At 42.2% G+C, this 72,089-nt stretch overlaps 1 protein-coding gene across 1 annotated transcript; it reads right to left on the bottom strand.

Moving 5' to 3' along the window:
* Window positions 1–38,345: 38,345 nt before the first annotated feature.
* Window positions 38,346–41,086, bottom strand: SOX17 (SRY-box transcription factor 17). The gene is made up of 2 exons (XM_046642317.1): window positions 40,573–41,086; window positions 38,346–39,946 (listed from the first exon to the last, which is right to left on the bottom strand). The coding sequence occupies exons 1-2, from the start codon at window positions 40,877–40,879 to the stop codon at window positions 39,033–39,035; spliced, it is 1,221 nt and encodes a 406-aa protein (XP_046498273.1). The 5' UTR covers window positions 40,880–41,086; the 3' UTR covers window positions 38,346–39,032.
* Window positions 41,087–72,089: the final 31,003 nt, after the last annotated feature.

The raw sequence follows: 72,089 nt of genomic DNA, 5'->3' as shown, positions 1-72,089 counted from the left end.
GTTCATAATCTCTTGCTCCCTCTGGTGTCTGTCTGCCATACAACGCATCTGCTGAAGCAGTGGCAAACTTCGAGCTTTTTTTGTTCTCAGTAGCCCATGCATCCATAGTATGCCAGGTTCCATTCACCTTCTAAGACTGTGAAGAATGAAGCTAGCCTCAGGAAGGTACCTCAAAAGTCTGAATGTTGGGTGTTAGTTTCAGTCTTCTTTTTCCTTCACCAGGGATAAGCCAGGGGCTGGGAGCCTTGCCAATGGTGTTGTACTGAGCCAGGGCAGAGGCTCTGACAGGTGATTGCCTACTAGTCCAAATCTTTGCCTTTGTTCCTGGTGGCCCTCAGGCATCTAAAGTATACTGGGCCCATCAGTTCTCCAAAACAGAAAAGAAGCCAGTCCCTCAGTCAGCTCCCAGAAAAGTTGGAACATTGGACACATGGTCCCACTCTTTTCCTCCCCAAGGAGAAGCTGAGATTTAGGGTTTTGTCCTGCTCACTCTGCACTAAGCTGGTGGGAGAGGCTATGTGAGTGCTTGTATGCTAGTCCAAACCACCATCTTTGTTCTTTCAATCTAGGGTTCTTTCCTATCAGCACTCAGATTAAGGCAAGACAGAAACCAGTCCCTTGGGAAGCCCCCAGAAAAATCAGAATATTGGACACACAGTCCAGTCTGTTTTTTCCCTCCCCAGGGAGAGCTAGGTGTTTCCTTCCAATCACATGGTGCCGGGGAGGTGGGCTGCAGATTATAGTGAGAAAGTGTGTCCAGTTTTCCTACTGGCTTGGGTACAGCTGGTTTCATGCTCTCCTGGGATTCGGGACTGGTGTCTGGATTTCTCACAAAAGAAATTGGTCCACGTATTGTTGAATCAGTTTATGGGGGGAGGAGAGTCTAGGGCTTCCTATTCCGCCACCTTGCTGATGGCACCCATAGTAAAATATTCTTTATTTGGCTGCTTCTTCTTGTGGTTTAAGATATTTTACTGAGAACTTTCAAATACTGAAATACTACGATGTATTAACTAGACAAATTAGCATAAGAAAAATATTTTTACAGACAAGGAAAAAGAGAGTAAAAAAGGATAACAAGAATTAAGGAGTAAGTACAGCAACTCGGTTGTCAATAAGCAAAACAGAGGTCTTAATGGAGAACTTTCCTGATGGTCTCATCCCTGCTGAGAGACAAAAAGTCGAGCCAACGCTTTATAGCTGATCATAAAGGGAAGAGAAATAGCCCACTCACTAAACGAGGAAGGAGTTAGGCTTAAAGGAATAAATTGGTTTTAGATTGAAGAAGACATGAGGGATGTGAAGGCAAGAGGAAGGAACAGTAGCATGAAAGGGATCAGAGAAACAACACAGAAGGGATAATTAATAGAGATGAAGCCTCACAGCATTAGCCCCATGTCATCTTCTGCTCAGAAACACAAGTGCCTTATGGAAATCACATCAGAGATCTGGTCTTAAGTCCCCAGTTGCCGTTTATGAGCCGGCGGCCTTAGGAAAGTCTGGAACTCACCTTCTCATCTATAAAATGGGCATGACACTACAGAGCTGTTTGTGGATTAAATACATTATGATATGAAAGCTTCTAAAATAATCTTTCAGATATACTCAAGAATTATCTCAAGACATCTCAAAATGCTCAAGAAGCATTTACTTTTGTCCTTTTCTTCTCTATGAAATAACTAATCACATTCATGTATATTAAAGAGCGGCATAGGGGAGTATTCTAAAGTAATTTTTAATCATTGAGGGAAAAATATATAGTCTCTTATAAAGTCAGTTATTACATCACTACCAGGACAACCCCTCTGGGCAGGCTCCCTGAGGCTGCAACACAACCCAACACAAAAACAATATCAGTCTTACAGATTAATGTTTGTCACATCTGAGTCTATATGCCCTCATCACAAGACCAAGTGATGTGATGCCCAAGCGTGGCTCAAACCAACAGATATTACTGAAGGACTATCTGAGTTATGACCACTCTCTGCATTACAACATCTGTGACAATCCTTCCCACTCCAGTTCTTTCTTCAATCCCTTTAGAAGCTCACATTTCAAAATAAGCAACAGAAGCATTATTAAGAGAGAGGGAGCTAGTCAGTGGAGCCCTCAGACCCAATGGAGAAAGTCCAACCTCAAGGGTCTCATCTGATGACCTATTCTTTCCTATTATTTAGGTTTGAGACATCTTGGAATCCACCGTAGCTACCAATTAGCACCTTCACATTCCTGCAAAGAACTGGTACTTGACACCAAAACTTTTGCTTAGTTCTTTATCATTTTGAGGCCAAAAGTCCCTTTGAAATTCTAAAGAAGTATTTGAATCTTCTCCCCAGAAAACCTCATACACAAAATCTTGGCATTCAACTTTACGAATTTCACTTGCTGTCAGACAGCGATCCCTACACTCCAGGTTAAAAATTCCTGGGTTGAAAGCACCTCAATGTTCAGCAATGCTGCGATTACATAAATCCTAAAACCCACGCTCTATGAATCTATCCCTGAGATCACAACAGGAGACTGTAAAAACGCTTTTAGATAAAAGGAATAAAAGCACTACCTTAGAGAATGAAAGGGAAGGAATATGAGCTAAAGCCGTGTCCGCCCTTATAGTTTGCTCAATTCCGCGGAAGCACCTGCGTTTCTAGCCTGTCTTACCGAAGGCTTATTTCCTGGGTGTTTGAATACCACTGCTAAGGGAGTCCTAAAATCCGTGCGAAATGATGCGCGCCGGGCTCTCCTTGTTCTATCCTACCACACAGAAACAGAGCACAGGGGTTGTTATCAACTGGGCTTGCTCCAGAGTTCTCTCCAAACTAGAGAGAATTTTTAACGAAGCAACAACTTTAAATACTGACCTCTCTTAACTTTAGCCTGTTTAGAAGAGAGCAAGGCTGATAAACCTATTCGTAGTTTATCTAGAGGAATAAATCTTAATATTAAGATATTACTTAAGTTAGGTTCATTAAACAGGAGGAAACCAGCTTAGCATCTTTCCGGAATGTTTTTTTTCTCCACATCGGTGTCTAGTAATCAGCCAACCTATTTCTAGAGAGTTCCAAATATGGTAGCTTTGACTTATAAAGAAAACGTCTCCTTCTCCACATGCAAATCATTAAAAATAATTTTCAGCTCAGTGTTCTCTTTCGTCTAAGCCTTTCATGTCAGAGCCACTGCAACAATAAAGTCTTTTAAAGACCAGTCCACCGGGGCTGGCCCCGTGACCGAGTGGTTAAGTTCGCATGCTCCGCTGCAGGCGGCCCAGTATTTCATCAGTTCGAATCCTGGGTGGGGACATGGCACTGCTCATCAAACTACACTGAGGCGGTGTCCCACATGCCACAACTAGAAGGACCCACAACTAAGAATATACAACTATGTACCAGGGGGCTTTGGGGAGAAAAAGGAAAAAAAATAAAGTCTTTTAAAAAAAAAAACAGTCCTCCACACTGGTGCCATTTTGTATCTTATTGATTCCGCCCTGACCCTCTAGCACAGTACTTCCCCAAACATACCACACCAGTACTAGGCTAGTTACAATAAAATCATCTGGGGGCTTATCACCTAAGAGATTCTGAAAGATTCTGGCTCAAAAGGCCATACTCAAGAGGCCCAAGAATCTGTATTTTTTTTTTAAGCACTCCCAAGTGATTTACCAGGGTTTGGAGCCACTGCTCTAGTGCATTTGTACATTTATGCATCATTCCAGAGCAATCTTCTGAAACCCGTATATTTCTCACAAACTACCTTCACTCTCAACAGAAGCATCCTTCCTGCTTCACACACAGAACTGACACCATTAAGCTGAGCTCCTCAAGTACCTTCACTGTGGTCTCAACATATCACATCCTGGACATATCTCTCACTACCTTCTTTTCCTCCTAATCTACTCAGACATGTCAGGAGAATATGTGTGTTTCCTCCCTCTTTCCCACCAATACCAGCACCTGAACTCTACTGGTTATACCCTCTGTAAGAAAGAGATCATCCCTGAATGATCATTACAGCATTTCATTACATTTGGTTTCAGAATACAAAAGCTGTTAGGTGTAAAAGGACTAGGATAAAATGTGGACAAATTAAACAAAGATGTGTCCTTCCCCAACCTCTCGCCCCATTTCCCAGCGTTCAATCTCTTCACCATCCAGCAGGGGCCTCTGAGCCAAGGGAACCTCCCATTCTTGGCTTCTCAGTTTCTAAGTGGACTTTTTCAAGGCTATAACACAGACAACAGTCTTGAAAGCCAGAAATTACAAGAGATTTAAGACAGAAACTATTTTGTAACTTTTGTTGTTGTTGTTTGCTATGTGTTTGTACTAGAATTCAGAACTTTTGGCTGTAACTAGCAAGAGGGAGCCCTAGGTAACTAAAGCATAGAATATGCTTTGTAGAGTTCGAAAGGATGCAGGGAGAAATACAGCTTTTTTCCCAGCAAAAGGTAATTTTAAAAAATTTGACCAGCTAATGGGAGGAAAAGATTTAAAATAGGTACGACTGAAGTTTACTCCTTGCCCCCAGCCTCCAACCTCATCAAAACCCTTGTGAGGAGGAGTTAGAAACACCACAATAGGACTGGAGATACATAAGTAAAGCAGACTTGAGATTCAATTCACAGTCAAAACATTAGGCTAAAAATGGTAGCAAGTGAATTTAGGGTTTAAAAAAAAAGCCTCTAGGAGTTTTATAGTTTCAGGTCTTATGCTCAAGTCTTTAATCCATTTTGAGTTAATTTCTGTGTACGGTGTAAGATAATGGTCTACTTTCGTTCTTTTGCATGTGGCTGTCCAGTTTTCCCAGCACCATTTATTGGAGAGACTTTCCTTTCTCCATCATCCATTCTTGGATCCTTTGTCAAAGATTAGCTGTCCATAGACGTGTGGTTTTATTTTCTGGGCTCTCTATTCTGTTCTGCTAATCTGTGTGTCTATTTTTCTTCCACACCATGCTTTTTTGATTACTGTAGCTTTGTAGCATATTTTGAATTCAGGGATTATGATTCCCCTAGCTTTGTTCTTTTTTTTTCAGGATTGCTTTGGCTATTTGGGGTCTTTTGTTGTTCCATGTGTTAAGATTCTTTGTTCTATGTCCATGAAAAACGTCACTGGAATGTTAGTTGAGATTGCATTGAATCTGTAGATTGCTTTAGGTAATATGGACATATTAACTATGTTTATTCTTCCAATCCATGAGCATGGAATACCTTTCCATTTGTTATGTCTTCTTCAATTTCTTTCAATAATGTATTATACTTTTCAGTGTATAAGTCTTTCACCTCCTTGGTGAAATTTATTCCTAGGTATTTTATTCTTTTTTTGCAATTGTAAATGGGATTGTATTCTTGATATCTCTTTCTAATAGTTCAAACCTCCTAGAAGAAAACATAAGCTGTACATTCTTTGACTTTGATTGGTTTTACCAGTATCTTTTTGAATACCATGTCTACTCAGGCAAGGGAAATAAAAGAAAAAATAAACAAATGGGACTACATCAGACTAAAAAGCTTCTGCACAGCAAAGGAAACCATCAACAAAATGAAAAAACACACCAACTGAGAGAAAAGATTTGCAAACCATATATCTGACAAGGGGTTAATTTTCAAAATATATAAAAGAATCATACAACTCAACAACAAAAAATGAACAACCTGATCAAAAAATGGACAGAGGATATGAACATTTTTCCAAAGAAGATATACAGATAGTCAAAAAATACAGCTAGCCAAAGGCACATGAAAAGATGTTCAACATCACTAATTATTAGGGAAATGCGAATAAAAACTACAATGTGATATCTCACACTCGTCAGAATGGCAATTATTAAAAAGACAAGAAATAACAAGTGTTGGCGAGGATGTGGAGAGAAGGGAACCCTCATATACTGCTGGTGGGATTGCAAACTGGTGCAACCTCTATGGAAAACAGTATGGAGATTTCTCAAAAAATTAACAATAGAAATGCCGTATGATCCAGCTATTCCACTTCTGAGTACTTATCCAAAGAATGTGGAAACGCTAATTCAAAAAGATATATGCACCCTTATGTTCATCGCAGCATTATTCACAATAGCCAAGACTTGGAAGCAACCCAAATGCCCATCAATGGATGAATGGATAAAGAAGATGTGGTATATATTCACAATGGAATTCTACTCAGCCCAAAAAAAGACAAAATCATGCCATTTGTAACAACATGGTTGGACGTTGAGGGTATTAGGCTAAGCGAAATAAGTCAGAAAGAGAAGGACAAATACATATGATGTCAATCATATGTGGAAGATAAACAAACACACAAACACGTAGATAAGGAGAACAGAGTGTTGGTTACCAGAGAGGGTAATGGGAGGGCAAAAGGGTTAAAGGGGCATGTATGTATGGTGCCGGATGGAATCTAGACTTTTGGTGGTGAATATAATGCAGTCTATACAGAAGCTGAAATATAATAATGTACACCTGAAATTTACATAATGTTATAAACCAATTTTACCTCAATAAAATAATTTTTTTTTAAAAGTCTCAGACAGTCTCCAGAGATTACAGCAGGATGACCAAAATTTCTTGTGCTGCAGAGAAGAGGATAAAAGTAACTGAATGAGGGTGAGGGGACATGGTAAGCACCATGAAGTTGGGACAAAAAGAACACAGACATCCTCTGGAGAGCAGAAAGGGGGACAAATGCTTTAGCAGAAACTGTAATGGGGAGAGAATCCCATAAAGGTGCCAGCAGAGAAACCACCCTTCCCACAATGGACCATGACGTCCAGAGCCCTCAGGGAGAAGAGGAGGAGGAAAGCTCGAGCTGACCATATTTACCCAAGAGACTGGGGTTTTACACAAGAAGCAACTAAGTCATGAAGATGTCAGCAGAGGAAACAGGGACTATAAGAGTTAAGTTCAGTCATGGAGAAACAAACATTACATTTCTACATAACTGAGTGGTGTGAGCTGTGAAATGGTAAATCTGTTCCAGAGAAATGAAGAAGAGTTATAAGACTTAAAATGTTAAGCAGTGAAATGACCATGGATTTGTGGAAGAGTTAGAGGGCTATTGGACATAAAACCAAAATTCCAATTTAGAAAATTCATTTACCAAGAAGTTTGAAAGTTAATACTGATACTTTACCTGGTAACCATAGGAGTGAAAGGAATTATTGAGGATAACCAAGGATTCCATTATATTCTACAATACTGCATCAAATCATGTAAAGATCACTTTCTAAGATTCAGAAAAATTTTAGGAAGAAGAATCCACATTGAAATACAGTCGCTAAGTCTCGGTATTTCTCCACACAGAGTTTGTCAAGATTTAGACAACTTTAACTAACAATAAATACCAAAGGTTTTCATTAGCGTGAGCTTACATATCTTTTCAGTTGTAATTTCTGGATAATATACAGTAATGGCCATGGAATGGTAAATTGAATAAAGGGAGGTTTTGTAGTTGGACAGAGTTCAGTTCTGATTGTGGATCTACCATTTATTACTTGAGCATTGCTTTCCTCATCTATATAACTCAGATAATAATACCTATAGCAAGTAATACAGTACCTAACACATAAGATTTTTATGTTTTGGATACCATACTATTTTATCTCTGTTACCACATTTAATCTCCTATCAACCCTAAGGTAGATACTATTTTCCCCATTTATACAGATGAGGACACATAAAAATGATAAAAGCATTGAGTGCCTATAATGTGCCAAACACTGAGTTAGAGCCTGTGCATCTATCCTTTCTATCTCTTATCAGTCTACAGGGAAGGCAGCATAGTGTAGTTTGTAAATACATCAGATCCAGAATAGAACAGATGTCAAGTCCCAGCTCACACACTTACTATGTGACATTTAAATTATACTATTAAAACTTCGCTATTAAAATTTCTCTATTTAGAACTTCATTATTAAAACTTAACCTCTCTTCTTGGAAATTATGTCTTTCAAGTGAATGTCTGTTTTGTTTTTTTTCTTATTTTCTTGTTTTTCCACCTTCTTAGTCCATTCAGGCTGCTGTAACAAACTACTATAGACTTGGTGGCTTATAAACAACATAAATTTATTTCTCATATTTCTGGAGCCTGGAAATTCCAAGATAAAGCCTCTGGCAGATTCCGTTTCTGGTGAGGACTTGCTTTCTGCTTCAGTGACCAACGGCCATCATCTTGCTGTGCCCTCACATGACAGAAGGGGGAAGGGATGAGGGAGCTCTCTGGGGTCTCTTTGTAAGGACACTAATCTCATTTATGAGGGCTCCACCTCATGACCTAATCACCTCCTGAAAGCTCAACTTCCAAATACCATCACATTGGGAATTAGGTTTCAACATATGAATTTTGGGGGAACACAAACATTCAGTCTATAGCATCACCCAATATTCATTCACTCTTCTTCTGGTGATTGTATTGATTTCTCTCAGGAAGACCGTCTTCTCTTCCAATTATCAGTCCATGTTCTTCTCCATGAGACTCACACTTGAACAGAGAAACCATTTTCCAGCTCAGTGTTTGGTTCAGTGGCCAGCATGTGACCCAAACAGAGTCCATAAAATGCATTAAGAACTTTACTGGGGCCTCAAGGAGAAAGGTAGGTTGTCTTTCTCCTGGACTTGTAAGTACCTCAGACAGTGGAGGTACTGGAGCTGCCTCCGTGGTTTTGCCTCCATGTGGAATCTAAACATAGGTGCATCTCCATGGAAATGCAGCCCCTCCCTCCAAAAAAATTGAAGGAGAAAAATTTGTTCCTGAGAACACTGTTGGGTCCCTAGATCCAGCCATGCCTAAAACAAGTCTTACTCCTAAACATACTAGTTGTTTGAGTCAATAAGATCACTGTTACTTAGGCAAATTTAGGATGGGTTTTATGTTATGGGGAACAAGAAGCGTCACCAAAGTATAAATTAGAACATTTAAATACTGTAGAAGATCATAGCTGGGGTGGTGGAGGTCGGGGGTGATAAAGAAGAAGGGAAGAAGAGTGGTTGACTGATGAAGGAAATGAGTCAGAGTCGAGAAGATGAGCAGGACCATGGTCTGCCTAGGAAGACTTGATCAGTAAAGCGTGTCAATGATCTTGCTTTACAAATTATCTGAGTATAAAAGCATCCAGACCAAAACTTAGTCATAGGTCCCACAAGGAGCATTAACTTTGAAACAGCAAGTGACACAATTCTGGTTGATGGTTTTAAAGGAAACTGATGTGGGACAGGCAGCCTCTGTCTTGAAACCACAGAGTTAGCACAAAACAAGACCAGTTCCAAGGTTTCCTTAAGAATAGAACATTTTTTAACAACTGACCAGTGTTTAGGATGACTGGTGTAGGCAAACGCACAGGGCGGAGGAAAGACACTCCCAGGTCAAAGTCATAGAGACCTCCCAGAGAAGTGAAGGGATGAGAGTGAGTTTAGGAAGAGACCTCATAAAACACCAGGGAGAAATCGGTGTCACTCTCTCATGCAGAAGTCCTATTCCCAGACGGAGAAATATGCTGATTCTCACCACAAGATTAGAATTGCCCTCAGGGTTATCTAAGAAAGAACATCAGGGAAGGACCTGAAAAGCAAGCAAGTCTAGTTCCCATTACGCTTTAGTAGCCAAGGCTATGTTAAAACTCCTTGAGATTCCCAATAAAATATATTCCCTTAGGTTTTTTACTTTTTGTCAATGTTAACCACTGTTAACTAGCTCCATCTCCAAAGCGAGCATATATGAATAGGCTTCTCTCCGAGGCCATTAACTGGAAAAGCTGACTCCTATGCCACAAGCCGTCTGGGAACTGTAAAGGTGGGGGCCAAATGCCCCGGGCCCTGGCAGAGAGACGGCCACGCACAGCGCAGTAACCCTCCTGCCTGGGTCTTCTCATAACATCATGGTAACACGTACAAAGCTCATGAAGGGCCTCACGAGTGCATGTTGTGTATGCATTTTTTCAGAAAGAGGTAAATCTGCTGCAGGTTGGCGAAAGAAAAGCTTGTGCTGCCCATGAAGCTCCCAATCGCACCTGAGCTGCTCCTCAAGGCAGACACTGGTCTACCTGCTGATGTCTCTATGCCGGACAGGGAAGGGTGCCATCCCCAATACGCGCGTGCAGCCTGAGGAGTGAACGTGTGTCTTCTGAGGGAAAACAGTTTCCAAATGTCTAAGTAGTGCCATGATGTTATACACAAATACTTGTATGTACAGCAAGTCTAAAGAAGAAGAAGGAGATGGTGAAGGGGGAAGAGGAGGAAAAGAAATGGACTTTCCTCCACTTTATGTTTTTGAGAACTGATTATCACGCTTATTAAATTATTCAAGACATAACCAAATTACAGTTTCAAATGTATATTTGATTTGTGCCCCGTTCTTCCGTGAATCTGATCATTAAAAGTGCCAGGTCCCATTTTCATCTAATATAAAGGGGAACTAACGCTGTGAAATGCATATTCTTGCATTCTTTATCTATGCTTAACAGAGGAGAAAATTCTGTTTTAAACAGGATGTGTGCAGGATAAATTTTGTTTCTAAACTGCAATAACAAGAAGCTTTAAAGTAAATCAGACACTGTAAAGTAATTTTACAATGCCTTGGAAAGAGCCCAAGACTGTGGGTTCTTAAATAGGTTCTCCCTGGTAAATGGTGCTGCCACCCTCTACATGAACAATAAGTCTATTCCCTTGATAACTCCAAGAAATATCCACTGAAATGCATTTTAGCCTGATAAGAAAAAGAGTGGAAATATGTTCACATCTTTGAATTGTTTTTAACTCATTATGGGAAAGTTCTTTTTAACAAGTGTCACTCAGGGCTTTTTCTTTCCCAGTGCTTTATATCCTACATTCTCTTCCACTCCACACAGGTGAATTGACCTGTCATTCCAGCATTGGACTTACCTGCTTTAGCCTCCATGCCTCTGCATTCACTATAAGCTCCTTACCTATAAGAATACTATACCACCAGTTGCTCATGGGGTATTTTATGTGTCCATTGTTTCCTTTCTCAAAAACATTTAATGATTCTGCCTTGGCTATAGAATCAAAGTTCAAACACTTCAGCCTGATTTTCAAAAGCTTCTATAATCTGACCTCAACTTATTGTAATCAATATAAACAAACCCTTAACACTCGGAATCTAGGTAATTTTCATTTATCTTATTTCCACAATTAAATTAAAACTGACTTAACTCCCTCAGTGTGTAAGTTGCAGGAAGTACAATTTCACCCTCTTAGGAGCTCTCTCTGATCCTTTTCTAGATCATTCAAGAACTTCAGGCTCTTACACAGTCCCAAAAAGAAGATCCCTTAGACATCCACTATCAAGTTGACAAGAGCCTAGGGTCTGTTAGACCACTGCCACTGGGTTTGTCATATCTCTGCCACCTAAGACTGGCCTCAAATGCTGTCCTCCCTCTCAAGCAAAGGCTGACTTCCAGTATTTCCTAGCCCAAGCTGGCAGAAACTTGTGAAGGTAAATGCTGCCCCGGCATGCCTCCATTTCCTCAAAGCCACACTTGATTCAAAGAGTTTCCTACTGCGTTTACCACGTTACAGCCTAAGCATTCAGTCCTCATAGTTACCACAATGGTCATTCTCTTCTGAGCCCAGCTGGTCCAAAGGCATGTTTAGGGTCTACCTATTAGGGACCCATAATGACTGGAAGTCCATTTCAGGGTGAAGAGCTTCCACAATTGTTGAGTCACTCTCCTTTTCAGCTCCCAAACCACCAAAATTCATTCTACTCCCTTCTGAAACTAAGATGTTTGATTGCCTCTAAAACTAGGCCATAATGGGGCCGGCCCAGTGGCTGAGAGGTTAAGTTCGTTCGCTTCACTTCGGCGGCCCAGATTTCGCTGGTTCTAATCCTGGGCACGGCCATGGCATCGCTCATCAAGCCATTATGAGGTGGCATCCCACATGCCACAACTAGAAAGACTCACAACTAAAAATACACAACTATGTACTGGGGGTCTTTGGGAGAACAAGAAAAAATAAAATCTTTAAAAGTAGGCTGTTATGGTTGCAGATCCTAGAAACACAAAATGTCCATTTACCCTCTTGGGAGGTGACTTGCCAAAGAGACATGTCACAAAAGAAAGAAGAAAGACTCAGGAGACTCAGGAGACTCAAGAAAGACTCAATTCCTTTTTCAGCATTGTACAGAAAGTTCTAAACAGTCCAATAAGGCAAGAAAAAGAAACAAAAGCCATACAAATTTGAAAAGAAGAAATAAATCTGTCTTTATTCACAGAGGACATAACTGTCTATGAAGAAATTTCAAATAATTTACAAAAAAAACCTACTAGAACTAATAAGTGAGTTGGCAAAATCAAAAGATACAAGATTAATTTGTTAAAAGCAACTGTATTTTCCCACAGCCAACATCATACTCAATGGACAAAAACTGAAAGCCATCCCTCTGAGGACAGGAACAAGACAAGGGTGCCCACTTTCACCACTCCTATTCAACATAGTACTGGAGGTGCTGGCCAGAGCAATTCGGCAGGAAAAAGAAATAAAAGGAATCCAAATAGGTAACGAAGAAGTAAAACTCTTGCTGTTTGCAGACGACATGATCTTATATATAGAAAACCCCAAAGAATCCATAGAAAAACTATTAGAAATAATCAACAACTACAGCAAAGTAGCAGGGTATAAAATTAACGTGCATAAATCAGTAGCATTTCTATATACTAACAATGAACTAACAGAAAAAGAACTCAATCCCATTGACAATTGCAACGAAAAGAATAAAATACCTTGGGATAAACTTAACCAAGGAAGTGAAGGATCTATACAATGAAAACTACAAGACTTTCTTGAAAGAAATTGACGATGACATAAAGAGATGGAAAGACATTCCATGCACATGGATTGGAAGAATAAACATAGTTAAAATGTCCATACTACCTAAAGCAATATACAGATTCAATGCTATCCCAATCAGAATCCCAAGAACATTCTTCACAGAAATTGAACAAACAATCCTGAAATTTATATGGGGCAACAAAAGACAGCGAATTGCTAAAGCAATCCTGAGCAAGAAAAACAAAGCCGGCGGAATCACAATCCCCGATTTCAAAACATACTACAAAGCTACAGTGATCAAAACAGCATGGTACTGGTACAAAAACAGGTCCACAGATCAATGGAACAGAATTGAAAGCCCAGAGATAAAACCACACATCTATGGACAGCTAATCTTCGACAAAGGAGCAGAGGGCCTACAATGGAGAAAAGAAAGTCTCTTCAACAAATGGTGCTGGGAAAACTGGACAGCCACATGCAAAAGATTGAAAATTGACCATTCTTTTTCACCACACACCAAAATAAACTCAAAATGGATCAAAGACCTAAAGATTAGGCCTGAGACAATAAGTCTTTTGGAAGAGAATATAGGCAGTACACTCTTTGACATCAGTTTCAAAAGAATCTTTTCGGACACTATAACTCCTCAGTTGAGGGAAATAATAGAAAGAATAAACAAATGGGACTTCATCAGACTAAAGAGCTTCTTCAAGGCAAGGGAAAACAGGATTGAAACAAAAAAACAGCTCACTAATTGGGGAAAAAATATTTACAAGCCACTTATCCGACAAAGGGTTAATCTCCATAATATACAAAGAACTCACACTGCTTAACAACAAAAAAACAAACAACTCAATCAAAAAATGGGCAGAGGACATGAACAGACATTTCTCAAAAGAAGATATGAATATGGCCAATAGACACATGAAAAGATGTTCATCATCGCTAATCATCAGGGAAATGCAAATCAAAACTACACTAAGATATCACCTTACACCCGTTAGATTGGCAAAAACATCCAAAACCAAGAGCGACAAATGTTGGAGAGGTTGTGGAGAAAAAGGAACCCTCATACACTGTTGGTGGGAATGCAAACTGGTACAGCCACTATGGAAAACAGTATGGAGATTTCTCAAAAAGTTAAAAATAGAAATACCCTATGACCCAGCCATCCCATTACTGGGTATCTATCCTAAGAACCTGATATCAGATATCTCAAGAGTCCGTTGCACCCCTATGTTCATCGCAGCATTATTTACAATAGCCAAGACGTGGAACCAGCCTACATGCCCAGAAACTGATGATTGGATAAAGAAGATGTGGTATATATACACAATGGAATACTACTCAGCCATAAAAAAAGACAAAATTGGCCCATTCACAACAATGTGGATGGACCTCGAGGGTATTATGTTAAGCGAAATAAGCCAGTCAGAGAAAGACGAACTCTGTATGACTCCACTCATAGGTGGAAGTTAGTATATTGATAAGAAGATCAGATCGGTAGTTACCAGGGAAAAGGGGGGGTGGGGGGAGGGCACAAAGGGGGGAGTGGTGTACCCACAACATGACTAACAAAAATGTACAACTGAAATCTCACAAGGTTGTAATCTATCATAACATTAATAAAAAAAATTTAAAAAAAGCAACTGTATTTTTATAAACTAGCAACAAACAACTGGAAACTAAAATTTAAAATATAGTAATATTTATTATAGCATTAGAAAACATGAAATATTTAGGGATAAATCTAATAAAATACATGCAATATTTAAGTGCTGAAAAATACAAATACTAACGAGAGAAATCAAAGAAGACCTAAATAAATGGAGAGATATGTTCATAGATTGGAAAGCTCAATGTTGCTAGAATGTTAATTCTTCCCAAATTGATCTATAGAGTTAATTCAATCTCAATGAAATTGACCAACTGGATGCTAGAATTTATTTGGGAAAAGCAAAAGACGTACAGTAGCCAACACAATTTTTGATAAAATAGAACAAAGTTGAAGGGCTCATACTACCTAATTTCAATTTATACTAAATTAGTATAAATTCTACAGTATTTAAGACACAGTGGTATGGGTTAAGTATAGATCATTTGAACACGACCGACAGTCCAGAAATAGACCCACACATGTATACTCAATTGATTTTTTTGACAAAGATGCCAACATAATTAAATGGAGAAAGGATAGTCCTTTCAACAAATAGTGCCAGGACAAGTGACGATCCATATGTAAAAACACTGAACCTCAATCCATATATTAAAATTAACTCAAAATAGTTCATAAAGTTAAATATAAAATCTAAAGTTATAAAATTTCTAGAAGAAAATAGGGGAAAAATATTTTTGAGCTTTGGTTAGGCAAAGATTTCGTAGATAGGCAATAAAAATCCAAACTATAAAGACTTGATAAATTGGACATCATCAAAATTGAAAACGTATGTTCCTCAGAAAACACTATTAAGAATTAAAAAGGAGGGGCCAGCCCCACGTCCGAGTGGTTAAGTTCGTTCACTTCGCTTTGGCCCCCCAGGGTTTCACTGGTTTGGATCCTGGGCGTGGACATGGCACCGCTCATCAAGCCATGCTGAGGCGGCATCCCACATGACACAACTAGAAGGACTCACAACTAAAATATACAACTATGTACTGGGGGGATTTGGGGAGAAAAGGAAAAAAAAAGAGAAGATTGGCAACAGTTGTTAGCTCAGGTACCAATCTTTAGAAAAAAAAAAGGAAAGCCACAGACTAGGAGAAAATACATGCAATATAAATAACTGACAAAAGACGTGTATTCAGAACATACGAAAAATACTCCCAACTCAATAAGGAGAACAAAACAAACAGCACAGTTAAATAGGATATAAGAGATGTGAGCAGACACATGAAAAAGGATGATCCACGGATGGCAAATAAACACATGAAAAATACTCAACATCATTCGTCATCAGAGAAATACAAATTATATCACAATAAGGTACCACTACACACCCATTAGAAAAGCTAAAATTAAAAAATACCATAGGGGCCGGCCCCGTGGCTGAGTGGCTAAGTTCACGCACTCCTCTTTGGGTGCCCAGGGTTTCCTCGGTTCGGGATCCTGGGTGCAGACATGGCACCGCTCATCAGGCCATGCTGAGGTAGCGTCCCACATAGTACAACCAGAGGTACTCACAACTAAAACATACAACTATGTACTGGGGGGCTTTGAGGAGGAAAAAAAAAAAAAACATTGGCAACAGTTGTTAGTTCATGTGCCAATCTTTAAAAATAAATAAAAATTAAAAAATTAAAATAACAAAAAATACCATAGCAACTGTTGACAAGGATTTGAACCAACTGTAGCTATTAGTGTCAGGAATGTAGACTGTTACAAACATATTAGAGAATAGTTTGGCAGTTTCTTAAAATGTTAAACATATGTACTTACCATATAATCCAAATAATTCCACCCTTAGTACTTATCCAAGAGAGACAAAGGCATATATCCACATAAAGATTATGAATATTTATAGCAAATCTCTTCATGATAGTCAAATCTGCAAATAGCCCCAATGTCTATCAGCTGATAAATGGATAAACAAATTGTTATATATCTATACAATGGAATACTAACTACTCAGGAATAAAATGAAAAGAACAACTGACAAATGCAACAGCACAGATTAATCTCAAAACCATTATGTTGAGCAAAGAAGCCAGATGTAAAGGAGTAAATTTAATATGATTCTGCATATATAAAAATCTACAAAAATGATTTTAATCTATATGACATAAAACAAGATCAATGATGGGTTAATCTGGACCCAAGGTTGGGGAGGGAATTGAGCAGGAAGGGGCACAGGGAATCTTTTGGGGTGATGGAGACACCAGTTGGTGATGGTAATGTGGCTATATATCCTTATCAAAACTCATCAAACTGTAAACTTAAAGTGGATGTGTTTGTGGTATGTAAATTTATGCCTCAATAAAGTTGGAAACAATTTAATCTCAACAAGTCTTCCTTGGAATTTGACAAACCAATCATGAAATTCATACGGAATGTGAAGGGGACAAAAATAGCCAAAATAATTTTGAAAAAGAACAAGATGGGGGAAACTGCCCATCAGATATCGAGTTACTATAAAGGAAAACTAATTAGAATCATGTGCTAATGGTGTGAAAATAGATAAATGGATTCCTGGAAAAAATGGAAACTGAAAAGACATCCACTAACAAGGACATTTACATATTAAAAGTGCTACATTAAAAAGTAAAAATGAGAAAGGGGTAGACTATCCAAATAAATGATGCCAGAACAATTTAGTTATTGATACAGAAAAAATTAAACATCCATGCTGAGATATCAGATAGGCAGCTTGATCTATAAGTTTGGATCTCAGATAAGAAATCCACATTAAATGCATTTTTAGTCCTATGCCTATAATATAATATTTAAAACCGTGATATTTGAGTAGTAGGGAGTAGCAGAAATTGCTACGAGAAAGTCTTTGGTAAAACTGAAGAAGTAAACAGCGGAGCTCAACTTTCTCTGATGGAAATTCATCCTTCAAAGCTTCTCACTAGACTGGGAAGTGACGTGAAGCCCAAAATTCCCCTCCACAGAGTAGGAAAGCCCCGTAACCGGTTGCAGTGAACCCAAACAAACAACGTACAGTTTCAGCTGAGCTCTGTCTTCTTTCCTCTGTGCATGTAGAGACCCTCAGATTCCATAAATAAAGATGAACATGAAACACTCACCCGTCACACAGCCACTCACAGGGAAGACGGACAGGTTTTAGAAATGTTGGAAAGGAAATGAAGCAAAAAGCACTCACAATATATTAAAACAAATAATAGGACTGGACAGAGTTAGCTAAAACTGAAGAAGACAAAAAGAAATGTTGTGGAAATGATACAAACATATTGGACTAGGAAAACAAAAAAAGAGGGAAAAGGGCCTGAAGATGTGATGAACTCAGGGGAAAGATGGAAGCCAAGGAGCAGAATAAAGTTCCCTGCAGCAACGTCACAACTAATTCACTCAACAAATATCTACACGGCACGCGCTACAGGCCAGGCACTATTCGGGGTGCTAGGGGTTCAGCAGTGAACAAAAACCAAAGCATGAATTCTGGAGTCCAACTGCCTCAGTTTGAATCCCAGCTCTGCTCTTTACCAGCTCTGAGATTTGGTAAGTTATCTGAGTAAGTTCTGTAACTGCTCTGTCCCTCCATCTGTACATCTATAATATAGGAGCTCTCAATAGAGTTGATGTAAATGTCATGTAAATGCATATAGAAAGAAATGTATTACTGTCACTTACTATTCTTATTATTGTTTAAGTCAGATCATTAACCGAAAAAACAAAAAAAAGGTACTCAAGGAAAAGATGATCATACCACAAAGTGGATAGACTAAATTAAGACCAGGGACTTCTACTTGCAGAAAGTTGGAGTGGACAAACTTTTGCTTATTCCTCCTGCTGAGTACAACCAAAAACTCTGGACATTTTATATAAGATGAACACAAGAAGACTCTGGAGAATGGAAGGAAGAAGGCAGACCGGCTAGGGACCTTAGGACCCAAGGAATGACCTGGTAGTGAGTTTCCTGGGTTGTCTTTTTGCCTCACTTTAAGTTGAAAAGGCTAACAATACAGAAATGTCAACAGACAGAAACAAAACAACAACAACAAAAGCCTGCTCTCTCTAGCCAAAGGACCAAGAAAGGGGCAGCCTAGCAAGACAGAGAACTTTCAGACAATAACCACCATACTGCAGCCAAATGCCACAGAAAAAAACATGGCCCACCCCAACCCCACAAGCAAAGGTCAAGTGGGGAGTCTCCACTCCTAACCTCTCAAGGCTGTAACAGGAAGTGCCAGCACCATACTGATGTCAAAAAGACTAAGCAGGAAGCCAGGACTTTCATCTCGACAGCTGGTAACAAGCCCCCTACCCACAAAGTTAGTGGAGACAACACGGGGAGCCTGGACTTACACCCCCACTCAGCAGTAAAAAGGCACCTCTCTCACACTGGAGTGGTGTCAGAGAAAGTCTATGGACAGTCAGGACTTTCACAATTGCCCAGCAGTACTAAGGCCAACTTCCCCCCACTGCAGTGTCAGTGGGGTCCACATGGGGAGCCAGAACTCACATCTCCAATCAGCAGCAACGAGTCACCCAGCAGTGTTGACCGAAGGAAAATGGGGAACATGGACTTATACCTCCACCAGGCACTCATGAGGGCGTGTTCTCTTTTCTCCTGCCAGAGTAATATTAAAGAAAGCTAAGCTGAAACAGAAGGTTTAAATATAATCCAGAGTCTCATAATGTAATATGAAAATGTCTAGGTTTCAGTTGAAAATCATTCATCATATCAAGAACTAGGAAGATCTCAAACTGAATGTTGGTTCACAAACTGGCCCCCAAACACAGAAGGCAAGGAGAAACCAAAGAAAGGGGCAGATCACTCCAGATTGGTAGGTGGCAGTTTAATAAGCACAGTTTAATAAGTTACATACATAGTTTGTCTTGGGCAGATGCAAAATAAGTAGATCTCCACACCCATCCACCAGAATCATAAAAGTTTATCTTGAGGCCTTAACTGGGTTCAGTCACGTATTCAGTCCAGATGATCTCAACAACACATTGCTCTTTCAATGCTGCATCCTTGAAAATAGCTCCCACTGTGAAAACAGTGGGTACAGAGTACATTCCAAAGACAGGGGAGGGGACAAGGAGCCTCTGATTGCCCTGGTCCAGCTCAAGGGTCAACAGGCAGTCATGTTCTCTCAATTCCCTTATCCAATACTGAATAAATAGACAGCCAATAGATGCCAACACCAAGATGACAGAGATATTAGAATTCTCTGACCAAGTTTAAAGCAGTGATGATACAAACATTTCAATGAGTAATTACAAACATGCTTGAAACAAATGAAAAAATATAAAGCCTCAGAAAATAAGTAAATAGTTGCTGCAAAGAAATAGAAAATATAAAGAAGAACCAAAGGGAGATTTTGAACCGAATAATACAATAACAAAACAGGGTCAACAGCAGAATGGAAGGATAGAGGAAATAATCACTAACTGGAAAATAGAAAAACAGAAATTACCCAATCTGAACAACAGAGAGAAAATAGACTAAAAAAAATAAAATGATCAGAGTCTTAGGGACATGTGGGACTATAAGATAAGAGCTAACATTCATATAAAGAGAGTCCCAGAAAGATGGAAAACAGTGCTGAAAAATAACTTGAAGAAATAGTAACTGAAACTTCCCGAATTTGTCAAGAACATAAATCTACAGATTAAAAAAGCTGGGAAAATCCAAAACAGGATAAACTCAAAGAAATTCAAGCCAAGACACATTGTAATTAAAAAAATAACTAAGACAAAGAAAAACTCTTGAAAGCAGAGAAAAATAATACCTTACTGACAGGGAAAAAACAAGAAATCAATGAAATTGAAACCAGAAAAACAATAAAGAAAATCAATGAAGCAAAGAGCTGGTTCTTTGAAAGATCAATAAAATTAACAAGCTTGTAGCAAGACTGACAAAGAAAGAAAGAAGACACAAATTAGCAATATCAAAAATGAGATATCAGGGGCCGGCTCCGTGGCCGAGTGTTTAAGTTCTCGAGCTCCACTGCGGTGGCCCAGGGTTCAGATCCTGGGCGTGGACATGGCACCACTCGTCAGGCCACGTTGAGGCGGTGTCCCACATCCCACAACTAGAAGGACCTGCAACTGAGATATACAACTGTGTACAGGGGGGGTTTGGGGAGATAAAGCAGAAAAAAAAAAAAAAAAGATTGGCAACAGTTGTTAGCCCAGGTGCCAATCCTTAAAAAGAAAAAAAAAGAAGATTGGCAACAGTTGTTAGCCTAGGTGCCAATCTTTGGGGAAAAAAAACTGAGATATCACTACAGACCCTGCAGATATCAAAAGGATAATGAGGGAATACTAGGAACAACTTTTTACATATAAATTTGACAATTTAAATTAAACGGATCACTTTCTCAAAAAACATACTGTCACCCCATATGAAACAGATGATTTGAATAGCCCTATAACTGTTGAAGAAATTGAACTTATAATTAAAAACCTCCCCCAAAAAAGAAATTTCCAAGCACCGATGGTTTCCCTAGAAAATTCTCCCAAATAATTAAAGAGAATTAACAGCAATTTTACACCTCTTCCAGAAAATAGAAGAGGAGAGAAGGCTTTCCAATTCATTTCATGAAACAAGTATTACTCTGATACCAAAACCAGACAAAGGCAATACAAAAAAAAAAGTCTATTCAGATATTCAAATATGTCTCTCCAAATGCTTGGCCCATTTTTAAACTGGGTTGTCTTTTTATTACTGAGTTTTAAGAGTCCTTTATATATTTTTTATGGTAGACCCTTATCAGATATATGATTTGCAAATATTTTGTCCCAGATTCTCTTTTCACTTTCTGGATGGTGTGTTTTGATGAGCAAAAGTTTTTAATTTTGATAAAGGCCAATTTATCTATTTTTTCTTTGTTGCTGTGCTTTTCATGTCATATCTAAGAAACTATTACCTATTCTAAGGTCGTACAGACTTACACCTATATTTCCTTTTAAAAGTTTTATACTTTTAGTCCATTTTGAAACAATGGTGTAAGGGCCAACTTCATTCTTTTGCATGTAGATAACCTCCTGTCCTGGCACCATGTACTGAAGAGACTATTCTTTCCTCATTGAGTAGTCTTGGCACTCTTGTCAAAAATCAACTGACAATAGATGTAGGGGTTTATCTCTAGACTTCCAATTCTATTCCATCGATCCATAGGTCTATCCTTATACCAGTGCCAGACTGTAGCCTTGTAGTAAGTTTTGAAGTCAGAAAATGTACTTCATCCAACTTTGTTTTTCTTTTTCAAGATTGCATTGGCTATTTGGGAACCTTTGCACTTCTATATGAATTTTAAGATCAAGTCGTCCATTTCTGCAAGAAAGTTGGAATTCTGACAGCGATTACATTGAATCTGTAGATCAATTTGGGCAATATGGATGGAAGTATATCACAAAAATATAAATCTTCCCAAGAGTAACATACAAATGTACTATAATTCCAATTTGAATTCCAATTGTTTTTGAACTGAGCAAAGTGATGTCCAGTGTTATGCAAGTACAGGTTCAAAAAGCACCGACTTGTCTTGTTTTGTTTCTTATGATGCATGGTGGTGAACAAGTGTCCGTTATCTGATGTAAGCTATTATATTAGGCAATTTTGAATGCCTTACATATTAGATAATAAATAATTTTAAGTGAAATACATTTTAAAAAGGAAGACAGAGGTTACAAGGGACACAATAAAAGAGAGTTGAATTCTGGTCCCTAGTTTGAGATCTGGCTTAGAATCAGACTTGATGATCTTACCTAAACAGAGAGAGAGAATTTGAGGGGAAGTGGCAGGGCTGGGAGAGGGGGCAGCAGGGGACAGTCCAGGGTAATCTCACTACCTCTGTGGATGCATGAATTTCCCTGGGGCCAAGTGGACACCACACAAAGCAGCCAGGCCTCAGCCATCTTGCTGATGCACCGCAAAGAAAGCTGCCTTCCAGGCACGGGCACCCCAGCACAGCCACAGCGAATTTACTGCCCAGAGAGGGGTGGGGGTGTACAGGGAGGGGGTGGGGGGGGGGTTGTTGAGAGGAGAAGTGGATGTGGACGAGTCCAGCCACAATCCTTCTCCCACTCAGGGAAGGAGGCAGTGTGGCGGCCCCACAGCGCCCTCTTAGGCACCCACATGTGGCCCACAAGAGAGTCAGACCCTATCACATAGGGGCTTTTAAGCCAGTAAATGATTTCCAGAGGTGGCCCTGAGATAGAACTACAACAGTGGCCAGGTAAGTCAAAAGCCATTTGTCCCTTTCCCTCCCCTTGCTCCACACCGCCGACCCCCAAGCACACAGCAAGCTGGCCTTAAGGAGGCAGGGGAGAGGGGAGAGCTGTCAGAAAAGCGGCGGCCTCCTCCTCCTGGACCAGTGAACAGGGGCCCTGCTTAAGCCTTCAGGGAGGAGAATGGAAGCGGTAAGATTTAAACTAAGATTGAGGCTTTACAGTGACTTGACTTTTTACATTCTTAGTTTTCAAAATAAATAAAATGAGTTAGATTTTAACAACTGAAAGTAACTAGAACGTAATAAACTCTTCCCAAGTGTTCATTAAAGAGCAACACAGAGAGATTTAAGACAGCATAGTTAAAGCCACACTCAGAAACACAAGACCATTCTGTTTATGTCCCGGTGAATTAAGACTGCTCAGTAACCCGCATACTCTACCAGCCCAGACTGCAGTGTCAGAACAGAACGGGGTTGGTGGAGGAGGGGCTCTGCCTCCCACACCAACCTGTGGAATACAGGTCCAAGGAACAGAGATTCCCCCCAACACCATCACTCAGCTGGGGACTGTACAAATATTTTTAATCCTTGCAATGACTCTGCAGGTAGTTATTATTACCCACACATTACAGACGAGAAAACAGACGTTCTGAATGGTTGGGTAATGGACGACCCAAGATCCCAGAGCCTGCTAGTGATCTCTCTGGAATGTGAACTCAGGTCTTTCTGCCTGTGAGGCCCACAGCCTGCTCACCACAGCATGCTGCTTGCTTAACTCCCTCTCCTCGGAGCCTCTCAGAAACCCCTCCAAAACCCCTCGGGCTGGGCTCTCCACCGCACCCAGGACACAGAGAGATCCAGTCTGGCTCCCTACATTTGGCGCCCCCCTTTGCGCACCTTCATAGATGGATTTTCAAGTCCGCCTCTCCAGTAAGGTTTCTTCCCACGGTTCACACTGATCTTTCTGCTTTCAAATCTCCAATAACCCAAGACCCTGATTTCAGTATGTTTGATGTGATAATGGAGGGGGGCAGAGGAAATACTTCTCCAGGAACCCCTGAAGCTGAAAAACAGCCTGGAGCTCAGCCTGAGGGAGGAAGTGGGGCGGATCAGCTAGAAAGGATGTTGACCCCCACGGGTCAGACGGAGAGGCCCTCTGGTCAGAGGGAAGTGAAAACAGGGAGTGCCTGGAAGAGATTGTTCATGCTTTAAACCCGGGCCAAACTAAATGAGTAATGAGAGAGGGTGTGCGGGACCTCACTATATATAGCCGGACCAGGAGTCTCCCTCCCAGGGAAAAGAGTCCATGTGCCCCTCAATAATCTTAGGGGTGATTGGTGGGCAACCCACCCAGTGATACAGCCTAGAGGACAGCCGGGGAAAAGCCGAGAACTCCATCTTCTCCTTTCTTGGTTCTCCTGAGCGGTTAGTGGAACAGGATGTAGGGCCCACTTGGGAAGAGGAAGGCCTCCCTTCCGCTGCAAACAGGGCCATCTCAGCCGTCTGTCATGAACTCCTAAGTGAGTACTCCTGCCTTCACACTGGCGCCCGCGGCAGGGTTTGGGGATGCTCGGGGTCCATGGCTTTATGAAACATGGCTTCCGTCTTTGAAGGTCTTTAGATGGCTCTGTCACTCTCCGTAGGGGGCGCACCTTGCAGGGTCTCTAGAGTTATACTTTGGGAGATGTTAGACTTCTCTGGAGAAGGAGGATCCCGGAAGGACTCCAGCACCCACGTTTCCAGGTCCAGGAGCAGCTTTCCTCCCCTCGTGGGAAATTCTGAGGAAGCCAGTCACCCTGTGGAGTTCCGGCTCTACCTCGGGTCAGATAGTGTCCTCTTGACATAGGGTGTTGTCCTTGAGCCTGATAAGGAGCCTGGTCAGTGTTGCTCAATCTCAGGATAAAAGGAGCTCTCTAGATCTAGGGGAGGGGAAAAGGTCAACTGTGGGAGTCAGGCACCCTTCCAGGTGGAACAGGACCCTAACTCATGCCAGGTGAATGGGGCTTTGCCTCAAGGTATCAATATTGAGCTGCTTTAAGGAAAAAATGTTTTGTTTTGTTTTGTTTTGTTTTGTTTTTTAAAGATTTTATTATTTCCTTTTTCTCCCCAAAGCCCCCCGGTACATAGTTGTATATTCTTCGTTGTGGGTTCTTCTAGTTGTGGTATGTGGGACGCTGCCTCAGCGTGGTCTGATGAGCAGTGCCATGTCCGCGCCCAGGATTCGAACTAACGAAACACTGGGCCGCCTGCAGCGGAGCGCGCGAACTTAACCACTCGGCCACGGGGCCAGCCCCAGGAAAAAATGTTTTTTAATAATGATTTTTAAAGTTTAGCACCTAGCGATCAAGAACAATTAATTCAAACAGGAAGTTCTCAGAAGCAGGACATTGCTAATAACCCTTATCTGTAAACCCTACCACTGGTTACAAAGTTGATAAGAGAGACTCTCTTACTTGGCCTTGAGCTTCTCTTGCAGCCAGCAAAATTTCTGAATTCTAGATCTTCTACCCCTGAGCTAAAAAAAATCCATGTCCAGGTTTGCAGAAGGATGTGTAAAACTTCCTTTCATCACTAAGCATTTCTGCCACTTCTTCCTGAATGTTTTCCTCTCTGAGTGGATTGTCCTGTTTCCCCAGTGCTCTACTTTGCATTTCAATGGGAGCTCTCTTGCTTTCTCTTCTACCTGCCCCTCCTTACATCCTAAATGACTTGATTGAATCTGCTCCCACTGGTCGGGTGTCTCAGGAAATACGCACAGGGAGGATTACCGTCTTCCCCCCCCGCTCCTCCCACAGTGGGGCTTTCCGTATGCACATGGCCTCTAGCTGCACAACGCTAGCGACCTTCACCTTCACGCCCTTCAGCAGCCCCGCCTTGGCCATGCCCTGCACATCCCACTTCATCTCTGCAATCCCCCTTTGATGCATTGTCCTTTCATTCGCTTTCTCCCTCCCTTTTTTCCAAGCCTAGCAGCTCTCTCCAGACCTCATTACCTCCATACCCATCTCCATTAAATTCTCAAACCAAAATCACACCAACAACTCCCTGGCCCTCCTGTCTGTCTTCCCCACCGCTCCTAAAAGCCCGGCTTTGAACAAATCCTGCAGTGCCATCTCTCTGTTTCTACACTGGAGCTGCTGAGCTTGCAACCCTGAAGATGGAAAGCGATCTATGAAATCCAGTTTCTTCTGGGCTTCCTGCCTGGAGCTAGTCTTCTCAAGTCCCCTGCTCCACCCCTGCCTAGCCCCCACCCCTACCACCACCCACCACCCACCACCCACCATCCCCTCTCTGGTCCTGACTCCACTCTGATTTTACAAAGGAAACAGAAGTGACTTCCGTCAGTTTCCTCACCCCCTCACCCCATATCCCCCACACCTTCCCAACTTGGCTCTCCCCTCCTTCAAAGACTCAGGTAAGCATCAACATTTCCCCGGGGCCTTCTCGATCCATAATGAATTGGTCAATAAATGTCAGCTATTATTATTCTTGTCCCACCCCTCTTCACACGGAATCCATCCTCTGCTTTCTGCCAGAACAATAACTTTTGTGCTTTACTTTATTGCCCTGATCACACAATAAGATTATTTATCTACATGACTTTCCATCCTGTTCAACCACAAGCTCCTTGAGAACGGGGAATGTGCCTTGTTTATCTTTGGAAACCATATAGTGTCTGGCATATAATAGATGCTCGATAACTATTTGATGAAATAAATACATAAATAACTGACTTCTTAGGTAGCTCTGTGATATTAATATGTTCATCTATTTAATGGCTGCAATTAGAATCACCTCAAGAGCTTTTAAAATTTGAACCGCCCTGACTGCAGGCCAAACCTTGGGGAGAGGTCAGGTCAGTGAAAATGCCCAGTAGGTGGAGGGTAGGAGCCATGGGCTTCTCCCTGGCACCAACACTGGGGCTGTGGCAGCTCAAGGCCATCAGGTTCTCGGCTTTGGAGGTCCAGATACTTGCTGTTCATCTCCCTGGTTCTTCCTCTCAGCAGGCACCATAATTTCCCAGTGCTATCACACCTGTGGTTCTAACTTGAGTATTTATAGGACTTTGAAGAAAAGGAAGATAACCAGTGACTTAGGAGGGCAGGCTGTGGGGGGTGAGGGTGGGGGAAAGCAGGGCAGACATGGCCAGCAGGCAAAAATGACCCCAAACCGTCTAGTCTAGTAGTTCTGAAATGACTCTGTGGTGTTTGTTTCTGAACTTGGCATGTTTTAGGTCAAGAACAGTCCCTAAGAGTTCAGTGTGGATAAGGGATCTAGGGTCTGGCACTCAAAGTGTGGCCCATCGGCCTCAACTGGGAATTTGTTAGAAATGCAGAATCTTGGCCCTGCTCAATCAGAATTTGCATTTTAGGAGGATCCCCAGATCACTCACATGCACATTCAAGTTTGAGAAGCACCATTCCAGACCAGAATTTGATGCTCAAGCGGCCTGAGATTCAGTGTTTCTAACAATCTCGCAAGCAATGCAAAGGCTGCTGGTCCAAGGATACCCCACATTTGGTATTTCCCTCTGATACCAAAGGAATTAGCAGTCATGTCTACAATCTGCTCTATCCTTAGTTCTCTCTTATCAATCCCTGTGTTTCAAATGAGAACAAAACCACCTCAAAGGGGTTTAAACAGTAAATGACTTGCATTTGCTCACATAACTGGAGTTCAGAGGAGTGCCTCCCCTGCTGGGAGCCTTGATTCACGGACTCAGATACTGTCACCTGGAGTCCAGGTTCTCTGTGTCCCTGCTCTATGTCCCACCACCACGGCTTCATGCCCACGCTCTACTGGTGTCCTCCAGGCTCTCCTCTCTTGATAAAATCTCTGAGGTTGAGAAGAGCAGCACCTAAGCTTCCTTCCTATCATCTGTTATGTTTCACACACATAGTATTGTAGTCAATTTTACTCAATTAATTTTAAGTGCTGTGCTGAACTCCCTTCCGCGGAGCTGTTAAAAAAAAAGCCTGGACTTTTTCTACCCCAATAGATGCACTCTCCACCCTCCTTCATGTGGCAGCATCCACAGACTCCTTGTCCTCTAGTTTTGTGGTTAGCTCTGGCCAATGAGAGGCACTGTCAGGAAGTCAGGAGAGCAACAGGATTTTTTTCCAGGATCTATTTTCTAGGCCCATCCTCCTGGGCGACACTTGGCCATAGCTTCATTCCTCTTCCCAAGGCCACAACCTCTGGCTGGCAGGACCCCTAAAGCTATCATTACCTTGGGTCCCAGGAAACGCCTGCCTCTCCCCTTTCCCAGTGGTCGCTAATGGATGATGCTCTGAGCTATTGCCCAACTTAGGATGCTTCCAGTCCCTCCACAGGTTCCCTCAGGTAAACAGTCTGTTTGTCCCTTGATGTTTCTTCATTCACCCATTTTAAGTATGCCATCTGTTTCCTGGGAAACCCTGACTGACACAGACACAACTCACTTAATTTCACAGAATATAAAATCTCCATATGCACAGATTTTTTTTTTTACAAGCTTTATTTCCAAATTTACAAAAATGTCAATAACCAAGAACTTGAGAAATAGATTTGAAATGTAGACAATACACAATAAATCTTAGTTAAATGTTTAAAACTAGCTGGAACGAAATAATTTTTGCAGAGAAAAGTGCTTTCTACCATGGTCCATTAATTTTCCACTTTATAAAAATAATCTAACTTAAAAATAACGTGCACATACAGAAAATGGAAAAAGATGGACTTTACATATATCTAAGCAAAGCACATTTTTGCATTGCCACCTTTCAGATGTTAACAATGTTAAATGCTGTTCTTACTGGAATGTTCGTTCTAAGAAAGACTGGAAAGGTTCAAATACCGTGACGTTGTAGTAATACACAGTATACTGGCAACGGAACTCAAGAGGACAGAGCAGAAGAGTTCAAGCCAGCACTCCCAGCTGAGTGGGCCCAGAGAAGCTCAGCGGGCTGGCTCGGTCCGCGCCATTCCAGCGGGGCAGCGCCTCGGGACAGGCGACGGATGCCCGCCCAGCAGGTGCTGCTGCGACTGCACCTGGAAGCCGCTCCCGCCCCCGCCGCCCGCTAGGCCGCCGTAGTACACGTGCGGGGCGCTGGGGGCGCTAGGAGGCCCGGATTGCGGGGCCCGCAGGCTCGGGCCAGGTTGGGGTGCACAGGGCTAGCGAGTGGTTCCGGAGGTTCCGTGTAGTCCGAGGGGTATAGGGGCTTGCCGCCGGACAGTCCCCGGCAGCGGCGCGGCGAAGAAGATCAGATTGGGTGTACACCGTCCAGGGGGGACGTGTCGGGTGTAGCCGTCGAGCGAGGGTGCGCCCAGGCGCTGGTAGTCGCGGTAGTGGCCGCCCATGTACAGGGGCGGCATCGGCGGGCCGGCTGGGAAGCCCTGCTCCGGGCAGGGCCAGCCCTGGTCGTCCATGATCACGAGGCCGCCTAAGGCGGCGGGGGCCTGTCCTGGTCGCCCGGCTGGTCCTACAGGGCCCCAGCGCAGCGCCATCTCCCCCAGGAAGGCCAGTCCTCCGCGCGTGCCCGCCTTGTTCGGGACCGAGTCGCTTCCCAACTCGCAGAGTAAGGACATCTAATAAGCCGGCGGGCAGCCCGCAAATTGGCGCCCCACTTTATCATCTAAACCAAGACAATCCAATAGTGGAGGTTAATATTAACCATTGTGCCACAAAAGGAACACTAGGCACCCCATCAGCCAATAATTATTAGGGCAGACTTCACCACCTCGACCGAATCAGCTCCTTGGGACGCCGTCTCAGCCTGGAAGTGCCAACGCGGCAGCCTGACAGGCCAACACCTGCCCTGAAAAGGCTGCTAACAGAGGGACAATCTCCAGGAACGAGTACTGCCAGCGGAGTTTCCTATCCACCGCTTGGCTGCCGACACCCCTGAGATCCGACACAGAAGGAACCGGTCCTGTAAAAGATCGCACTGAGGGCATGAAGCTTCTGCCCCTTTTCTTTTAGGGTGCAATGTGCCCGCCCACTGAGTCCCCTGTATCTTAAGTGCAGGTACTCTCCGTTCATGTACACAAAAAAAGGATTAAGTCAGGATACAAACTTATATTGGACCAGAGACAGAACAAATGGAAGAGAGGAGAGGACCCCTAACCAGGTAGAGGTTCAGCTTCTAGGAATAGAGGATCGCCAGATATGTACCGTTAACTGAAAAGGTAAGCTGCAGAATAGTAGGGAAAACGGATCCCATTAATGCGGGGGAAAGAAGAGAGAGAAAATCCTACATATTTATATAAGTGTAGATGCAGAGAAAGTGTGCTAGGGAAAACAGGAAAGCAGTCATCAGCTCCTAAGTTCGGACTGGGGCAAGGATAACTTAGTTTTCCCTTGGTGTGCTGCTTACAGTTTTTTGGGGAAAAAACAGGAATTTAAATATTTTAAATAAAGCTATTTACGAAGAAAAATGACATTGGAAAGACGAATATAGTCTGGCCATTTTATTCCTTCTTTAAAAAAAAAACAGCTCTCCCTCAACTTAAAAAAACTGAAAGCAAAATGAGCTCGAACTCTTCGCAACTAAAGGCCACAGCCTCGGCTTTTCTAACAAACTTCAGCATCAAAAAAAGAGCTCAAAACTGCAACCTATCTCGCTTGAAATTCTAAAGCTTTGCACATGTTTCTGAAAGGTGCTGTTGAATGCATTTCCAGTTCCCTTAATGACAGGCAGTTTTATCTGTATTGAGTGTCTCAATTTCTTGCTTGAGAAATGAAGCTCTTTTTTAAAACTTGGAAAAAGAGCATTCGAGTTTTCTTTTTTAGAGAGCTTTGCCTGATTAGAGGACACCTTGAAAACCTTTTCCAAGACAGCAAAATTTCGTGTTCTTTATCATTTACACTTGGAGATGGTTAACAATTTGGCCCTGATCCTTTTTAATTTTACCTCCCGCCCACAAGACGATTCTGCACCTGCCAGTCAATTGTTTCTCCCAGAGGTAAAACTCACTATGCCAGCGAGTTCTCAGAGGTAGAGCCATTGACCCGCCAAGGCGGATTTTCCCGGAGCCCGGCGTCCTCCACTGCAGATGCCCACTCCTCCCTTGTCCTCGGTTCTCAGCGCCTCTCCCCGCTGCGCTCCGCTCCCCAGGCGGCGGGCGCAGCTCCGCGTCCTGCGGGACAGGGGTCCCCGCGCCAGCCGCTGGTGCTCGGCCTTAGCCACACCTTGAAGTCGCCCGCTGCTCGCCGCCGCCTCGCCCTTCACCTTCATGTCCCCGAGGGGCCTCAGCGACTGGGCCCGGGGGCAAGGGCCCAGCCCGGCCATCACCGCGGGCAGCGCGCTCCGGGTATGGGTCTGGTCGTCAATGGCGTATCCCGCATCCGGGCTGCTCATGGCGCTCCAGCCCTGCCCCGCGCCCCACAACCCTCCGCCGGACACGCCGCCTCCCCCGACGCCGGGACGGGGATGGGGGTGGGGTGGGGGAGGGGGAGGCGGAGGGGGCGGGGAGCCAGGGCGGCCGAGGCCGCGCTGCTGCTCCAGTCTCAGGGGCCAGTCCCAGCCCCCGGCGCAGCGCGCGTCCTCGCCGGCCCCGGGGGACACCCTGGGGCCGCCAGGCCTTTTCTGCACCGACGTGGCCCAGAGAGAACCCCTGCTCCAGCCGCCCAGCTCCACTCGTGCGGCCAAGAACTCGGGCGCCAAGCACCGCGACGCGCAGCCGCTCGCTCACTAAAGCACAGCCGAGGGTCGTTGTGCTTAATTTTCCCCTCAACAGAAAATAACGCGCCGACATCAATCCCCTCCCCTCCTCCGAGGAAAGTCAGTCCCGGATGTCACGTTTGGACCTTCTGAAGTCTTGGCGCGGCAGGCAGGCTCCTGAACAGCCCTATTCTAACCCACGAGTCCGATTCGTTTCAGGCCTGTATACCCGCGCTGAGCCGGCACCGGGACTCCAAACGCCTCTGAGCAGGCGCACGACGTCGCGGTCTTCCTCCCCTCCTCGGTACCGGAGTGGCCGTGCTCTCCTTGACTCACACTCCAGGGCTCTTTTCTTTACACCAAACCTATGATCTTTCACTTTGTAAGTTAAAGTCATTGCAGAGTCCTGTCAAAATGTTCCTCTGAATTAATGGAGCCGGAGTGCCGATTCCTGGCGAGGCGAGCGCGGCGCGCTGGGCTTGCAGCACCTCTGCTGCTCGGAGGCGCGCGGGAGGGGATTGCCGCAGCCTCCCCCAGGCTTGGAAGGGCACGGGGCAGGAGGGGAGTGGGAGTGGAAGCTGACCACCGAGCATAGTGTTGCCCCTTTACATGATTTTATTATTTCTCTGGGTAAAGCTTTAGAGAGGCCACTTCTGCTTCCTGGTGGGTCTCAGAAGTGAGTCAATTTAAAGTCACAGCGATGGAGGTAAGCAGCCGCGATTGTCTAGGATTGATTTAAATACTATAAAACTGGATTACCTTTCCATATAACGCGTGCATCAATATTCCTTTTGCTCCCCACCTCCCAAAAAATTCTTTAAAAAAAATCCACCTTCGCAGAAGAGAGTGCGGCACCCAAGACCGCCGGGAAGTCTGGGAGCACCAATATTTTTACGTTTCCCAGCGGGGAGTAAAGACTTTGCGCCTTTGTGATGGAACAAGAAAAAGGGTGTGTAATCCTAGTACTCTAAAAGGCAATGGTAATCAATAGAAAAAATGAGAATAAGGATATAACTACTTTCGGTGGATAGAGGAGTGGAGGAAGTGCTTAGCTATTATAGCAGGAAGTCAGTGTCCAAAACTGATAAACAGAATTAGCAGCACGGGCGTATTAATTAATTAACCACCAGAAGGACAGTTACTAATGTAGATAACGCCCAATAGAACCAAAACAAAAAGGACTGACTGACACGTGGAACTGAGGCTGAGGGGGATGGAATCTTCCTACAACTCTTAGTTTATATCACAAGCTCACCTGTAATGTTGCTTTTTTTGTAAGCAGCTGGATCATTTAAAATTTTTTATAATTGTTAAACGAATAAACAAACACTGTATGTTTTCCTTACCCACAATCTCTTTACTGAAACTACAAACTTGAATTTTTACTTTCTTATTTCTCCCTTCTGTAACCTCACTAAAGCCCTTTTCAGTTTAATATTTTTGGTGTGTGTTTGCACTTGCAACCCCTACTATTGTTTTCAAATGTCCAGATAGAGTTATTAAAATAAGCATAAGAGTCCACTATATAGGAAACAACTACAAAATTGTTCCTTCATTTTGCCACTGTCAATTTTCTTCTCTTCATCCCATCCACCATTACCAGGAGAAAGAAGTAACTTCTGAGGACTGAATGATTCAAAAAACCAACTGTCAAGTTTCAACATTACTTGAAACTACTGGAAGCTGGAATTTATTTCTTAATTTGCTGTCCTCCTTCATTCCACTCTGTTTATTCGGCCTCAAGAATTCCAACTCTGTTCAGTCCTAAAAACATAAGTGACATGGAAATATGATTGAGGACTTGAGAAACTATGATTGGTGGAAGGGCTGGCCTGAAAGGTGAGTGTTGGAAGACTTGATGGTGCATTCAACGTGTCCCAATTAACCGTCTCTTTTAAAGGCTTTGAGATTTGCGTGCAAAATGGGAGTTCATAGGAATTGAGGCATTCTATATGAAGTTCTTCAAGTGACAATTATTTCTATTCTAATTTTCTAGTCAAAGAAGCTGAGCTGTCCAAAGGTCAGAGTAAAACAGGGATGATCTTTGTTTCCAGCAGATATGGTCAATCTCAATGGCTATAAAATTCTCAGTCCACTCATCAAAGCACCAGGGAAAGTCAGTTACTGCTGTCTTCTCTTCAGCAAGGGACTAACAAAATCACATCCCCCACGTCTGCTGGGATGGACAGAGATTCAAAAGGTAGAGAAGGGGGGCACAGGAGACAGCATTTTCTGTGGCCCTGAAAGAGTCCTTTAAGCACAAGCTCATTTGGAGACAGGGCTTGGATCATTATCCCTACTTTTTACAGATGAGCAGACTGGAGTTCAGAAAAAGATTAGTGCCATCTCCAAACTTACAAATCTAAGTTGCTGAGCTAGAGGAACTTATGACTCAAAATACAGATTTTTCTTCTTTTGGAACACGGCCACTTGTGGTGTTATTCAGCCATTCTCTACTCTTTGCTCCAATCGTTTATTCTCTTGTGTTGTTAAGTTTTATGTTCTGACACATTATTCCGGAGAGAGGGATTGTAGCCACTGGTGATTGTCTCGACTAGAAGAGATACAAAGCAGGAACTCCCGATTCCTTCGGGAATCCCCAGTGGAAAACTGAGGGATATACCAACTACCAAGCAAATTACTCAGTCAATTTTCCCAGTACTTAAGAGGTGCCAGGGCAGATACAAAGCGAAAGCAGACAGCACCTGCCCTGGGAGCTCTTCTCGTAACCAGAGGAATCAGACAGACCGGAAAACTGCTCAGCTGGCTGCAAGCTTGCCACAATTCTTTTCCTTGACTAACAAGAGATCAGGTATATGGCAGGGCGCTGACTGCCAGCCGAGTGGGCCTTGGCCATGATCCTAGAAAAAACCAGGTCCACCACACATCTGCTGCTGTTTACGTCTGCTCTTCCCAATCTCCACACAGAGTGTAACTTCACAAATCAGGTTTTTGAGTAACATCACTTTGGGGAATACTTGTAATGAATTTGACTTTGGCAAAGGGTTTAAGACTGACTAAAGTGGAAACAAAAGCCTCAAAGCTAAAATGTCTTCAGCAATTTAAATTTTATTTTCTTTTATTCAGCCAAACTGTTTGGACCCAGGCTGTAGAGAAAGTTTACATTTGAGAAAATCATTGTTATCATAGCAACAACTTATTTAGCACTTACAGCATACTTTGCTAAGAAATTTTATATTGCACTAAGAAACACTATTTTACTATTTAAATACTATTTTGTACTGCACTAAGAATTTTTACCATCCAGTAGCTGGAATAAAGCTTGGAGAATTGCCGGTCCTGAGGGTTCAGTGTTTGTGTAAGGGAGGCAGTGCAAACTGACTTGTTGATTCACATAAAGCGTCCTAATAATTCAGAAGAAAGCACATGGCAACTTTCTCACTAAAAGGAAGGTAGGGATGGGTGCTATAGTGAAAAATTAAGGAAGAGATGCCCCTGGATCCCAGGCCCGAAGACCTGAAGAAATGTTGTCAGCCACAGGCTCATCACATGGAGGAACAGGAGCGGAACACTTCTCTTCCTACTCCAGACGGGGACCCGGAGGGACAGCAATACCACTTTTCTTCAGATGAATATTCTGGACTCAGAAGGAAGCACCTTGTAAGCAGGAAGAATAAATCTGTGCTGAAATAATGGATATAAGATTTCTCTCCCTGTCCGGTATTGTCAAAACAAACCAAAGAGGACTGGGAGAGGAAGGGAATGTTGAACAGCTATTTTGTGACAGGCACAGTTCTAAGTATTAAAAACAAAGTGAAATACGACATTTAAAAATGTTACACACCGACGATATCTTTTGGTTCATAGTACCCCATTCTGTTTTCTCTCAATTCCTTTAGTTTGTATGTGCTTTTCCTGACATCAGCACAAATTTAAAGATCAAGCTGTTGTCTTTTGCAGTGTGATTCAAATTAAATGTACAACAATCTTCTGAGATAAGAATAAGTAAAAGAAATCCTTTCATTGTGATAGCATCTCTTAGCTGGTTGTGTAAGTAACTTACAAGTTTGCTTGTAATTAATCAGGCCAACTCTGGGAGCTTTAATGATGTAGTCACCGTCACAGTGGGGAAGAAAATACCCTTTTATTTCTTATTCTGGGTTCTACAAAGGGGTGTAGCCTTTATGCTGGCATCGAGTCAGGATGTCTCAGCCCAGAAATGGGCTGGATTCCTACCTCCTGACACACTTCTAAAGTACCTCAGAAGTAGACTTGTTGGGTACAGGTGGGAGCAATGTATCCCTTATATATTTGTTTCCAAAATAAGACTGTAAAATTTTGAGACAAATTTAATATTTTTAGAAAAACAATCACTAGCTGGTACCTGTGGTCACTTCATCTGAGTCTGCTTGAGAAAACAAGGGTCTATGCATCTGGTGATATCGCAGAGTCATCCAACCTGAGTCCAAGTTTTACATTCTGGCCTTCACTTGAAAACTGTATTTGTATCTCTGACAGGCCCCAAAGCTCTTTTCCTGATTTTTTTCACCACAGCCCACATTTCTACGCTTAAAAGTAGAGTTATTTAAGGATAATGCTTGTTTCCATAATCTGTTGCTCTGTAACAAAGCTTCCCAAAACTTAGTGGCTTTTAACAACCATCCTTTTTTTAAAAATCTCTCTCACCTGTGGATTGCCTGAGCTCATCTGGGCATTTCTTCTTCTGGCCTCTCTTCAGTTCCAGGCAGATGGTGGCAAGAGGGCAGGCAGGAATCAGCAGGAGGGAAGGTTGAGCCTCTCCCTCTGCCAGGAGTCACAGGGCCTCTCCTCCTCACATGGTCTCTCCACACAGTGTCACCACCTTGGTAACTGGACTTTCTACACAGTAGCTCAGGGTTCCCAGGAGTACAAGAAACAGAATCTGCCAAGCCTTCTGAAGGGTTGGTCCTGGAGCTGGCACAGCATCACTTCTACTTCATTCTATTGGCTTAGAGTAGCAAGTCCAACCCAGGTCAAATGTGGGAGGAGTTTATACAAGGATGTACTCACCCAAGGTGTGGTTCACAGGGCCAACCTGGGAGACCATCTACCACCACCACCACAACTGCACAAAGGAAAAGATCATGCATTCATCTCAGCAGGGCATCATGGGGTTCCTTTACACCTTGACAGAGGGACGTACTACTTCCCGTGTTCCTTGATTCACATGTCATAAGAAGGCAAAATCAGTAACATGAGAGTTCTTGAGATGTCCCTCTGTTTTCAAATATAGGGGAAAGTGCCTCTCTGCTTTGATGCTTGGGTGCCATGCTTCCCAACAGAACTTCTTCACCAGCAAGACTTCTAAATCGGAGGGCTTCAGATTCCTACAACCTTTGGATGGGTTATAAGAGGTCACAAATTGCCTAAAATTATACCAAAATTATTATGCTTGTGCATATGTGCATGTTCCCGGGAGGGGATTCCTAGCTTTCCTTAGACTCATCTAAAGTGAACTCAAACAAGCAAGAGACATCTAAAAGGGCTTTGAACTCAGTGAGCGATGCCCTGGATTTTCACCTCCTGAGGCACTTCTGAAGTACCTCAGAAGCAGGATGGGGGGAAAGCAATGTATCTTTTATCTGTTTCCAAATAAAACAAAAAAGCCATCACTAGCTGGTACCTGAGGTCACTTCATCTGAATCTGCTGAAGGAAAGAGAAGGAATGGACTAGATGCCTCCATCCCCAAGAATTACTGTGAGGACTAATTACCCTCCAGTGGAGTTAAAGGCATTAGAAATGCCTAAATCTTAGCTCTTATTATTTTCCCGCCTGTACCAGGTGAGTGGTTAAGAATGTAACTCAACAGGACTTTCAATTCTTCCCCATAAGTATGCCATTTTCTTCTCTCCTTTCCTCTTTGCCCTATTTATCTCCTTAATTTTGTTAAGAGGCAGCAGCTGAGTGTACAACTGAGTCTCCTTGGGTCAACCAAGTAGGCACTAAAATGCCTGTTGATCTGAACTGGCCGCACAGCCTTGAACCTGAGCCAGCGAGGCCCCTCTGCTCATTTTATCTACTAGGAAGGCTTGGCACATCCTGGGGAAGGAACTCAGGCTGGAAGCAGAAACTGTCTGGGGTCAGAGAATGAAAGAATGTGGAAAAGGGTAAAGCAGTAGATGCAAATAAATTGGATTTGATGGTATGAACTTCATAATTTCAAGTTTTTAAGGTAACCTGTTATGTTTAACAAAGTACTTACCTTTCCTCACTGAAACTCTCTATCCTGAACATTCCTAGCATCCAGGAAACATACATCTAAAAAACATACACCCTGCCATTTCTCAAGAGAATCCAAAAAACCATTCCAGTTCAGACATCCCTCCTCAAGAGAAATGCTTTAAGCTTCCCCTCCCTTTTCTCAACAGCATTTATCAGCTATGGAGAATTATGTAGTTCCTCACCTCTGGGATGCAAGCTCTCCCAGTGCCCATGGATACATCCTGGCACAAAAGAGAACAGTGAACAAATATGTTGTAAGAACTTGTGCACACCAAGCTTTCACCATATATATACTATGTGCCAGGAGGGCTCGGTACCTCCGTTCCTCACTTGCAAAATGGGGACAATGGCACCTAAGCTCATAGGCTTGATCAGGCTCAAACTCGGGACAAAATAGCATTGACGAAAACACGTGGCCCAAGAAATGCCCATTACAGGTCATCTGTACCAACTTATGTCTATTTTTTTTCTTTGCATTTATAAAGCAAGCACACCACATAAAAATCATCCCTGAATCCCTCCAGAGTTTAAGATGTGCAGGTGTCAGGAAATGCAATGGGTCATGTATGCAACTTATGGCAAAACATCCTATTGAAATTATGGATTAAAAGTTAAGGTCACAATGCACATTTTATTTATGTGACTTCTTCAAATTATTTTTAACCCAGCAACACAACTGCCCAAGGTGTAGATATGTGAGAATTGGGAAGTTCAGTGTTGAGAGAGAGTGTAAAGAGTCTTTGTGAAATACAGACAAAAAAAAAAAAAAAATCCAAAAGCCTCTTCAGGCAGGTCTCAAGATTCACAACTGGAAAGCCAAAACTACTTACATGTTCCCCTCTGGTGAAAGTCATATACTAAAACTGAAAATATTTAGACTGTCAAAATTAACTATTACTTTTCACAGACTAATATCACTTGAAATGTATAACATAGGCTCATTTCATGAGGGGTTTTTTTCCCAGAAAAAAAAAATTACATCAAACTTGGATATCTTAATGTTCATTTTTAGGGCTTCTCCTCAAAGTCATTTAGGCCTGCTATTACAAGAGAATGAGAAATTTACAGTAACTATATTAAACGTCGCCATTAAAATATTCCTAATTCTATTAATACTTAACATTGATCTCAAAAACTGGTTGCGTGACAGAGGCACTAACAGACTGAAAAAGATTCCAGATTTTATTTTTTTAGAGTGAAAAAACACACCCAGGACAAGATTTCTTTGATTAATAAACTTTCAGGAAATGGAGCAAGTTGTTCTGGGACACATTCAAAACTGGTAAACTTGAAGTTGGAAACGGAGTTTAACATGCAACAGTGGAAAACAAGTATCTGAACAAATCTTAAAACACAACCTCACATTTTTCTCCCCCCAACTGTTCAAGTGGCAGACAAAATAAATTACCATAAATTATATGCCAAGGCAATTTAAAAACAAAACAACATGAGGCTGAGGATTTCCTTAGCTCCTCCAGGAAGTGTGTAACACTGTGCTTCTGGCCTGCAGGCTTGGTCTATCGGGGACTTGTCAAACGTCAGGATAGTTGCAGTAATATACCGCAGAGCTGGCATCCGACACCACCGAGGAAATGGCCCCGTGGCTGTCGGGGAGATTCACACTAGAGTCATGTCCTTGGTAGGGGAGACCCATCTCGGGCTTGCACACGAAGTGCAGATACTGTTCAAATTCCGTGCGGTCCACCTCCCCGAGGAGCTCAGCGGGCTGGCTCGGGTCCGCGCCATCCCGGCAGGGCAGCGCCTCAGGAGGGGGCGACGGCTGCCCCGGGCCCGGCGGGTGCTGCTGCGGCTGCATCTGGAAGCTGCGCCCGCCCCCCGCCGCCGGCGAGCCCATCGCGCCATAGTACATGTGCAGAGCGCTGGGGGGCGCCAGGAGGCCCGGCATTGCAGAGCCCGCCGTCTCGGGGCCGAGCCGGGGGTGCATGGGGCCGGCGGGTGGCTCCGGGGGCACCCCGTAGTCCGAGGCCTGCGCATAGCTGTAGGGGCCGGCCGCTGGACAGTCCCCGGGCAGCGGCGCGGCGAAGAAGGCCGGATCCGGCTCCACGCCGTCCAGGGGGGAGGTGTCGGGCGTGGGCAGAGGGTAGCCGTCGAGCGGGGGTGCGCCCAGGCCCTGGCAGTCACGGTAGTGGCCGCCCATGTGCGGGGGCAGCAACGGCGGGCCCGCGGGGAAGCCCTGCTCCGGGAAGGGCAGGCCCAGGCCGTCCATGGCCACGCGGCCGCCCTCGGGGCCCAGCGCAGCCGCCTGCGGCTCGGCGAGGCCGTGCAGGAATCCGCCCTCCACCCGCTTCAGCCGCTTCACCTGCTTGCGCCGCCGCGGCCGGTATTTGTAGTTGGGATGGTCCTGCATGTGCTGCACGCGCAGCCGCTCGGCCTCCTCCACGAAGGGCCGCTTCTCCGCCAGGGTCAGCGCTTTCCACGACTTGCCTGCATGGGCGTGGGAAGGGGGAGAAGGGCGCGGGGCTTACTATCTGAGCTCTAGCTCCCAGGCCACACCTGACCACACCTCTCCCCTCCGACCTTCAATTGTGCAACTAGATGGGGGAAGGGGTCAAGTTAAAGAGTGAAAGTATGGGACTCCGGAGGCCTAGGGGGAGTCCGAACACTGGGGCAACACAAGAGATCTAGGGTCCTCTAAGGGCATCCCTACCTTCTCTTAGCCACCTGGAAGCGGCTTTCCCGCTCACCCACTCCGGGTCGTTTGAATAAATGAAAACGCCCTCTATCCGGGAAAGGAGTCAGGGAGCTGGCACCACCAACCCAGCTCGGCGCCAGGGATGCCCCTCGCCGCCGCTCAGCCGCGCTAGGAAGCCGCCTCCCCAGAACCCTTGTGCCCGTGTCCCCGGTCACCAAAGTAATCCGGGCACCGATGACCGAGGCCGAAAGCCCCTTTGCAGAGTAAGGAGAGCGGAGGGCAGAAGAGGAACCTAGGGCCCCAGGGAAAGACGTCGCGGCAGCACACCCCTGGCCTCGGACGCGAGGCCCCCACCCTTTTGCGCTTAAAGAAGCGGCAACGCGATTCGCACTACCCTGGGTCGCGAGCTCGGACTCACCCAGCATCTTGCTCAACTCAGCGTTGTGCAGGTCTGGGTTCTGCTGCGCCAGGCGCTTGCGCTCGTCCTTAGCCCACACCATGAAGGCATTCATCGGCCGCCGGATGCGAGACTCGCCCTTGGCTCGACCCGCGGCCCCGGCGGGCGCCCCGCTGCTCGCCGCCGCCTCGCCCTTCACCTTCATGTCCCCGAGGGGGCTCAGCGACTCGGCCCAGGGGCAAGGGCCCAGCCCGGCCATCACCGCGGGCAGCGCGCTCCGGGTCTGGCTCTGGTCGTCACTGGCGTATCCCGCATCCGGGCTGCTCATGGCGCTCCAGCCCTGCCCCGCGCCCCACAACCCTCCGCCGGACACGCCGCCTCCCCCGACGCGGGGGTGGGGGAGGGGGCGGGGAGCGAGGGCGGCCGAGGCCGGGGGCTGCCCGAGTCTCTCGGGCCCGAACCCGCCGCTGGTGTCCCCGGCCAGTCCCCAGTCCCCGGCACACTGCGCGCGCCCCACCCGCTCTGTGACACTGCGGGCACCCCCTGGCCGCTGGGCCTTTTCTGCACCGACGTGGCCAATGGAGGGGCGGGGGCGGGCCGGGAGGGCGTCCTGAGGTCCACGCCCAGCCACCCGCCGGAGTCCCAAGTCCCGGCTGCAACCCCACGCCTGCCCTTTTCCCCTCCCCCGGCCCCAAGCCCAGAACTACACTTGCCCCCGGGAAAACTGGCTGGAGCCAGGCTCTGGCGCCACGTCCTCTCCGACTGGAGAAGGGGGACCCCTGAAAAACCTGGCGTGCTGCTTGTACCGAAGGATAGAAGTATTTGTCCACGATGGTTCGATCAACACACTAAGCTTCCACTCTTTATTACAGAAGCTAAGGCTGTTTCAGTGGTGGGTGGCCTAGCTTTCTTCCAAGGAACCCCACGGGGGTCTTCTTCAAATGCATTTCATCGAATGCAGTAGACGCTGTTGATAATCAATAAAAAATAATTATTTCCCCGAGGACTCAACTTACTTGTATTATATTCAAACTGGTGTGACGGGGGTAAATTCTAATTTCTAAAATGATTAAATACGAAATGATTTTCTGTAACCAATATCTTGTCATCCTGAAGAATTTAAAGCCTTTATTCATAAGGATGAACTAACCCTTGAAACTTCGTACATGAAGTCAATAATAAACATTACAAAATTTTCTCCTATGTATTCATTAAAAGACGCAAAACAGTTTTTACTTTTAAAAGGTAGCAAAAACAGCAGCAATATTTATCTAAATGCCCGTCTGTTGGAGGAAAGAGAGCAATCCTTTTGAGCAGCAAAATAACTGTAGGTCTTAGGGTCAGTTTAAAGTGGGTCTGGCTCTGGTCTTCACCGGCGTATCCCGCCTCCGGGCTGCTCAAGGCGACCCAGCCCTGCCCCGCGCCCCTCCACCGGCCACGCCGCCTCTCCGACGGGGTGGGGAGCGAGAGGGGCCGAGGCCCCGCTATCTCCTGGGCGGATAATTACCCTCACAGATAGGGGATTCCTATACATTTCTCTAGTTTGGAATGAAAATCTGAGTGACTGTTAAACTTGTATTTAAATCTGGGAAACCTTTTCAGTGGGATTTTTAAATAAGCCCTTATATTGCACTTATTTATGGCACAGCACGCCACACACTGTTCTTAGAGCTCTCCAAACCTTAGCAAACTAGTTTATTCTTGTAGCCCTGTGAGGTGGACACTATTCTATCTTCCAGGAGAGGAAACAGGCACAGAGAGGTTAAGGAACTCACCGAGATCACAGCGTTGGGGAGTGGAATTCATCTCCAGTTGTCTGCTTTCGGGCTTGGAGCTGCCAAAACCAAACTATTGTGTTTGTGTATTTGTGTTGTTTTCTAGGGTAACTAACACAATTTCTACATAATTAGATAACTTTGCAAAGAAATCGCTACATCAATCTCCAGAACCAATTTTCGTTGTTTACAGTGAAGGGGTGATGAAAAACCAGGCTTACACCCGGGATCTGGGAGGTAAATGCTGCAGGGTTTTGGGTGACATTGCAGCGACAAAGTAATCTATCAAGTCTGCATATTCGTGGCATCCATGAAGACAAAGAAACACAGAGCCTTTGGAAAGCCCTGGCCTTCAGTTTCTCTGGCATTGCTATTTCTCCAAAGAACTCTCACGCACTAGTTTTCAGCCAACTTTAATTCTGTGGGACTGTGGCACACTGGCTGCCCTCCCTCACCTTTAGCGGCCAGTCTTTACACACTGGGACAAACTAAGAAAGTAGTTCTAGTTCCTGGGTCTCTGCAGTGCAGACAAGAAAAAAAAACTTAATCTGCTATCGGAAATCAGAGAGAGGTGTTATTTTTAATTGGTTTTGAAGCAGTTGATCTTAAACAAATTTAACTATGTACTTTTCCTTTAAGCTTTATTTTTTTCTGAAAAAAAAAAGGGCTTTAAAATTAAGCATAATTGCATTCCAAATGGTTATATAAGTAAGGAAACTATAGGCGTGTGGAGAACAAATTAATCCAGAAGCACCTTGCTCCACTATGTTTCCTTGGCGATCTTCTCTAACTTTTCCGAATAGTAATAAATATATTTTCAAAGATCTCAAAGCAGAATTTTCTATTAGGGGAAACGTTTTTATGAACTAATAGGAGTTTTCTTAGACTAGAGATTGAAAACTAAACAAGAACGATGCCCATTCTAGAATCCATTTTGTCTATCTAGATTAATCTATTTGACTAATTCCATAAAAAATAAAATATAGGAAATGCAATCCAGGTGTGAGTCCAAAAAACGTATACGCATGGATTTAGCCTTGTACACTTTCCTCATCCTCATGTTCCTCCTTGACCACCTCATTACAGGAAGAGGTGCCAAGAGGGTCTAGAAACGGATGGAGAAGAAAAGCTTGAGGTTCCCCATTATTATTTGCACTTGTTCCTGGAGACTAACGACTGATCTTTGCTGGCTATGATTACTGAGAAATAAAGTGAGAACACAGCATCCATAGGATGGAGTTGGAGGTTCAGATTTGCCCTCCTCCTGCTTCTCATAACACCCTCCCTGGGAGTTATAAAGTAGCAGTTAACTTATATTTACCAGGAAGGAATTATTGTGGCTTTCCAAGACTAGTCCCTTTTATATACCATTACCTACATGTAATTTCTTCTGATCATTCACTTGTCATATATTTTGGGGGGAGGGTGTTGGGGGCCACATACAATAGAAGTGTGTGGACTCTTCTATTTCGGTCTCTTTACTAAACGCCGTGTTGGAAGTCGAGATCAGGACGTTATCAGAGCCAGCCACAAATGCCAGATGAAAAGCAGCAAACATCCGGAGTGACTTCCTGCAAGCCTTGCTTTTCTCAACACGAGAGATTTACGCGCGGGGGGGCGGTGGGGGCCCTAACAAGTTTCGCGAGTAAGAGCCTTGTACACCCGCTCGTGTAGCCGGCCGCGTGCATTCGCATTGCACAGTCCAGGATTTCTGGGCTCCTGGCTACAAATTGCATTCGCGGTTCCCAGGCCAGACCCGAGGCTCGAAAGGCTGGGCGAGGAGGCGACTAGCGCAGCAAGAAGCTGTGCCTGTTACCACTCGGGGTTTTCGGCCAGCGGGCGCAGAAATTAACCCGGGTAGGTGACGAAATGTGATTTAGGCCTGGAGGAGTCAGAGCCTCGCTTTTCCCCAGGCCCCTGAATGACCAGGCAAAGTCTGGCGATTTCCTGCAGGCTTTTGTGTTTTCGATGCTCGGGAAGCGGGAGCCGGACGAAGGACACTCAAGTCGATGAGGAAGGCCGTGGGCACCCAGACAGTGACAGATCCGGGTTTGCTCTGGAGACCAAGTCCGTGGGGGCGGGGAGGGGAGTGCGCGCCGCAAGCCCAGGGAAAAGGCCGGGCGGCCTGGCGGCAAATAGACAATGGTATCCCTGGGACAAAGAACAACAATAAGGCCTTTGCATTTATAAATCGCGCGCCTGGACGGCCCCCGGGAGCCGAGCGGGAGGCGGCGTGCGGCGGCGGAGCGCGGCCGGGGCTCCGCACCTCCAGGTAGGGCCGCAGCCCGACGCCACCGATTCGCACCGTGCGCCCCGGCGCCGACTGGGCGGTGTCGCCGCGCCTCTTGATACCTTTCGCGTCTCCTCCCTGTCCCCGGGCCAGTCCCCCGTAGGTCCGGGATGCTAGGTCGAAGGTTGTAAGCGGGAGAGGAGAGATGGGGAGGAAGGGGTGACAGAGAAGATAGCGGCCCTCCGCCGCACCCCCTCACCCCGCCCTCGGCCCGGGAGGCCCCCGCACGGTAGGAGCTGTTCGGACCCGGCACCTGGAGCCCGACTCTGGCCCTCGGCTGCGCAGGCCTCTCCCGCCGGGGCCGAAAAAGGGCGACGGCCAGAAGGGCTTTGGGGACTCGTTCCGCACAAGGATGGGAGGCGTGCGTTATGCTTTCACGCCCTCTCCCCCTCCCTCTGCCCGCATTCCTCCCTAGTCCGCGACCCCTTGAGGCCGCCCCCGAACCCCGCCTTAGCAGCGGGAGACTCCTCGACCGTAACCCTGTTCCCGCTTGGCCCCGCCTGGGGTTTGCACTGGCGAAGCAGGAAATGCGCTGTTCCCGGTCCACTTCCCTGCTCAGAAACTCGTCCCCGGGGGTGTTTCTTAGATCCCCCCAGCCCCAGCTGTGGTCCCGGCTTGAAGCGTGGGCTCCTTCCCTTTATTCCTGGCGTGGGGAACCTGAGACTCCGGGGGAGGCGGCGTCGGGGGTGAGGGAGAGAGAGCCCAGCGCCTTTGCCAGGACAAATTACGTACACACCCTGTCTTGCTGTCTCCTTCATCTCTGCCTCGCAATTTTAAAGGGAATTTCAATAGCGGCATTGCTTCTATGCACCGACTTCTGCTGACCTCCTCCTCCCACCTTGCTCACACCCTAGAAGAGGCCGGGGCGTTCCTCGTAGAGTCATATCCTTAACTGACCAGGCAGTCTTATCAGCGGCGTGTCCACCGTGAGCAGAAAGAACACTTGCACTCCCACCCGAAGGAGAGCGGACACGGCCCCTGCCTCCGAGGAATGTACAATGCAGTACCATTAGTCTTCCTCTTTGATTTATTAACTTCCAGCTGGGTGTTCTAGGCCTGTTCTACTGTAATAATTTGTTCCTGGCATGTAAGGTGGTGCTGACATCAGTACGCCAAGCGCTTTGAGGTATTTTTTCTAGTAGAGGTAATAGGTTGCCTTTCTAACCTGAAAACTCTGGCTTGCCAAGATTCCCTAGTCAGCAAGGCTGGATTTTGCCAGGTAGTTGGTTTGGGCAAGGTGTGAGTTGTGTGATCATGGAAGTGATCAAAGTTAAATAGGTCATAAGACAGGCCACTCCTGACAACACTCATTATCCTCTCTTCTGTGCAACTTTAGCCATAGCAGATCAGATTTTGAAATGGTACCTGAGTTGGCTTCCAAAGCTTCTCAACAGAAGAGAAAATATTAGGGGTTTGATTTTCTTGCAGTATTCAGTTGACCTCTGTCACCTGAATTTTCTTCTCTGTCCATTTCTTGGACCTTGCCAACAACTTTGTCAATACTTTATAATTACAACCAGGATCTTTGGTTCAATTCATCTTTATATCCTCAGAACACACAGTCCGTTGGTATTTAATAAATGCTTATGGGTACAATAACAGTCATCCTTCCTAATCCAGTCTTGGGGTCATCTCCCTTCAAGGCAAGGCACTAAGAATTATCTCTATGAACCTCAACAAAGACTCGGTTCTCATCTCAGACACACCTGTGTAGACCATGTGGTCATTTGACTTCAGGCCTGCACTATTCCTTCTCACTCTCTCCTCCACTAGCAGTTCAGTCTCCAGTCATTAAGCACCTGAAATCCCATCTGTTCTGAGGTTTAACTCAAGTCCTATTGCTTTTCTGAACTCATTTGACATGGAATTGCAGGTCAAGAATGTACCTGGAAAATTTTGCATGTGGATATAATGCATAAGCAAATTTCTATCTTTTGGGGATTTTTCAAAACCAAAACCTTTAGTATTAATTTCTTCATATTTGCAGAGTATAGTTTACAAAGCAGTTTCATCTGATTCTCACAATAGCCCTGAAGGTAGGAAGTCTTTGTTATGCCCATTTTTCAGAAGAGGAAGTTGAGACTGAGAAGGGATAGGATCTTGTTTTGAATTTCTTTCTGTGCCATGTCTGTTACCAATGAAGGATCTGATGGGATTTGTAGGGACTAAATGAAGACAGTGGATAAGTAGAGATGGATTGAGGAGTCTTGGTGCAGAAACTTGGAGTCTTGTCCCTAACTAGGGCATGATACTTTTTTAATATCAGAGATACAAGGCTGTAACAAGAAAGCATTTTCATTTGGAAGATCTATAATTGGGTATTTTTATTAGATCACATAGTTAAAGCCCTAGATGATAGCTCATTTGAGTATTATTTCCTACAAACAAATTCTAATTCAGCTGAAAAAATGCAAACAGTTCTAAGTTATATGAGGATAAATTTAAATATAAAGCTGAGGTCTCTGAAGCTCTGCCCCTGTCCTTCACGCTCATTCACGCTGAGAGAGACTTGGTTAATTATACTGAATTGTTGTGATCTCCCCGCATGTTTAAGGTCTATTCTATTGATCTCCTCTAAACCTACTGCTAAGTCTTTAAGGCATAAAAACATACACAAAGCAGCTAGGCAAGGCGAATTCTCTCCATTCTTGTTGTTTGGGAGAGAAATGGAAGGCACATACTAATTCTGTTTTACGAAGTGGAAAATTAAGGCACAGAGCAATTGGGTAATTTGCTTAGTGCTTCCAAATCAGTCTAAGAGACAAGAGAAGAACCTATTAATTTAATCAATGAGTACTTATCCAGCACCTGTACATCTGAAAGTCCGTGCAGCATGGTGCATTTGCTATGAGCACAAATTTGGGAGTTGAACTGCTTGGGATTGAATCCTAGTTCTACAGTCTACCACCTGTGTGTCCTTGGACATATTATTTAACCTCTCTGTACCTCCTCTGTGAAGTAGAGGATAATTATAGTAATGACTTCAGAGAGTTTTATGAGGATGAAATGAGTTAACTGTTCATAAACTGCTTAGAACAGGACATGGCATGTACCAAGTACTGCACAGGGGTTTAATAGTAAAATGAAATGTGGATTAATGCATGTTAGCATATGAAGACATGCTGGGAGAATAAACAATAAAAAGCTACCATAGTAATGAAGGTAAATACACTGCAACAACTAAGCAAGTGTTTAAAAAAAATAGTGGAATTTCATAGTGTTGTAACATCTATTATAACTGATAATAACTAATGCTGTCATGCTTTAATCACAATTGTCTTATTACATTGGCAAAAGGTTTTAGAGAAGTCTATAAGCTATCATGCATTTTCTAATTATATTTGAATGTGAATATTTTTACTTTGGTGGAAAAAAAAATCCTTGTTTTGTGTATGTCAACCTTCTAAAACTCTCCAAGGAAAAAATACATGGCATTAAAAAACATTCAATATTCCATCAGAAAATCTTTGAAATGCAAATAGACACCTTATAATCAGCATTTACTTGGGTAGGATGAGATTCTTCTCCTAAAGGCATAGAGAGTAAGTTCAATTTTGATAACTGTGCCTGATACACATGTATTTAAAGGAAGAATAACCCAAAAATGTACAAGCCTTGCCTAGATCTTGCAGTGTAGTATAACGAAAAGATTCTAAATTCTAGTCTTGGTTGTTCAATAACTTACAATCCGGCAAACTGTGGGTCATTTAACCTGCCTCATCCTCAATTTCCTGAAAAAAGGAAGGGGAAAATACCTGATCTCTTCCCAACTTTCCCAGATACAGAAGTGAACAAATAATCACAGAGACTTTTGCAAATTAAAAATTATGCTATTGTGTGTGCATGTAAGTATGTGCATGTGTGGATGTCTGGGTGTACATGCATTTAGAGAAGGTTTTTTTGTACAGAGAAAAGTAGCAAGTTGAGATAAAATGGAAGTACAGATTGTAAAGAATATTAGAATATTGTACTGCTTTGGATTATAATAGAATGCTGCTATCTTTAGAGTAAAAGCTTTTTTTCTTTTTTTAACTAATTACTGCACAGAGGGTCCCATCTTTGATCTAGGGCAAAGTAGATTCTATTTTTATGAACTAAGACTATGGATTTACTGGAAAATCACTATTTCAGTAAAGCTAATAGATTCTTTCAGTGGCTAATTTAAAACTGGAATTTGGAGTCAAATGGACAACTCTTTCTTTTTGACACTTTCTTATTATGTAACATCTTCCCGGAAACTGACCTGACATTTATGGAATCCTAGGGCTGAAAAGGACTCCATGACCCCTCCCCTGCTTCCCAAGTTCTAGAAATTTATCCTAGTGAGAGTTTGGAAACATGGAAATGTCTTACACAGGAAATAATCACATATTTCACTAATATATGAAAGCACCTGTACATATATGGCTATATAAATATGCAGGTGTTCTTTTAAAATCATTTATTTTGAAATAATTTCAGAGTTACAAAGAAGTTGCAAGAATAGCATATAGAACTGTATCACCTTCACTGAGACTCTCTGATTTGTTAGCATTTTATCTCTTATGCTCCATCTCTATCTAAATAAACAAAAACATTTCCCCACATTTGCTCTCACTCTCCATTTCTAAAAATATATAAATGTATAAAACAATATAAATACATAATACATTAATATATAATACATATGTTAATGATCATATAATATGTTAACATATACCTATACATTATAGATACTACGTAAATATGTAATACATCAATATATGTAATCTTTACATATTTAATATGTACTCACATATTAAAGCATATATATATATATATATATGTATGTATGTCATTAGCCTTTTTCTGAACCATTTGAGAGCAAGCTGTGACACGATGTCTTGCTCACTCTAAATTCTAATTCTCCATAGGACACTCTTCCCCTATAACCAACAAATAGCCAATCAAATCAGTAGGTTAACATTACCACCATACCTCACTACCATCTAAGGCACATGCCCGATTCAAATTTGGCAAACTGCTCCAACAAAGTCTCTTTTTACTTTCTGATCCAATATTCAATCCAGGATCACACATTGCATTTAGTTATCATGTCTCTTCAGATTCCATCTGGAACAGTGCCTCAGTCTTTCCCTGTCTCTTGTATGTCTGTCTGATATGGGCTTAGGCATTCTTGGCAGGGAAACTGCAGAATGGTGATGTGCTCTTCTCAGGGCAGGACAAGGGAGGCTAGATGTCAGCCCGTATCATTACCAGTGAATCAACCTTGATGACTTGATCAGGTTAGTATCTGTCCAATTTCTCTATCTTCAAGTCACTATTTTTCCTAGTGCCATTGATGAGTATTTTTTGAAGGGGAAGCTCTGCCGTTATGCTAATGTCCCACTCCTCATGAAACCTCCACTTACCTGCCTAGCATCCACTTAGGGGGGTGACAGTTGGTGGTTTTCTATTCCCATCATTCCTTCTCTATTTTTTCCTTCTACTGTAAGGAAGTTTCTCCTTCTTTTATTTAGTTGTTTATTTATTTATATCAGTATGGACTCATGGATTCCTTCTTTATTCAATGACTTATCCTTAACTAATATTATTTGTTTGGGTGCTCAAGTTGTCTCAGATTTGGCCATCAGGTCATGTTTCAAGGTGCCTCCTGTATCCTTTTGATATGTCCCTATCATTCTTTGACCATTTCCTTTCTTTTTGATGTAACAAGACATTCCAGGCTCATCTTATACTTTTCTTGCCTCAGCCCTGATTCAGTCATTTCTCCAAGGAGTCAAGAGCATCTCTTAGTTGAGGGTGTCATTTAGAAACCAAGATCTGGGTTCTCATCGATATTAGAGTGTCATTGCTTCTAGACACCTTCAGCACACAGAGCTAGGAAACATATGCATACATGTGTGCATTTACATATACACACACATAGAGCTATAACTATTTCTATATCTACCTCAAAAAACTATTAAAACCATGAGTTAGTTGAGGACACCTCCAATTCCATCCTACATTCAGAGTTCTTGCTAGCCTGTACCGTTTCATATTTAGAGATCCCTTTTCTGATAGTGAGAAGCCTGCCTCCCAATACCCTCCATATATCTGCCTATTTGCTCACTGTAGTCAGTCTCTCAACTACTCTGCCCGCCTGCTCTTGGCCCCCTTTTCTTGGCTTTCAGGCAGGCTAGCACTTGATCCTCCTAGCACTCCACTTCTTACATGCTCTGAAGCAAGGGGAACAAATAATTACTTGTTTAAATTTATTTTAAAATTGTTTTAATTATAAAATGGGCACATAACTTATAATATCAAAGTTTACTTCTTCACTACCGTTACTTTCTGGCAAATTCCTCAGGAATAAATTAAAAACGAAATGACAAGGCATTATTTTTGTTTGTTTTCAATGGAGTCACCTGTACTCTTGAAACTACAAGACTGTACTTTTAAAACCAAAATATCTTCCTTGGGCTTTCAGCCATGGCTAAAGCAAAACCAGAAATGGGCTTGACGTAGTAGGGTTTCTTTTACTAAAAACTATAAGAAAGAGGAATAAGCCTTAAATAATGTTTTCCAGAAGTGTTAATAGGATTTGTAGAAGTTTTGAGGAAATACTTCATAAATATGTTGCCTCTCCCCTCTGTAAGCCGCAACCCCATCCATATTACTCTCCATGATCTTCAGTGAAAAAACTAATACATAACAAGTCAAATTTCATGGCTTACCCAAAGTGCAGAGGTTGGCCAATCTAATTTACACTGCTTCTATGCATGGTTGAATTCTCGTGAGTCATTGCCATCTTCAGCGTGAGAGAGAAAGTTCAGTGGAACTATATTAAAATGAAGACCAAGTACTGAGCCTCCAAATCAGGCTCAGCCCCTCCCTAAACTGCGTCTTCCACGGCTGGGCTGCCTCCTCTCAGCGTAGCTGAGGAGCTGCACTCCCGGCAGCCCCTGTAGCCCTGGCCGTGAGCAGGTGCAAGTTCAGCTTCCGCGGACACCCAAGGCACAGAACAGGCTCCTCTCTCCTTGGCAAATCTTCTCTCCCTTTCCAACACTGAAGGAGGAACATCTTACCGGGTCATTTCTACAGAAAAGGTGATGATAAAACATCCCGGAGCTAAAAGGGGCAGCCTCTGGTTAAGCAAAGACTATAAGCATGAATGATTTAACAAACATTAATCACACATATACGTATTAACTGGTTTGGTCATAGTAGTTAGCAAGACTTACAAAACAGATCTAATAGACCAGTTCAGTTTTAGCCTGGTTGTTCAAATTAAAGCTTTAATTCTTGAGCAGGTTAAGTCTTCTCTAGTTGAAGGGCCCATGCTAATGTGATTTTGCCAATACTTATTTTCTTCTGTTTAACAAATGCATTATAATAGCATATTTATAAAAGGAATGTAAATACTTCCAACACTTTGCCTAGCGTTTGATTGGGGTACATTTTAATAGCGAACATCTCTGATGCTTATGCATAACATATAATCACCAATTCCAGTTCAATCATATGTAAATATCCTCTCCATTATGATAGTCTATGTGGTCCCACATGAACTAGTTCTTTCTTATCTCTCTACTGCCTTCTTGCTCACTACTGTCTGCCTCCATCGCTCTTTTCTAACCAAGTGGCCTCTGGCTGTGCCTAAAACATGCCGAACTCTTTCTTCCTCAAAGCCTATGTTCTCTTGCCTCTGGCTAGAACCAAGGTCCCCAATATTTTCCCATGGCTACCTCCCTCATTCAATGACACCTGCTCCTAAAATAGCCAATATCTGCCACCTCCCCCACAAACTTGTCACACTCTTTTCTCTCACCTGCATTATAATTTCTTAAAGTACTTAATATTAGCAGGCATCATATTTTATATTGATTTGTTTATTGTCTATCCCTCTCCCATTAAAATGCTAGCTCCCTGAGACATTACCTGTGATGTGCATTGCTGTATCCCGTGTCCAGAACAGTTGGCAATTGGTGCATCATGGGAATGCAACAAGATTGGTTGAATGAATAAAAGATGGCCTGAGGCTAAGCTCATTAAAGGATTTCCCTATGCCCTCAGTTGGACTGAAACCAGGGATGCATTTGACTGGCGGTTAGTTTTACTCTGCATTTTCACGTCTTGTCTTTTTCCTTAAAACACTCTTCCCCTTCAGAGCTTTTACAGAAGCCTCATTATGTCACTTTAAGAGGAGGAGTGTTCCCTACAGACATGTATTTCATTAACAGAGTATTATCTCACAGAGTAACTAAGAACTTTCAAAAGAAGGGTGATGGTTATAAGAGCCTCTAAATAATTTTGACTGATTAGGTATCTTAATCCAGTTGCCAGTTAATTGTGTTTGTTCTTGCTTAAGAATATGATTTTCACCTACTCCCCCTCCACAATCTCCCCGTGTTTGGAGAAAGCCAATCTCCCTGCCCACTCTGTATCTGCAGCGAGCTCTTTGAAGGTGTTTGCTCAGGGGATGAGACCGCAGCTATCACCTGGAGCCAGGAGCTGGGAAGAAGGAATCTTGGCCCAGCCACCTGCAGGTTGACTAAGAAAGACCCCTACGCCCATGGCAAACAACAGGGAGATCTGAGGACAGGCGCCCCTTCCCACCCTCTGTCTGTGCCCAGGTCACTGTTCTAGGGAGAAAATGACCAGATAGTTGAAATACTGATCAAAATGAAATGTTCCTTAAAGCAAGCCTTCTCAAACTATCTGTGGAGAAGCTTCAGGGTTTTCCTTTATTTCTAATCTATCACACATTGATACTTTTAAAGTATAATAAAAAGACAATTGCTAGAAAAATAAAAAACAAAGTCATGCAAAATACAAACACACTTTTTGTTGTAAGTTTCATCAGACATCAAATTACACTCAAATTGCTACCAAAGTTCCAGTTGCTTACGTGCAGTTTCTCTACTACCCCTGCAGGCTGGCACCGACCGTTCACCGTCCTACCCCACAGACCCCGGGCCTCAGCCTCTCTCAGGAAGACTGGGGCCTTAAAACGGCAGCCCCTTTGTCATTTTGCAATATTAGCTGTCTCAGCCTTATGATTTTTTTTAAAGGAGATATCAAACTGATTATGAAAGTGATATTAGATGAAAATTTCTGTCGGTAATAAGCACGACATCAATAATAAGCTATGGGTTGACAGTAAAGGGTCATTTGCCAGTCCGATCCTAGGGCCTCCGTGGGGCGAGTGGAGACGTGAATGCTTTCAGCTTCTCTGCTGGGATTTCGTGTGGGTGCAGGAGGAGTTTGAGGAGTGGGAAGCAGACTGTGGCCAAGAGGAGAGTGGGAATCGGACCTTTTAGGTTAACTTAACCTCCCAGTGACCTGCTTCTAAGTCACAGATTTGAATTCTTTCTTCTGCTGCCAAATATGTAAATGTATATTATTAATCATAGCTACTCCTATACATCATATATATAAAAATAATTTTTTTTCTGTTTTACTGATGAAGAAACGGAAGTGAAGTCTCTGATAGTTAATTTGGGGATCTGGTACCAGAAGCTAAAGCTAAGGGATGTGTTCCTTTACCTAAAGCGAGAGCTCTGACAACACTCCTGCCTAAGCATGCTGCTCCTGCGGCTGGTGTAGGCTCGCTCCACGACTTCTGAGGCGCCCGTGGTCTTTCTCATGGGATTAGGCTTTTTGGCCAACTCTCCTCACACCATCCCCCAACTCATTCTAACTTCTAATTTTATAAGTATACTTGGAGTTCTGGCTGTCGCAGATCCCTTCAAGTTCCCGTCTTCCATTTGTTCCCATCGCCATCAACAAAGAGCTGGTCGCAAGTTTCCATATATGGAAAATATTTCCCTATAATAAAATATTGATTTTTTTGTTATCTCTTATATCTTATTACCATACAAAGGCCTTTATTCAGACAGAGGGTTTTAAATTGTTAATTGATGTAAATTATATTTTCCAGGCAGACACTTGAACTGTTTACCTGCATTCCTTTCATTCTAAATTACAATTAACTCTACTCTCAAAGGTACTTAAATTGCCCAGCCATATTCCCTCAGTTTTAAATTTCTTTACAAGTAGCTTTCTTGAATTCAAATGATCTTGAAAGTATCTTATTTTACTTTTTCACATTTCTGTAGGTTTTCTCTCAGCTGGACATCAGCAAATGTCTTCTAGTCTTTCAGAGCAAGAACTTCCTGTAAGCAAGAGATCTAAAATTGTGACACTATCAAAATTGCTACAACATGGAGTAATACACAAAGGAAAAAAAATGGTTCCTTTTGTAGATTTATTTTCAGATATAATGGACTTGTGTAATACATTTAAAATGATATGTTACTTTATTTTTTAAAAAGTTGGTGTTGCTTTTTAAAGGACATGAATGTGGAAAAGGGATTTGTAGTTTTGCAAAATATAATAATACTTATACAGTACTTTGCAAAGAATTTTTATATACATGCTTCAATTTAATCTTCAAAACAACCCTACCAGTTAGATATTCATACTGCTTCCAATTTGTTTTTCATAAAAGGAAAATGAAGTTCAGAGAGAGAAAATGACTCACTCAGAATCACAAATCTAGGAAGGACTGGATCCTTTGATTCCATAGTTAATGCTTTTTCTACTGTTCCACAATGTTAACATAGCTTCACACATGCAAAAAGGCCAATCCTACCATCTTCCAGCTATCTTCCCTTAGCCGCTGTATTGCTCCTGCACTGCTTGAAGGACTCAGTTCTCTTAGATCACTGTACTGTGAGCCCTCTGGTCTGGCTTGGAAACTTAGGACAACACACTTTTTATTCAATATTTCTGCAGTGATACTTTCTATGTCCATGGACGAAGCGTCAATAACTGATATGGTAACGTGGTATCCTAAATTTAGCCTATCCTCATAAACTCCTAGGGAAGCATACTCCAAACAGTTCCCCAGACTCTACGCCTCTGGAGAGGCCCCCGGAGTCTACTTTACAAGTACCCTAGTGGTTGTGTTTCCAAGGCTGGGAAACACTGCTCTCATATATTAAAAGTAGTAAACTTTTAATGATATTCAATAGGATTGTGAGATTATAGATGAAAACTATATAACGTATGCTAAGTCTTAGGGCATCCTGAGTACTATTATTTCTAAACAACAAACAAGAAAAACTACCTTAGATTCTTAGCCCCCGATTGTTTGTAAAGTAATAAAACTTCAGAGGAAAGGATCTTCTTAATTTCATCTTATCACTTTTTCCGTAACACATGTAGCCTGGGTCATCTTTAATGACTTTTCTCAAAGGGAAATTATTACCCAAAGCTTTGTTGAGGTACATCCCCTTCTATGACTTCAGTAATGTCTTCCTCCCAGAAAAGATGAAGTATTTATGCCTTCCATAGCCATTTTTCATAGTTTTGCTAGCAGAGTTCAGGTCACAGTATACCGCAGTTGGTTATTTTTGTTAAAATTAACCACCTGTCTTACTCCTCTTTATACCTCTTCATAGCAGTTTGGGACACAAAGTAAGGTGTTTAATCAATATTGGTTGATCATAATTCCAATTTGATAAGAACGGTAGAAAAGGACTTGGTCTCCCCTTGGCCTTCTTAAATCCTGTTTCCTGTGTGTTCATTTCAGTGACTTTCAAGTATTGCTGAGCACGTGCAAAAAAATCCATTGGACTGTATCAGGTACACATCTGCCTCTGAATTAGCCCTTGGGTTTCAGAGTAATTTTGAGAAAGGTTCAAAATGGTAATCCAAATTATTTATAAGCTACTGCAGACCATTAATTACATAAATATAACATAATTTTTTAAAAATGTTTTATTGCTGCAGTAACCAAAACATTAAAAACCTTTAGATGTTTGATTAACAATAGATGAATCTGGATAAGGGATATATAGATTTTTTTGTACAATTTTTATTTTAGTAACTCTTTTGTAAGTTTGAAATTATTCCCAATTAAAAAAAGATTTTAATTAGACATTAATCTTTGAAAACACATTATGCTAAGTGAGAGAAGTCAGTCACAAAGGACCACATATTGCATGATTCCATTTATATGAAATGTATGGGGTTTCTTTATGGGCTGATGAAAATTGATAAACTTGATTGTGAGGATGATTGCACAACTCTGAATTTACTAAAACCCACTGAATTGTATACTTTAAATGGGCCAATTATATAGTATGTGAATTATATTTCAATGATGCTGTTATTTAAAAAATTAGAAATCGAAGACAATATGGAAAAGACATAGATATTAAAAGTTTTGTTAGAAATTGAAAACTAGTTGAAAGATGCATCCACTTTAGATAACACCAATCAGGATATTGTTCCTGCCCTCTTACCCGCCCCCAGGCAAGCACATTTCCACATTAGCAGTAAATGGATTATCTTCTCCCCCAGGGTAGTTAATAGAAAAATACTCTAGTACATAAACTAATTGATTTATGATTAGTCATAGGATAGTTTTAACATCTGACAAGTGTGAGTTTAAGCTTTATCTACTATTTTATGTCCTATTTTCAACTTAAATTCATGGATAACTTTTGAAAGCACTTTTGCTTAAAACATTAAGCAAATCTACTTCGGAATCCTAATTGTGATGTTTTCTCCCTTCCCACCTTCCTGCCTCGAATGGGTAAAATGAGTTTTCACCCTCTCTTTCTCAGGCTTATTAACATTAAATGGCAATTAAGGTTTGTGGCTGGAATACTGAAGAACTGAAAAAAAAAAAGGAAAAAAGATAAGTTACCTTAAGTTAATCAAGTTAAAAATGAGACGAGTGATTGTAGGAATGGGAAGAAAATCTTCTTAACACAGAGCCCTCTTTTGTTTCTCTGATATGTGTTCGTTAGTGTACTTTACCAGGTTTTCTCTCACTTGTTCCCTTTGGGACTTGATGAAATGTTCCAGAAAAATGTGGCATAATATTTAGTGATACTAAGTAAAGTTGAGGGTGGAATGAGCTTGGAAAATATTTGTCTAGGAGGAAATTTTCAACAGCAGTCATTATTTCATCTTTTTACAAAAGAAGCGAAATAATCTTACAAATGGATTTAAAAGGCTTGTCACCATGTTTTGTATGAAAATGCTTCCTTTAGGTGCCTGAGCACTCAAAATGACAAGAGAATAGTTATTTCTCCATAAATTGAATGCTATGCTAACCAGTGTTTTCAGATTTAAGCATGAGTGTCTGTGGCAATGTGCCAAAATGTGGAAATTGCTGGAGAATTCTACCTGGGTACGAGAACACTGCCATTTCATTGTAAAGCGAGAGATCACGGGTGTGGGTTAGTGTCGGCATCTTTCTACCACAGCGAGGGGTGGCAAATGCTTTTATTTTACCAGCTGCTCTTGAAACATCATATTTGTCCTTCCTGCCTCAAAGAGAAATAGTTTTCCTAAAATTGACTGAGGTAAGTAATCTGTTTGGAAACATTTATTAGAAGAGACTATGAGTTCTTCTACTGGTAAACAATAAACCAAGGGCTTGCTATCCAGTTTTGAAATCTATTTTTTTCCTACCAAAATAAATAGTCAGAAGGAAGAAGTTTTACTCATTTTTGGTTCTTTTATTACCCTATACTTTGGGGAACTTAGTTCTTTAGTTTTTGGCCAGAAAAAAAGGGCTGCAGCCCTAGAAAAAAAGGATGAGATTTCTCGATAATCAAATGGATGCGGTACCTTTCCCCACTGTAACTTACTCCTGATTTCCCATAAAAATGGAATTCTCTACTTCCATAGAACCAGATAGTTCCTCATATAAAAAGAAAAACATTATTAATAAAATTTAATATCAATGGAAAGATAGATTCCTTTTATGGTTCCCCAAAAAAACAAACTAATAACAACAACAACGAAAAAGCAAAGAAATTGAGTTTGAAATTGTGTCTCTACTATCCTAATTATTCATGTGTGAGCATGTAGACACAGTCTTTCCGTTTCTGATTTCAGAAAGTTAATTGTTGAGGGCTTAATAATTATTGCGCTCTCTACTGTCCTGATTAGTCAAATTTTTTTTAAAGCTTACACTGAATTTCAGAAAACATAGCCTCTTAATGCTGTCAGATAACATATTTAACTCAAATAGGGTGAATATCAGTAGAACAGAATTCTGTTCTATATTATTGACTATACTAAATAATTTTATGTTATAGTTTATAATCTCAATTTGAAGTTTGATTCCTCAGAGTCAGGGAAATTTTCTAGAAGGGCCAAGTCATTGAGTTTTACTTGGAATCAGCTCTGAACTTGGGGACACTCATTCTTCCCGAATATCTGTCACCAAGTATTCATTAGTAGAAGGAACCCCCAAACTATCTAACAAAATGTCATCCTTTACCAAATATCATTAATTCTATTCGAAATAAATGCATTTCTCTTAGTAAAAAAAAAAAACAACTTTGAATTTTAGAATGTCATCATTTTGACCTACTTTTTACTCTGGAATTACGTTATTAAGTTAGATCAAACACAGGCTCTTTGCCTCAACTAAATGGACATGCTCAACTGGCTCCAAAAGTTGATTTGTGGAACTCATTATGGACTTCACAAAGTGTTCAAGGTTACTTTTCAATTTGTTTCAGCCAGAATCAATAAATCTCTCACCTGGTTTCTTTGCTGTACGTATTGTACTGGTTAATCATGTTATATACCCAGCATAGCACATTAGACTTGGAGAAAGAGTTTTCTGATGGGAGCCAATTTTTAACTACCGTACTGTTGAAATTTGAAAACAAAGGAAAACTGCTCCTGTTTATTATTAAGGTGTGATGCGAACTAAGAGCCATAAATAATCTTCTTGGCCAATTTCCAGGACCAGAGGAAGGAAGGAAAGACAGAGAGAGGGAGAAAGAGAGGGAGAGGGAGATGAAACTATTTTGCGAAATCGTTTTGTTGAAGAATCGAAACATTTAGAAAATTCTTAATAGGGAGTCACAAGTGCCCAACAAGAAAAGTGGAAATAGTCAGCTCTACAAATACATAAGTACACTTTCTTACTTCCATAGCTACATAATATTTTTTTTTTTTTAAGATTTTATTTTTTCCTTTTTCTCCCCAAAGCCCCCCAGGACATAGTTGTATATTCTTCGTTGTGGGTCCTTCTAGTTGTGGCATGTGGGACGCTGCCTCAGCGTGGTTTGATGAGCAGTGTCATGTCCGCGCCCAGGATTCGAACCAACAAAACACTGGGCCGCCTGCAGCGGAGCGCGCGAACTTAACCACTCGGCCACAGGGCCAGCCCCATAGCTACATAATATTTTAAGAGAGTATGAAATGCTTTCTGGGGACTAAATATTAAACTGTAAATTTATGTCAGTGAATATAAAAGAGCTGCAGTAGAAAAAAATAAAAAATGCCATCTCTCCAGTGAACCCTTTCTCATGCTATTTCTCTCCTCTTTCCTGTTTATATTTAGAGCTCAGCTTCAAGGTTCCACCTAACGGTAGATGGATGTAGCAGGTACTCCAGTCATGCTCAGTCAACCTCATTCCACCCCACCTGAGCCAGGACGCTCTGGACATCAGAAGGTCCAAGCACCATCTTGTCCCGGCTGGGCCCCTAACTAGCTATGTGACTTTGGGCTAATCATCTGTTTTTTTCTTACATAAAATGAGAGGGTTGCACGAGACGACTCTCAGGGGCCTCTCAGTTTTAACATTCTAGGATTCCATAATTCTTCATATGGCAATGAGATTTCAAAACTCCTACCTCTCTGATGAGTAAGGAAGTAGAATATTCCTAAACCTACACATTCTAGTATGCATAAAAATCACCTGAGGGTGTAGGAGGTTTGCAGTAACTTCTGTGAATCTGCATTTTTTACCAAGCAGCTGAGGAAATGCTCACCCGATGGTTCTTAAGACCAGGTTTAGGGAAGCCTAGCCCCTAGGGATTCTTGAAGCTTCTAATGCAGAGGAAGGCGGTGAAAATCAATACTTTTTCAATGAGTTTACCTAGGGGTATCTTTAACATTCTGAATGAAAATAACTGCTTCTGAATTTAGGAAATTAGCATATATAAAAGATAATCCCAGGAAGAGGGGCAGTAGTCGTAGCTGGAGGACAATTTCTAGATTAAAGCCACTTGTTCATGTTGCTTTCTGGAAAGAAGAGTATGGAAGATAAAGAATGATAAGAACAATGTCTCTATTTTCAATTTTAGTGGAAATTACTTATTGTAACAAAATAAATATTCAAACTATAAAGCACTGTAATAACCTCACATTCATTAAATCTAAACTCTAATCATTTGATATGCCTTAATACCATTAGGGATGTTCAGCATTTCTCTTTCTGGTCTTGCCCATTCTAAATGTTTTTAAAAATCAGTGTCATAAATTTAATGATGGTGAATCTAGTATTGGCCTGTCCACTCTTTTGTTTTTCTGAAATAACAGCTCTTTTTGAGATATATTTCACATATCATACAATTCACCATTTTTAAATGTACAATTCAGTGACTTTTTGGTACATTCAAATACCTGCAACCATCACCACAATCAATTTTAAAGTTTTCGTCACTCCTCATTTCCCCTCAAACCTCCCTAACCCTAGGAAATCACTAACCTACTTTCCATCTCTATAGTTTTACCTATTTTGGACATTGCATAGAAATGGGATCAAACATTATGTGGTCTTTTGTGACTGGCTTCTCTAACTCAGCAAGATGTTTTCAAGGCTCATCCGTGTTGTGACATGTATCAGTCCTTCATTCTTGTCTCTGCCTGAATAGTATTCCATTGCATGGATGTGCCATATTTTATTTATCCTTTCGTCAGCTAATAGACATGTGGATTTTTTCTGCTTTTTGGTTATTATTCCTAATACTGTTATGAACATTTGTATACAAGTTTTTGTGCAGACCCATGTTTTCAGTACTCTTGGGGGGGATTTGCCGGACCACGTGGTAACTTTATCTTTAACCATTTGAGGAACTGCCAGACTGTTTTCCAAAGTGGCTGCACCATTTTAAAATCCTACCAGCAATATATGAGGGTTCCAACTTCTCTACTCCTCACCGATACTTGTTATCAGTCTATTTGATTATGGCCACCCTAGTGGGTATGAATCAGTGTCTCTGTTGTGGTTTTGATTTGCATTTCCCTAATGACTAATGACATGGAGAATCATTTTATGTGCTTATTGGTGACTCGTAAATCCTCCTTAGAGAAATGTCTATTCAGATTCTTGAGCTCATTTTGAAATTGGGTTATTTGTCTTTTTATTATTGAATAGTAAGAGTTCCTTTTATATTCTAGATACAAGTCTCTTACCAGATACATGATTTGCAAGTTTCTCCCAGGTTGCCTTTTTACTCTCTTGATGGAGTCCTTGGGAGCAAAAAGTTGTTAATTTCGATGAAGTCCATTTTGTCTATTTTTTCATTTGTTGCTTGTGCTTCTGGTGTTATATCTAAGAAACTGTTGCCTAATCCAAGATCATGGAGATTTATGCCTATGTTTTATTTTATGCATTTTATAATTTTAGCTGTTACATGTATGATTGATCCATTTCTTAGAACTTTATTTTTTTAAATTGCAATAGAATACACATAACATAAAATTTACCATTTTAACCATTTTTAAGTGTACAGTTCAGTAGTTTTAAGTACATTCAAATTTTTGTGCAACTAATATCCAGGACTTTTTTCATCTTGCAGAACTGAAACTCCATAGCAATTAAACAGCTCTCGCCCCACCCCACCCCCGCGACACCCCAGCCTCTGGCAACCATCATTCCTCTTTCTGTTCTATGAGTTTGACTACCTCTTAAAGTAGAATATTTGTCTTTTTCTAGCTGGCTGATTTCACTTAGCATAATGCTCTTAAGGTTCATCCATGTTGTAACATGTGTCAGAATTTCCTTCCTTTTTAAAGCTGAGTAGTTTTCTATTGTATGTATATCCCACATTTTGTTTACGGGTGTTTGATCCATTTTGAGTTGATTACTGTTGCTTATGGTGTGAAGTAGAATTCAATTTTATTCTTTTGCATGTGGAAATCCAGTTGTGTCACCATCGTTTGTGGCCCGTTTATTCTTAGCACAGATAAGTAATTGAATTTAAATAACTTTATCATTTCAAACTCTTAAATGTCAGGGAAAAATCCAAAGGCTGTTTCAAAAGGTGCGGTGCATAATCAGGACACCTTGTGTTGTGGCTGACGATGTGTATTTCGAGACAAGGATTAACAAACAAAATGTGAAGATGTAATTTTACTGTTTTTGCCTTGTATCTAGAATCTTCCTACCTTTTTCATTTTACTGTTGAAAAGGAGACTGTCCTGGGAGACCCTGGTCTCTGAACTTCTTGTGGGGAGGCATGCTCTGCCGTAATGCTGCTGTCCTTAGTGCCTCGCACACAGTGTGTCCCCAGCTCTTGGGGCTGAGTGGCAGGTGTGGATGATACTGATGCAGCCTGCCAAGCAGAGTCCAGAAGAGCCCAGCTGATAAGAGCTGAAATTGTGTTGGCAAGGAGAGGGATGCCTGAGCAGGCAGAGGAACCAAGGAGTATTGGGGTAGACAGGAGGGAGAGGGGAGAGAGGGTCCTCTGTGTCTTCCTTCTCAAGTCACCTGCTCAGGTTCTTCCCTGGGCCTGGCATATTTAACCACCCCCTCATCTTCATCTTAACAACAACAACAAAAAAGAACAAAAGAAAAGGAGACTGTCACTGTGTGTGCTGCTTTAACAGAATTGTGAAATTGAATAATACAAACCGTAACTTAGAAGAATTCTATATTTATTATCATTATCACCATCAATATTTAAATATAATAGTCATCATAAAGTGTGCATATGGACATATATATTGAAAAATAGAATGGTCAAAATCACTTCTGCTTCCTCAGTGGGAATGCGAGTCACCAGGAATCAATGTATACTTGACTACCAATAGGTGGCGCTAGACATTTAGTCAGGATTTCATTCATTTTTACATTGCCCATAATATACACAACTGTAAAGTCTCCCACTGGAAAAAAGAAAATCTCTAGAGGAGATATAAAATCGTTGAGAGGAAATGGGTTCTCCTCCTCATAGTCACATTCAAATTGACAATAAGTTAAGGAAGCTTTCAATTAAACTGATAGCACCAGGGACATGTTTACAGATTTGAATTGCCCCAACATCTAGTAAGAAAAGTTTTTCTTACTACTGTTCAGGTGGCCCTTGAGGTCAAAGATGCAATCAGGCCATCTGAAATCTACCGAGCAGTAGCCAGGGAGACTTTGGAGGTGTCTTTCTTTATTTCTTACATCTTGAGAGAACAAATGCAATCATAGCAGAGAAGATCTACACTTGGCTCTGGGTAGATTGTTGAAGAACCAAACAAACCAACGATTGAAAACAAGAGAGAATTCAGTCATTTGTACGCATTTCCTATATTACTGCGACAGTTATCAATTTGATTGCTGGTAGATTAATATCATATATCTATGTCTATGTCTATATAGACACAATCACACATACCTTATTGATTGCTGTTAACATTAATATTAAAAAATAGAAACAATTTGAAAACTGACCTTTTACATCTAAAACCTATATATTACAACAATGTTATATATTGAGTGTAGTATTTTAGATCATTTTGGTTTGTGATGCCTTATGCCATTGAGGGATTGTACTTTTTTTTAAACAAGTAAGCTTCATTCTACCATTTAATATACCCTTGGAAACAGAAATATAACATGGAAGATAAAGCCACAAAACAGATCACTCTGTACTCTCCAACTCATCCCTAGAGTGCTTTCAACTCTTTTTGTAGATTTTTTGGCTTTGGGTAAATTTGGGATAATATGGGAATGGTCCCAGAGTCCTGAACCAAATGCTGAATTTAAAGAGCCTCTGACCTTTAGTCCTAGAACCTCACCCTAGTCCTAGATTAGTCTAGCTTTGTAGATGACCTACTACAAGGTTAAACTTTTCTAGGCTTCGCTGAAAAAGAGCAAACTTTCTTCATCTATTTTTCAGCATCCTTGATGAGGGTAAAAACTCCTGCATTCTTTATTTTGTCTTTCCTGAAGTGCAGCTTAATTACCAAGCTAGATTCCTGCCTCCCCCCTCACCCCATTTGGAATAATATCAGGCATATCATCCTGCAATAGAAAGTATCCACTATGTTTACTACCACTAAGTGGAAATATACGGACCAGATGAGCCAAATATTTTTTAACAGTTCCAAATAATGCAGTACATGAAGTTTCTTCACAGATTTTGTCCTTCCAGCAGTAAAAGCTAGGTATTTAAAATTTCAAGTGAATTCAATTCCTCAAATACACTGAGGTTTTATTGGTTCATTTAAAAATTTTATTGGGTCAAGTTGACTTCCAGTCATCTTTAGGATTTAGGCTTGTTCATTTATTTAGCATTTATAAGAAACTATTGCCCTTTCTGGCAGGACTTCATTGGATGCCCAGTATACTGTATTTTTATCGTATCCCGGGAGCTACTTGAAGGCAGGAGAGCTGTAGGTAGACCGAATAAATTCGAATGCTTGGATAACTTTGAGGTGCTATGGTGTTGTGGGATCAGCTTGAGTCTTCCATTCTCCTTTTGGATTTCACAAACAGTGGCAGAGGAATTATCTAGTGTTTTTCAGAGTAGGGTTTATGGGCCTTAGGAAACCTCAGACATTCTTGGGGATCTATGGATTTTCTACACAATTTATAGTTTTGGTTTTTTCATTGGTTTATAATATTTATATATAATGAGCAATAACAACTATATATGTATATTTCCCCCCCTAGTTTGTGAGGATAACCACCTCATAACCCATCACTGACATTCAATTTCAGTTTCAGTGCTCAGGCCTGGATTTGTATTTACACACAGTTGCACCAAAGAATACCATTTGAATAATTAGGAGCAAAAGAAACTAAGGTGCACGTTGGAGCGCCCTATTAGTAACACTTGTTTGCTAGTTGAAATCACCCTCCTTTAGATTTTCAAATAAAATTTAAATGATGTTTAGATAAGGCTTAGATTGTTTGAAAGTTCCATTTTAAAATATGGGCAGGTTTATAATAAATTTTAAAGTAATTCCATATCAAATAATTGACATTTCTTAAAATTTCAGTATTTACAACATTATAGTGTCTGTATGAGGATTATGCAAATTATATTTCATGTACAAAGCAGGTGTGGTTAGCTAGCATTTCTAGTACTCGAATCAGAAACTTCACTGTAGAAATAACTAGCAGGCAGTATATTACTAATGTCCATACCAAAACTACATTCACTAATTAGAATAAAGCGTGCTTGCCAAATAATTTTTTACTGGTGAAATTTGTGGTGCTCAAGATATGTAGTGACTAGGATCACATGGGCCCTTTGCTCTTGCGTGAACAAGTTACAGGATTTTAATCCCTTCTTCAAAGCCTTTGGGGCCAAGTAGAAAGGGAGTACAATATATATGCCTATATTAATTAATAACCCGGAGAGATCTGGGACAGCACCCTATAAGCAAACATTAAAATTTTGGCATAAAACATGTGAATATTCATATTTAGTGGATAAATGAAATTTTCTGGAACCCTCAACATTTGATTTTTTTCTGCCAAATAAATTGTAAAAATAATTTCGATTTTGTGTGTTTTTTTTTTAATCTTAGAATTTCAGATGAGAGACTATGAACCAGCAGAAGGGTCCATCCAGCCCGGTGGTCCTCACATTAGAATACAGTTGCTCCCCCTACAGAGCGAACCGTCATGAGAGCGCTCCTTGGAGTGACTCGGAACAGAGAGGGACAGTTTCTCTGGGCATAAAACACCAGAAAGTATGATTTTTAAAAAATTTGCTTGCTAAATGTTTATGCATTTGGCAGGATTTGGCCCCAGATTTGCAAGTTTGCATGAGAGAGACTGTATAGCTCCCAACTACTGCCAATCATTGGAAGCTCCTAACATTCGCTAAAAGGAGCCATCAAATGGTGGACAACCACATGGGTGTAGGTCAGTAGGCTCTTCACAAAGGGGTGAAGCCTTCAAACCCATTAAAGCGGGGAGGAGCATGAGTTTTGCAGTCACATCAAGTTCAATGTTATGTTAAGTGATATAAAGACTGTAAGTAACCACGCATCAATTCAGACCAGGTGTTGTCAGTAGTTTTTAGAGCTGCGTGGATCACAGAATTGTGCATAAAGAATGATGGACTTGTATAGGTTCTACCACTTGTTAATTATGTGATTTTGAGAGAGTCACTTGTTGGTGCCTCAAGATAGTAATTTATAAATTGAGGAATGCTTTATCCAGAGCATTAAACCAGCTGATGTCATGCACAATGCCATGAATTTTATAAGTATTCCAAAGATGGGAGTTCTTTGCGTGCTAGCTACAGCAGTCAAATCTGGCTAATTTAAGCAAAAAGGGAATGGATTGGAGGAATGTGGGTGACTGAAAAAACCTGAAGGCCAAGCTGAACCGTCAGGAAGGACGGGAGCTGGAGGAGCCAAGGAAGCCGGTTAGTGGTTAGTGTGGGAGAACTGGCTCCTGTTATTCCCTTTGTTTTTCATTCCAGTCAAGATGGGGGCTCTGCAGGAGCAAAGCTACACCAGATTTCAGCTGCCCACCCCACGGGGTGCCGGCACCCAGACTGTAGGTGGAGATGGGATGGTTTCCATCTTTCTACCCGTAATTCCTGTACCAAGACCATGTCCTGTAACTAGCAACTGAGTTCCTGTGCTTCCCACTCTCAATCAATAATGCATTGTAAACTCAGGCGGAAAGGAGCCAGTGAGAGAGGAATACATATTTATGTAACATAATGTTTCAAAGTCTGATTTCAAATCTTGGCCCTGCGCTTATTGTGTGTGACGTTGAGCAAATTGCTCTGAGCCTCTCATCTTTAAAACAGGTAATACTGGTGCTTGCTTCACAGAGTTGTGGTGAGATTCAGTCTGATGGTGGTTGCAGAATGCTTGGAACAAAGTGAGGCCCTTCTCATGCTTACCAGTGTTGGAACTTTCTCTGCACTTAGACTAACTCTAGTGTTCTCAGTGGCAGATTTCAAACCAAACAGGTAAATCTTCAAGTCATTCCACTGTGTCCTTAGATACCCTCTGGGAGGGAAGGCCGTTCACAAAGGTAAATACAGCAACCAGGAGAATGAATAGGTCCACATCAAAGCCGCTCCCAGGGAGGGGTCTACAACAGGGACTGGTTAAAGTGTCACCAAGAGGCTCGCTGAGGGCACAGTTAGATTTCATTTTTTTTCCTTCCTTCCTTCATTCTTTTAGTTCATACCACTTACAAATGCTGGGCTGGCTCACCAATGCTGGGCACACTTGGGCTTAGAAATATGTGTCAGATTTATTTTAAAATAATGCTAATTGATTCCCTCCCTTTGAATGTTATTTAATCATTTCACTAAAATAAAACAATCTGGAAAGAAGAACTATATTTAAAAATCTGCTTTTATATATTAGAAAATGACAACAAAAAACACTGCACCACAAGACAAAAAAGAAAAGGCATGTTCTGAAAACATGCAAATTCTATCAGAAGAGCAGTGGTGTGTTTGAACTGATAAGAATTATCTATAAGGAGATTCAGTCCAGTAGTTTCTCAGTAGACTCTCCAGAGTCTTTTCTTATTTCTCAAAAGGCAATACAAATCAGGAGTTATAGAGTATCAAATGTGATAAGTTTGGTGGATAAAAGAGTTTGGAAGAAGAAAGGAAGTAAATGTGGTCGCAAAGTGCTTAATTCTCAAAGAACAGCAATTCCTTCTGCTTCCCAGTGTCCCCATTGCCTACCAGGTGTCCGAGGATGGATGAACAATCCGATTGCATTTTCTCCTTGCCTGACTTTGTCTGATCTTGTGGAGATGAGAGTATCTCCTGTTCTGAGTGCAGAAAATAGAGTGGAACAGGGCAGTGGGGCTTCCTAACCCTGGAAGGGTCAGAGAAGAAGTGCAGAATGTGCCTGCTGGCCCACGGCTGTGAATTAAAAACACGGAATGGAGATCTGAGATGTGAATGTGCTAGAAAGATATCCCTGGTCGGGAGTTGTGTTATACTTAAGGAACACTGGCAACCTCATCATGGTATTTACTATTTTCAGTGGTAAAGCCTTCAGTTTTCATACAAGAATTTAGGGGTAGCTGTGGGATCTGAGCATGTCAACTTCTACCCCACAGGATGGGTTTCTCTACTACTTTGTGATCCACTTTCTCTAAAATAAGCAATCAGAGATAATCCCCAACCTAATCCAGCCAAATTGCACTATTCATCCCCCATAGGATGATAAGAGATTAGCTAAAACAGACCTTTTCTGAACAATCAAAGTAAATCTGAGGAATGTTTAAAGGTCCAAGAGGTATAAACTGCCAGACTTTGGCACGGGTGGTGACAGGGCAGGTCACTAAGACCGAGAGATGACAGGCCCAGACTCCATTTAAAAGGCCACAGGACTGTTGTAGGTGCCACAGGCAGGGAGGGAGGGAGCTGGAGGGACCGTGGATGAGGCTACAGTCCTGACATTCCTTGGGGGGAAGGATACCCCCCAGAGGGGCTGGCCTGCCCCACTGTAGGGAGATGATAATGTTGGGTGGGGGTGAGAGCAGATGAGCTGGGAGCAGGGAAACATGCAGAGTTGAGTGGGCTGTGCTATGGCTCAGGAAGAGCCAGGTGAGACGAGAAGGAGGCGGGTCACCGAGGGCAGCACTGAGCATGGGGACTGCTTTCTCTCTCTGCTGATTTGTTCTAAAGGCAGCCCAGGCAGGGACAGTCCTAAACAAGGATACTGAGCACAGCTAGAAATAAACCAGAGCTCTGGAAGCACGGCCTGCCTCTTGCTGAAACGCATCCTAAATTACTAAAACTCTCTCATAAGGGTAATCTAACCAACTGAGAGCATTTCCTTTTCTTCAAATTGTTCTGTAGATTAATTATGTCACCTCTTATCCTGATAAATGTCCTTTGATTTGGTCTGTGCACACTCTGTGTTAATGTCCTGAATTGCTTAGTTTTGTTCTCCATAATTCACATGTGTGTGTGTACCCACCTCAGTTTGGCTGAAATATCCTGAGAAAAGGGCCCAGTTCTCTTCACTCTCTCAGGAGAGCTCTTGGCCAGAGTTTATGAAAGTAGGCCTTTAAGTACATTCTAATTTTGATATTTATTATAATAGTGTAAGACTTGGATTTTATTTATGAAAGGAAAACCCATTTGATTGTCATTGAGTAATTCAATAAAATAATTTCTGATGTGAAAAAGGGGAGTTTAAGGTTCTGAGCTTGAGAGGGAACAGCCACTTACAGCATGAGAAAAATGCTTAAATTCCCCAAATCAGTTTTGTGGCTAGACTATATTTTACTTTTAACAATATACCAAAATCTTTTCCTGCTTTGGAAAGATCCTCTTTAATGACTTTGGTGAAGGAGAATAATATGATCGACAACTTAAATTAAAAATTTAGAGCAATTAAGCTTTATCTAGTGAAGATCCAAACAAGTTTTTAAAATAGATAGATAATTAAGCACATGAAATTTCAGTGAACATGCAGGTCTTAATACGGTTAAGTTTTGTTTTTCTTTTTTTGGGACATTGGCTCTGAGCTAACATCTGTTGCCAATCTTCCTTTTTTTTTTTTTCTCCCTAAAGCCCCAATACACATATCTCTTAACTGTAGGTCATTCTAGTTCTTCTATGTGGGATGCTGCCCCAGCATGGCCTGATGAGCCATGCATAGGTCTGCGCCCAGGATCCGAACCAGTGAACCCTGGGCTGCCAAAGCTGAGTGCTCGAACTTAACCAATTGGCCCCGGGGGCCAGCCCCTACAGTTAAGTTATTTAATTATTTATTTTTATGATGGATCTAAGATTTTTTTCTTTTAATATGGCTGGCTCATAGTAAAAACAAATAAATTGGCTGGCCTGCAAGATGGCTCTTTCTAGTATGAGCTACCTAAATATCATGCTTTGTAGTATGTGCTTAAACATAGCAATATATATTCAAACTTCAAATTCTCAGTGGATCTCTTGACCAAAAATTTAGTAAGAAATCAAGGAAGAAGGGCCACCATGTGCTATACCTATTTCCTTTTAAAAATAATTCTTAGACATTGCTAGAGACCAAAGTTTTGAATCAAAATGTTTCAGTTAGTTTCCACGTAGATGCGGCCACAGTGTACATCATACAACACACACTACCTGGAACTCAGACCTGGAAGTTTGGTGAAGTGTATGGACAAACTCTGGTGGAGAATTCCCTGACAACAGGATCTCAAACATCTTCTAGCCAGTTGGTGCTATGAAAGAGATAAGCCAAACATGTCTTTATCCAGCATTGGAACGCATCCAAAGGAAACACGAGAGACTTCTGACATCAGAAAACACCTGTTGATTTTGGAGTATCCATATCAATAACAGCAACACACAGCAGATGTGAGCCTGCTCTGCGGGGGGGAAAAGGAATGTCAAGTATGAAAAAAATGAAGAGGAAATGGAGACAGAAACTTCCAAATTCTTCTCCCTCTTGTAAATATGCCATTAACTAGGTTAATTTTTAAAAATTTGTCCTCAAAAGCAGTTCTAAGGTGGTATTTGTAGTTTTCTCTTCCCTTAAACAAAAATCTGGTTATGGATATTTAAATAGATCAATAGCTATATGACCTCAACCCTCAAGTTTGGCCTAGAATGTCCATAGTAACCATCAATGATGAATGATATTGTGAGGAAGTAAAGTCAATTTCCAAAATGTTGAGCAGTATTTCTCTAAATATTTTTGTATGTTATTTGAAAAAGGAAGTGTTGAGATAAAAGTCCTTATAAGGGCTCTTCATCTGAATTCACTAGAATTCAGAGAAATATACAAAAATACTTCTGAGAAAAAAACCCTTAAATTTCTAGCAATTGTTAGATGAGAATAAAACTAGTGTTTTGCTTTTCAGAGTTCTCTTTCTCTGCCTGTTTGTGTTTCCTGAGGGTCTGTCACAGACTTCTCTTCCTAGTCTACACAACCTCCCTGCTCCATCTCATCGACCCACCTGAGTACTGGGAACTCCCACATCCATCGCAGATCCTTTCCTGAGCCCTGGACCATTGTGTTCAACAGCATTCGAGACACTTACAAGTTACCATTTCGAAAACAGAATTAATGCACACACAAAATTTACTAGAACTAATAAACAAGTTCATCAAGATTGTAGGATATAAGGTCAATTTTTTATTTATTTACTTTTTGCTGAGAAAGATTCATCTGTTGCCAATCTTCTTTTTTTGTATGTGAGCCACCATGACAACATTGCCACTGACAGAGGAGCAGCTTAGGGCCGTGCCCAGGAACCAAACCTGGGCTGCCAAAGTGGAGCATGCAGAACTTAACCACTAGGCCACCGAGGCTGGCCCAATCAAGGTCAATTTTTTTTGGGGGGGGGGGGGGGGGGAAGATTAACCCTGAGCTAACATCTGCCACAAAGCCACCTCTTTTTTTTTTCTTTTATTGCTGAGGAAGACTGGCCCTGAGCTAACATCCATGCCCATCTTCCTCTACTTTATATTTGGGATACCTATCACAGCATGGCTTGATAAGCAGTGTGTAGGTC

Source organism: Equus quagga, chromosome 16 (assembly GCF_021613505.1).
Source record: "Equus quagga isolate Etosha38 chromosome 16, UCLA_HA_Equagga_1.0, whole genome shotgun sequence".
Taxonomy (NCBI): Eukaryota; Metazoa; Chordata; class Mammalia; order Perissodactyla; family Equidae; genus Equus; species Equus quagga.
This window is presented reverse-complemented; position numbering and strand designations above follow the sequence as displayed.

Excerpts from the sequence above, each read along its gene's own strand:
- SOX17 (XM_046642317.1), bottom strand. The coding sequence starts at position 40,879 with ATGAGCAGCCCGGATGCGGGATACGCCAGTGACGACCAGAGCCAGACC. Across the intron at positions 39,947-40,572 it reads TGAGTTGAGCAAGATGCTGG|GCAAGTCGTGGAAAGCGCTG; the intron begins GTGAGTCCGAGC and ends ACGCCCATGCAG.